The following is a 72,089-nucleotide window of genomic DNA, read 5'->3' as shown; positions in this document are numbered from 1 at the left end:
CCTCCTGTGTTTCTTCTTAGTCTAATGAAATGGCAGATTATCAAAAAAATCTTCCCTCACTCTTTCCAAACATGTAAAAAGGAAGCATTTTCTTTTCTTATCTTTTCCCTCTCTCTCTCTCTCTCTCTCTCTCTCTCTCTCTCTCTCTCTCATTTACAACCAAACACACTATTAATGTTGACAATAATCGAGCCCTCCACCCCATCTTAACACAGTTGCTAATGACGCTCCCAAGTCCCAAAATCTTATGAGATAATCTTTTTCTTCTCCTAAATGTTTAAAGTAATATTAGTGGTGTTGGTGCAAACACAATAATAATGGAAATAATACACAAAGAGAAACTGAATAGTACTTCTGAATATTATTAATATAAAGAAAGGAAATACACAACACTATTTGGACTGAGGCGCGGCACTCGCTCTCTTTAAGGAGATTCAAGCCCTTGGTTGGCTAACTCTTGTAACCGGTGCAGACCTTCTCTGACTTGTCTCCCCCAGGATACAACAGCCCAACAAGTGTTGTATGGTTAGAACAACCTCTGCACAAAGTGTTCAAGCCCAAAGCTCCACCAGAAAGAACACCCTTCCTTGCCAATAATCTCTCTATTTTTTTAGTGTGTATTGTGAATTGCAGTAACTTGGATTGGGTCTGAATGAGTCTATTTATAGGCTCAATGGGCCTTACGAAATTACTACCCAATTTATTCTAATTAATTAGGTCCAATTATTCTGATGTAATGGGTGTTACAAGATTAATTGTTGGATATTAATCTGATGGGCTGGGGTTACACAATTAATTGTGAGATGAGGAGTTTCTGAAGAATGAATAGGCCCAAACGGATAGTCCATTAAGTGGGTTAATGGCTCTTCATTGTCCATAATAAAAATGGAGTATTAATTCGGGCCATTTACTCACCAACGGATATGGTAATTATTCTGAATGGACTGTCAAGTAGGAGGATCCAAGGGGCTGATTCATTTCCATTTTTGATACCTCCACTCTTCACCTCCCCCTTGCGCATGTATCTAGCCCAATATCTGAGACAATTCATATTAGCCCATTAATCACCACAATTAAAAAGAATAAAAAAGTCTCTCTCCTTTTCAATGTGGGATTAAACATTTTTCACAACTCTTCATCTTCCATATTCACTCCACATCTTTACATTTATTTTATAACATTTACTCATTTTAATTATTTAATATTAAAATGTTCCAACAATCCCCCACTCATTTTAATATTAAATTTTAGTTAAAGAGAGATTACTAGGCAAAGATGGGTCACTATGCATCATGAAGGTGTGCTCTGCATTGAACCTTCACTTAGTAAAACAGCGATCTCAACTCCAGAGTCGTAGTGGTCTCCGACTTGAACTAGGACTGCTTTAGGGAAATTAAACATCACTGCTTACACATAACAACCCAGGTGTTGACATGAGCTTTTATAGCTAGCACTTTACGGCTATGTGCTGATCCCAGTTTCATGGGTGTATTTGAGATTAAGTCCAAATCTCATAGGGAGCGGCCCCACCCCCACACTCACATAGGTGAAATTTGTCAAGGGTGCTCCTGCAATTCTGACACCCCACTCATACGAGCTACAAATTTCATTAAGAGTTTTTTACTCAACCTCTCCACATTACAGGATAAATGCACTTACATCATAGGGATGAACAATTAAAAAATTATTTACAGAATAAATAATTTTAAAAAAAAATAAATAGTGCATTTCTTACGACCATCATATGATTCGTTTTTCCCATTGAACCCAATTCTCAGGATCTCTGGTCCTTGGGTTGGGTATCCTCATACATAGCTCATGATTCTATGGACTTTAGTCCCATCCCCCTCGATGTATTCCAAACTCTATCTTTTGCCAAGGCCTTGGTAAATGGATCTGCAAGATTATCATTAGATTTAATATAATCCACAGTTATGATGCCACTACTCAAATAAGATCGCACGGTACTGTGCTTTCTTCTTATAGGTCTGGATTTACCGTTGTAGTAACGGTTTTTAACTCTACCAATTGTGGCAGTGCTATCACAATGAATTAATATAGGTGAAATTGGCTTTTCCCAAAGGGGAATTTCATATAACAAATCTCTGAGCCAATTTGCCTCTTCACTAGCTGAAGCTAATGCTATTAATTCAGCTTCCATTGTTGAATTAGCAATTATTGTTTGCTTTTTAGATTTCCAACAAATAGCACCACTACCTAAGGTAAAAATATAACCAGTGGTAGAGAGAGAATCACCTGACAAAGTATTCCAATCGGCATCACTAAAAGCTTCAATCACAGCAGGGTACTTTTTATAAAATAAGCCATAGTTTTTGGTACCAATTAAATATTTCATAACTCGCTCAATAGCTAGCCAATGATCTTTACTAGGCTTGCTAGTAAATCTGCTTAGCACTCCTACTGCATATGCAATGTCAGGTCTAGTACAATCTGTAGCATAACGCAAACTACCAATGATACTAGCATAATCCTTTTGATTAAAAATCTCATCATCATTATTCACAGGAAATAAATGAACACTAGAATCAAAAGGAGTAGCTACACTTTTGTGATCATGAAAATTATATTTTCTCAATATTTTCTCAACGTAATGTGATTGATCAAGATATATTCCATCACATGTTTTTGTAATTTTTATGCCCAAAATAAAATTAGCCTCACCAAGATCTTTCATATCAAAATGGCTTTTAAGCATATTTTTTGTTTCATTTATAACATGCATATTTGAGCCAAAAATTAACATATCATCCACATAGAGGCTAATAATAACATGTAAATTATTCCATGATTTAGAATAAATACATTTATCACATTCATTTGATTTATAACCATTCTCAATCATGCAGGAATCAAACTTTTCATGCCACTGCTTAGGTGCTTGTTTCAAGCCATATAAGGATTTAGTTAGCTTACATACCTTGCTTTCTTGGCCAGGCTCTACAAAGCCTTCGGGTTGGTCCATATAAATCTCTTCCTCTAGGTCCCCATTAAGAAAAGCAGTTTTTACATCCATTTGATGAATTTTCAAATCAAAAATTGCAGCAATGGCAATTAACAATCTAATAGATGTAATTCTTGTTACCGGAGAAAATGTATCAAAGAAATCAAGATCAGCTTTTTGTTTAAAGCCTTTTGCAACAAGTCTAACTTTAAACTTATCTATTGACCCATCCGGTTTCAACTTTTTTCTAAGGACCCATTTACAACCTATGGTCTTACAACCCGGTGGAAGATCTACTAATTTCCAAGTTCTATTAGAAATTAGAGATTTCATCTCATCATTTACAGCCTCTTTCCAAAATATGGCATCAGGTGATGTTAAAGCCTCTTTTAAATTTTGGGGATTTTCCTCAATGTTAAAAACATAATAATCAGGACCAAAATCCTTTTCAACTCTAGCTCTTTTACTCCTTCTAGGTTCCATTTCAAAATTTTCTTGATTTTGAAAATGTGAAGTAGAAGAACTAGGTTGTGACAAAATATTTTCTTCACCCCCACTATTTTTCAATTTAAAAGGAAATTTTTCTTCATGAAAAAATTGCATCACCAGATTCAAAAATTATTTTGTTTTCAAGATCAAAAAATCTATAGGCTGCACTATTAATCGCATAACCAAGAAAAGCACAGGTAGTAGCTCTTATACCTAATTTAGGCATTTTAGGGTCAGTAAGCCTTACATAAGCAAGACAACCCCATACTCTCAAATATCCCAAATTTGGCTTATGTCCTTTCCACATCTCAAAAGGTGTGGTGTGTGATTTTTTATGTGGCACCCTATTCAAAACATGACATGCAGTTAAAATAGCTTCACCCCAAAAATGTAAAGGTGCACCAGATTCAATTAACATGGCATTTGTTAACTCAATTAAAGTTTTATTTTTTCTTTCAGCCACACCATTAGAAGCAGGTGAATATGGTGCAGTAGTTTCATGGATAATTCCCAAAGACTGAGCAAATGAGTTGAATGCACTTGATTCATACTCACGGCCTCTATCACTTCTTATTCTTTTTATTTTTCTACCGAATTGATTTTCAACTTCTTTTAAAAAATCTTGAAATTTTTCAAAAGCATCACTTTTATTTTTCAACAAATAAATAGTTGTATATTTTGAGAAATCATCAATAAAAGTGATAATATATCTATTTCCTCCACGAGTTAAAATTCCCTCAAATTCACATAAATCGGAATGAATTAACTCAAGCAATTCGGTATTTCTTACAACATTTTTATGAGGCCTTTTTGTAATCTTAGCTTGACTACAAGTTTCACATTTTTCAAAATCTTTTGACAGTCTTGGAATTAATCCTAAACTACTCATGATTCCCACATATCTACTATTTATATGACACAAACGAGCATGCCAAAAATTAATAGAAGAAAGCATATAAACTGAACTGGTAGATGCTTTATTATTCTCAACATTCAATTTAAACATTCCATCACAAGCATAACCCTTGCCCACAAATAATCCCTTTTTTGTGATTACATAATTATCAGATTCCATAGTTTGCTTGAAGCCAGCCTTGTTAAGCAAAAAACTTGACATCAAATTCTTCCTCATGGACAGAGTGTAAAGTACATCTTTCAATGTTAGCACACGTCCAGAAGTGAATTTCAATTCAACCTCACCACTCCCAAGAACCTTGGTCTTACTAGAGTCACCAAGCATAACAGTTTTTTCTTCTTCAAAAGGAGTGTACAATTTGAACCAATTCTTGTCATAGCAGACGTGCCTATTAGCACCGGAATCTGCCCACCACCCTTCAACATATTGCACCATATTGATGTCTGTAATCATAGCCACTAAAGGCTCTTCGGTTACGTTAGCCTGCGGGACAGATTCACGTTTCCGAAATTTGCAAAATCGAGCAATATGCCCACTCTTGCCACAGACAAAACAGGATCTATTAAATTGATCTTGTGAAGGGGGTCCTTGGTTCTTATTGTAATTTTTATTTGGGTTTCCCCTTCCTTGAGGTCTATTATTATTTTTAAAGGCTCTTTTTTTAGGCTTCAATTGAACATTTCTAGGAAAATGATTTTTGGGCATATTATTATTGGATGAAATAAGGTTTACCTTTGTGGTGGAATTACCATTGCTCTCTTGTGTCATGAGTGCATCTTGTCCTCTAGCCTCCTCCTCCACACGGATGCGTGTGATCAAAGTCTCCAAGGATGTCTCCTTCTGTTTGTGCCGCAAAGTTTTTTGGAACTCCCTCCAAGATTGTGGTAGTTTATCAATTATGCCAGCTACCACCAAATTATCTCCAATCTTTATGCCTTCGGATCTCAATTCTGCCACAATCATTTGGAAGTCTTGTGCTTGATCCACCACCGATTTTCCATCCACCATTTGGTAACGGAAAAATCTACTAGCAGCATACTTCTTTGCACCTGCCTCCTCGGTATCATACTTGCTTTGTAAAGCCTTCCAAATTTTCTTAGCAGAATTGTAAGTTGTATCATAATAATCATAGAAATGATCGGCAAGACAATTTAATAGATAAGAGCGACAATTATATTCATCTTTTGTATACTTATCTATTTTTTCTTGATGGAGAATATATTCTTCCTCACTCATCTCATCGGTAGGAACTTTTGACGGATTCTTGTCAGTGAGGATGTAGGAGACTTTGAGAAGACTTAAGTAGAAGAGGACCTTTCCTTTCCACCTCTTAAAATGGGCTCCCTTAAAGCGAAAGGGCTTGTTGAGATCTCCAACAGGCTCATTTGGTTTCTCTTGTAAAGACTCCATGTGTTTGAGTCTCCTTAAAATTGTTGGTGCAAACACAATAATAATGGAAATAATACACAAAGAGAAACTGAATAGTACTTCTGAATATTATTAATATAAAGAAAGGAAATACACAACACTATTTGGACTGAGGCGCGGCACTCGCTCTCTTTAAGGAGATTCAAGCCCTTGGTTGGCTAACTCTTGTAACCGGTGCAGACCTTCTCTGACTTGTCTCCCCCAGGATACAACAGCCCAACAAGTGTCGTATGGCTAGAACAACCTCTGCACAAAGTGTTTAAGCCCAAAGCTCCACCAGAAAGAACACCCTTCCTTGCCAATAATCTCTCTATTTTTTTAGTGTGTATTGTGAATTGCAGTAACTTGGATTGGGTCTGAATGAGTCTATTTATAGGCTCAATGGGCCTTACGAAATTACTACCCAATTTATTCTAATTAATTAGGTCCAATTATTCTGATGTAATGGGTGTTACAAGATTAATTGTTGGATATTAATCTGATGGGTTGGAGTTACACAATTAATGGTGAGATGAGGAGTTTCTGAAGAATGAATAGGCCCAAACGGATAGTCCATTAAATGGGTTAATGGCTCTTCATTGTCCATAATAAAAATGGAGTATTAATTCGGGCCATTTACTCACCAACGGATATGGTAATTATTCTGAATGGACTGTCAAGTAGGAGGATCCAAGGGGCTGATTCATTTCCATTTTTGATACCTCCACTCTTCACCTCCCCCTTGCGCACGTATCTAGCCCAATATCTGAGACAATTCATGTTAGCCCATTAATCACCAATTAAAAAGAATAAAAAAGTCTCTCTCCTTTTCAATGTGGGATTAAACATTTTTCACAACTCTTCATCTTCCATATTCACTCCACATCTTTACATTTATTTTATAACATTTACTCATTTTAATTATTTAATATTAAAATGTTCCAACAAGTGGTTACCTGGTGGTAGTACTGTGATGAGAATGCAAATTGTCATATTTTTCTCCCTTAATATTTAGTCTTTTATATTTATTTGGTGCCTAAATGTACTCATTATTCTTATATTTTGATTTAGAATGCAAATAGAGGCGTTAAGTGCAAAACGTAGCTAATTGGGCGATTCTTTCCAGTTTTGACATTGCTTCGTAATCTGGGGATAACTCTCTCATCCAAGCTCCGATTGAGATGATTCAAGATGCTATGGAACGCCAAGACAAAGTTCTACAACTTTCATGTTTTGATTTTTGAGAGATACAGGATGCATCAAGCTCGAAATTGGGCTTGAAGTTGCTGCACCTGCACTGCTGAAGTTCTGGAATGTTCCTTTGCCTGCAATTCTAATACGCAGATCTGATGGGGTTTATTTTCAAAAGCTTCCAGATCTGGTGCACGAAATTTCCAGCTGAAAAACACCACTTTCCTAGTTATATTAGGACTTTGTTTTATTTTTAATATTTTTCCTTAATTAGTTAGATTTGGATATTATTATTGAGAATATTTTTAGGAGATTTTGTAGGCTTGGGAAAGGGGGAATTAACGTGTAAAAGGGGGAGGAGAAATCAGAATTGGACATGCCTCTCTCTCCCCTCTTCACTGATTTTTTTCTTTGAGTTTTCATCATGGCCCTACTTGGCTAAACTTTAATACTTGGTTGAAGGAAACTGAAGCCTGGGAATCAATAAAACTGTGAGATCTAATTTGATTTTATTGTTCAATTTATGCTTTGAATATCGGATGTCCTTCTGTGCCTATTTTCATGATTGTCTCATTTAATTACTAGGAGGCCTACTAGTTTATTGTTCGTTGTAATCTACTGCTAGGTTAGATATCAAATCTGTAATTGTTTGATCTCTCTAACTTGTGAAGCAACCAAGATTTAATGATTTGCTGCGTCAGAAATTATTTGATCTTAGGAAGAATGCTCGACTAAATTAAATGCAACCGCTTGTGTTTGTGTTGTTTAGTTTCATCGATCTCTCTAATTCTTAAGGCTGCTACTAGATTAAACCTTTAGCGCTTGTCTTGGGTTGTTTAGTAGTTAGGGTTTATTAAATCGCTTGTTTTCTAATTAACTGTGACTAAGGAGAGATAGGAAAATTGTTATGATGGTGAATATTCAAAGTATGAATTGATATATACTTGCATCAATGATCAGTTGTAAAATTCTGATGGTGGATGTTGACTTAGACCAAGGTTTGTCCTTTTGATTAATTTCAATACTTTAATTTGAATTATTCCTTAGTTGTTTTTTTTTTTTTTCCTTAAAATTGTTTTCATTGTACTCCACCCCTCCCCCCTCCTTGTTCACGTAGCATAAAACTAGGCTAGATACTCTCCGTGTGAACGATCCTTACTCGCACTACTACATATATTTTTAGGAGTATAGGTTTTATTTTTGGTTACTTGCAACAGCACACCATACTGCTACTACGATCAGGTGATGCAACAAAGTTCCAAACTTCCAATAAACCGTAATCCATAGGGCTGTAAATGAACCATGTTATTCATAAATAGCTTAGGCTTGATTAGATAAAAAACTGATTCATGTTTATTTGGTTATAAACAAGTCAAACTTGAGCCTTCAATTTAGGCTTATTTATTAAATGAGTCAAGTCCAAGCAAAAAAAGAAATGTTCATGAACAAGCTCATAAACAATAGGGTTTGATAAAAACAAAACAAAAAAAAACAAAAAAACAAAACGAGCTTAGGCTCGTTTACGGGCTTTGTAATAACTTTCATATGATCTTAAATAATGAACTCAGTCTTTACAAAGGTTATATGGAAGCCCCTTGAGTGTAGGAGCTTGGCTAATCGCATCATGGGTGTTACATGGCCTTGTGCTGCGAATGGAACACATACTGCATGGGGCTTTGTAGCTCGAACTGAACCCATATCACTTGCAAGTTAATCTATATATTTTTTATATGGAATTAAAAATTAAAAAAAAAAAAAAATTTAGAGATCTTATGGAATCAAATTTAAAGGGCTTGTGATGATACCTTTAGGCTCTATGCAATTTTATAGGAAATACGCGTAGCATTAGGATATTAGTCTATAGATATTTTTAGTAAACTCATCAGCGGGGGAAAACCATTCGCGGTCACTTGAGAGATAATAATATCTCCTTAAAGTCTCCTTTAAGGTCTTGTGCAATTATTGCAAGTCATGTCCCAAATAATATTATCAAAAAAACTATCAATTCAAAATAATAATCACACACAAGAACATAAATATTTATATAAAAAATATTTTCTCTTTGAAGGGAAAAACAATGGGACAAACTCCGAATAATTTCACTATTATCAAATCAATTACAATAATTCTTATGTATACTTCACGGTTAAAGAAAAAAAACCACTCTTATTTTTTTTTTTCTCACACACAAATTATCTTTCTAAAAAAGGCGGCAATCCTTTTTCTTTTCTTTTTTCACTATGCGGCACCCACCTTTTTCTCACTGTGCGGCACCTCTTTTTCTTCTTGTTTGTGTTCTGCTCTTTGGCCCAGTCTGAAAGCTGGTTCAGTCAGTCAAAATAAGACACTAATTCAGTCACTGTGTACAGTGGGTAAGATACAGAACGTGAAAGAGTTTTTCGACAAAAAAAGAATTCCACAGCTTGCGAATGTGGCAAATTGTTATTATTATGTGAAAATTTGATCTAATTAAATTTTGAGGATAATTACAACTTATCCACTTGTGGTTTGCCTCAAATTTAACTTAGTCACCTTTAGTTTCATTTTTGACACTTTATCCACCCATGGTTCATTCTGAAAATTCTCCGTAACCCACCTTTAATTATTCCATTACTCTAACACGTTTCATCAAAAAATCAAACAATAAATCAGATCAAACACTCCTCTCCCACACACTCTTTCATGCTTGCTCACTCATTCTAAACCCTTGATTCTACATTGCTACCCACCTGATTTTTTAGACCGAGAAATCCATTGGGTTTTGTTTGTGCAAGGGCACCAAGGAAGGAGACCCACAAATTCTAGAAGAAGGGTTGAACAGTGAAGATACTAGAGCCTACAGTAATTTGTAGTGATCTTTCTATCACTTTTTTGTGTTACCATGTGAAGTATTTGCCAACATGAAACAAGTTCTGCTTCTGCAAAGCCTATTCATGAAGATCATATTGGAGTTTTTAAAAGTAGTTTTTGTATTAATCGTAGGTAAAATGATATGTAATTTTCACATAATATGGAGCAATTGTGACATTGCTTGAGTTATGAACCCCACCCTGAATTTGCTTGTACAATACCCTCCACAAATGAAAATGTACGGCACCGAGATCCCAGGCCCATACAGGCCCTGGGCCCAGTCCCAATTGTACGGCACCGAGATCCCAGGCCCATACAGGCCCTAGGCCTAGTCCCGTACCGGCCTTGGGCGCAGGCCCAGTAGAAAGGTCCAGTTATCCTGCGCCCTTCTTGAAGCTTCCTTAATGTGCAGACAAGTGTAGGGCATTGAGTTCCAAGAGGTGATCGGTCAAACGTTCCCAGTCAAGTATATGAACCGTTCCCGGGAAAATGTGGTATGCACAGGAAACTGAGTTGCCGAACATAATAGGTCAAGATGAAACCAAGTTCCAAGATCATAAATGCAGCACCGCCCTCTCACCTAAACATCCACTTTGATCAAATAATATTGGACCTTCAGTAGCACTAACGGTGGCTGTAATCATAATCTCCCCACTAACCTTGGCTATAAATAGAAGAAAGTTGGGAGAAGAAAGGGTTCAGAAAAATTGAGAGAAAACAGTCAAGTGAGTGAATATCAACTGGGCGTTGCTTTGAGTCTCTCTGCCGAGAACGACCCATTGTAGGAAACCCTTAAACCCACTACAAATAAATTGTGAGCCCAAGTGATCTAAGGCCAGAAGTCTTATACTTGGTTCTTACAGAAAAACTTATAAATATATGCACTAACCTTGTCCATGTGGGACTATGGCGACATGTTGCCTGATAGATTTCATAGGCATTTAATAGTTCGTTTGAATTTGGAACTATGATAATAAAAGCAATTTAAAATTATTTTGTAACCTTTTTATTTTCATTCTAAATTTAGGGACACCTGCTGCAAGGATGAATCGGTGGGTCTCCTTCTAGTATCCGTGGGTCTCCTTCCTTGGTGTTCTTGCACAAACAAAACCCAGTCGATTTCTCGATCTAAACATCAGATGGGTAGCAATGTAGAATCAAGGGTTTAGAATGGGTGAGCAAGCGTGAGAGAGTGTGTGGGAGAGGAGTGTTTGATCTGATTTCTTATTTGATTTTTTTATGAAACGTATTAGAGTAACAGAATAATTAGAGGTGGGTTACGGAGTATAGACGGAATGAACCACAGGTGAGTAAAGTGTCAAAAATGAAACCACAGGTGGCTAAATTAAATTTGTGGCAAACTACAAGTGGGTAAGCTGTAATTACCCCTAAATTTTGTTGACACAATAATGAACTCAAAGAACTAATAAAATTATGTCAATTCAACCATGTAAAAATTGTGTCTATAGCATTACTTCTTTCTCTCCTCTCTTATGCTTCATTTGGAAACGAAGTAGGATGAGAAGAAAAAAGAGAGGAAATAGGTTGATATGACAATTTCCTTTATTTGGTTGGCATTGTAGGAAAGAAATGAAGATAAAGTGGAAGGAGTGAGCATCCATCCTGACCTAGTTTTCTCATCCGCCCAAATTGGGTGGAAATGAGAAAAAAAAAAAAGACAAGTAAAAAGCTTGCAATTTTTGGGGCCCCACTACTAATGACTTCTAAAAGTTCAATTTTGTCCATAACCAAAACAAACACGTTGGTTTTTATTTTGGGTATTTAGGTAAAAACCTATATCTAAATTAAATACATTCTTTTCTTTTATTTTATCTTCCCTCACTCTTTCCAAACATGTAAAAAGGAAGCATTTTCTTTTCTTATCTTTTCCCTCTCTCTCTATTCTCTTCTTTTCTCTTCCCCTCATTTACAACCAAACACACTATTAATGTTGACAATAATCAAGCCCTCCACTCCATCTTAACACAATTGCTAATGATGCTCTCAAGTCCCAAAATCTTATGAGATAATCTTTTTCTTCTCCTAAATGTTTAAAGTAATATTAGTGGTTACCTGGTGGTAGTACTGCTACTACGATTGGGTGATGCAACAAAGTTCCAAACTTCCAATAAACCGTGATCCATAGGGCTATAAATGAACCATGTTATTCATAAATAGCTCAAGCTTGATTAGATAAAAAAAACTCATTCATGTTTATTTGGTTATAAACAAGTCAAACTTGAACCTTCAGTTTAAACTTATTTATTAAGTGAGTCGAGTCCAAGTAAAAAAAGAAATGTTCATGAACAAGCTCATAAACAATAGGTTTTAATAGAAAAAAAAAAACAAAAAACAAAAAAAAAAAACAAAACAAAAACAAAACAAAAACAAAAACAAAAGAACAAAACAAAAAACTAAACAAAAAAAAAAAACTAAACAAAACGAGCTTTGGCTCGTTTATGGGCTTCATAATAACTTTAATATGATCTTAAATAATAAACTCATATCTTACTAAACATTTGATAAAAATTGGAGGTTGGGACCAAATTTCCAACCCAAATGGGCTTGATAACATGATTAATATGGACTTGATAATATACTTGTATTAGATCTTAAGTTAGGCTTGACTAATGAATCAATCAAAGTCAAGCCAAGTTCAAACTTTAGGACTTTTGACAAGTTCAAGCTCAAACATAGTTTGTATGCTTGGTTCAAGCTCAAACCAAACTTGAACATTTTATGTTTGTTGTCCACCTGAGCTTGAATATTCAATACTAAGCAAATCTTAGATCATTTACAACCTTAACCGTGGATAAATGATCTACCATATTTGTAATGGATTTAATTTATACAAAGATTCCAGTAATTAAACTTGTGTTCAATTCTCAAAGCTTGTTTTTTTAAGGCAATATTAGCAATTCGCTGGTAATGGTACACTGGTACTAGCATCTTGTAACAACTTGCATAGATGGAGGGGAGGAGAGAAGAGGAGAGTGAATGGAAAGTGTATGGTTTAATGACTTTGCTTGGATCTTTTTTTAAAGAGAAGAAGCGGAAGTGTTTGAAGGGATTTGGAATTTTGGAAGGGTATCTTACCCCTCCTAACCCTTCATTTTTAGTTCCCTCAAATTGGAGAGATTTGGAGGAGAAGTGAAGTGGAGGAGATTAAAAAACAATTAAAATGTCAATTTTTCCTTTAAGATGTCAATTTATATTTACTTCTTTAAAATTAATAAAATGATTGAGTTCAAGTTACACTTGATGCAATGTTACACCATCTAATAACTTTTTATAGAATTTATATTTTAAAAATCCCACAAATTAAATTATATGTTCTTAACAACCATGCCAATTTTCATGTTAACTAGATGTTTTTTACCATTTGATATATAAACACATCTTTTATGCATTATTTTAAACTAGAAAAACTTGAATCTAAAAAATTGATTGATGACATGACTATTAATCTTTGATTACCATGAAATTTTGCAAGTATGGAAAATATACGAAAATAATGTTAACGGAAAATTTGTCAAAATTTGCATCCAATTAATAAAATATTGAGTAGTGTAACATTGTTTATAGTTACACCAAGTGAAACATGAACCCAATCTTAATAAAATAAGTCATAATTGTCAAATTATGAAATTCCCCTCTCCCTATTAGTTGACTCTTACAAAAATCATTAATTTTTTTTTATTTTTTTGTAATTTCAAAAAAAATTATTTGAGAAAAACTTTTATTACCTAAAATAGACTAAAATATAAATATCAAGTGCAAAAGCAATTGATTTGAGTTTTAAAAAAGTCCTTCGGGAAAAATCAACCGTTGGTCAACAGTTTGTATATGAAGAGAGAGGGGGCAAAAAGAGAAGTTACCATTAGGAGAGTTTTTTGTAATGAAATTTATTTGGGAATGGTTTGTTGAATATGTATATATAAGTTCCAAAAAAACCTTTTCTGCCCTATTTTGCTTGTTTTTTGTTGGCCACGGAAAATAATTTCAGTTGACTTGTGTTTTCAGCTATACCAGTTACCAAATACCAAAAAGTGTAGTGTGTTTTTACAAAACCAATCAGAATAAACTTTTGGTTTGAAAATTTAACCACTTGATATTAATTTTGAAATGTTCTTATTTACTACCATTCTACCATATGCAAATCATGTAATTTAATCCTTATCCTTTAATTCCTATAAAAATAAAAAATAAAAATCCTTATCCTTCAACGAAATTTGCCAACAGTAGATTTCATTATGCACAGTTTTTTTTTTTTTTTTTTTTTTTTGAGAAGAGCATTATTCACAAACCTAATATCTAAGGTCGAAGTTTATTTATTTATTTATGTATATATATATATATATATATTCTATACAAGATAGAAATTCTCTTCTGAAAACTTGAACTCCTCCCTCCACACTCTATAAGTACTTATACTTATGAAATGGCTATCGTACTAAAGATGTGCAATGGTAAAATAATAACAGAATATTTACTTTTTATAAGGAATCACACCCTCCAAATTCCTTATAATATCTTCTACCTTATATCCACCCATATCAATCATGGTGATTTGGCTATACATGGACGAGCTTAAATAATTTACAATATGTTCTTTAGTTCATGAGCAGCTGAGGAAAAATCACATCTAATTCTGAACACCTTGTTCAATTTCTTATAGATATTGAAGATGCTACTATCGGAGACACCTTGTTCATGGGTCTCTATTTTTTTTTTGGCTCTTTGCTTTTTGTACGCATTGGATTCCAGCTTCCTGCATCAAACAAAAAATCATTAATTTCAGAATTCTGCATCTCCATCGTTTAGCTCTTGACTTTTGTACTGAAACAAATTTATGACCACTCTCTATCGTGTAGGGTCTGCCCTAGGCCTAGGCCACTTAGGCCCCTAATTTTTTTTAATACCTCCAATAAATAATTTTTTTTTGGAGGTATTAAAAAAAATTAGTTTACATTTTTTTTTTCCACTGTTAAGAATGCCCAAAGAATTGAGTATTGCTAAAGATAAGACAAATTTAAATACATAAGTCTTACAAATAGATGTAACACTAATCACAAGTAATTCAAATAGGATAATATTAAAAATACTATAAATTTTACTATATAACCTTTATAATTTGATGTAATAATGAATATAATTGGACGACTTCAACAACCAGTTAAATGCATTTTTTAATGTTTTTTTTTTTTTTTTGTGATTGATGGTATATTTTTATAAATCTCATGTTGTAAAGTTAATAATATCCCTAGCATCTTTGTAAGTCTCATGTCACTGATCACATTTGCTATTACATTAATTTGTAATTTTTTTGTAGTAAAATTTATTATAACTTTTAGCATTCCCCCCCCCCCCCAAAAAAAATTCATATTAAAAAGTAAAATTAATGGATTTAAAAAATATATATTATATAAAACACTTGTTAAATATTATTTAAGTGATAAAGTAATGGCCCCATTTGAAGATTTTTCCTTAGGCTTCCAAATCGTTCGGGCCAGCCCTGCTTTTGTGCTATAATTTAGGACCACACCCTTTTACCAAGACTAAGTTTCAAAGCACAAAAAATTACACACTTTTTCACCAAAATGCTTTGCATTTATGTTTGTAATGGCAGGTTTTTGGCTCCTAAGCCCAAATGATGAATGGGTTAAGGCCCAAAGAGCCTCATACAATGAATTTGTAGAGAGTAGACTTAAAAGCTAGGTTTCAATGAATTAGGCAACGCGCATAATGAATCAGGGATATTAAGACAGCAAAGAAAGACAAGTTTAAAGCAAGGAAATCCTTCCTCAGCAAAGTCCGAGGAGAATGATTCTTGAATTTAGTTCTTTCGGACTTGGATACAATTTCAGCTCTTGTTGCTACAATGTGTTCTCTGTAAATTTTTCTGATCCTTTCTCCCAGGAGGATCTCTTATGCTATATAGCTCCCTTTAGATGATCTTGACCCTCCATTTGTTGATCGTCCAAGCTACTATTTAAGTGCTTATCCCATCAGACACCTTCCCAAGCCCCTTGTGAGTTGGGGCAGCCAAGGCAACACTGTTCAAGGGTCTTCTCCACTTAAATGTAACCAAGAGGTTTGGCGAGGTGCATTAAATGTGGTGGCAACCACCATCCCTTCAGTCATGTCAAGGCTTACGCTCTTCCTGAAACTCTTTTTCTATAGTATGACCTCCCCTGATAACGTGCCACTAACGTGGCCTTATTGTTTAAGCATGTGACCTCCTCGACATGATGGTGGCCTCCTCAGCCATGGGTATGACACGTGGTGCAAATACTTTATTCAAATTCTTGTACCCCACAATTGTCCCTTAAAACTACTGTTTTTCTTCTCTTATTCATTGAGAAAAATGGGGTTTTGGCCTTGGATAATTAATTCCACAAGTTTCTTTGACTTTCACACATGAAAGTGTCATTTCGCGTGCCCTGCAACTGTTCTGACTTTTCGAAGTCTGCAACGTCTCATTAAATGCTCCAGGCAATGCTTTGTTCCCCACATCCTATGGTGAGACGGAGATCCTACGGTTGGCATTTCTCCTCAAATTTTAAGCGGGATAACTCCCGCCCAATTCCGCCCCCTATATAAGACGCCTAAGGGATTCATTTCTCTCACTTTACCAATCTTCGAACTCCCAAGACTTCCTAAATCATCACTCTCAAGACCTCCTAAATCTTCAAGCTTTCGAGAAGCTTCTAAAGTGACCCTTGCTCTTAGCTACGTAAGCTTCTTTATTCTTAAACTATTTTCTCCTCAGCCAATCTTCTCGGCCTTCTACTTTTTAATTATTTTTCACAAATCTCCCCTTCGCTTCTTTTAGTCTACTCTAATGTGTAGGTTTGCTCACCTAGTGGATTCCCCTACCGCCATGGAAGGGTTTAAGGCCTTGCAACACATTCCCCGGGGCGTTTCCTTGCGATACTGCTCTCCGGGTGAGTGGGTCACCCACAGGAATGAAGGAAAGGTCGTCATTCCTATGATCATCTTTATAGAAGGGAGAATGACACTTCCCATGGGTAGTGTGACTAGAGACTATCTAATCGCCCATAGGCTATGCCCCCACCAATGCACGCCCAACCTCTTTAGGGTTCTAGATAGTGTAGATGCTCTCAACGAGCAGATGGGGTTAAATCTTACCTGGCACGACATCATTTGGATGTACGAGTGCCACCTGCTGGCAAACTCGGGCTATTACCTTAAGTCCAAGTCTTTAATGGTTAGGCTTGTCTCGTGTCTTCCCAAGTCCAACAAGGGCATGAAGGATGACTACTTGATTGCCTCTGGTGAATGGCACGATAGTCTTCACTACGCAACCTAGGAAGGAGAACCAGGTGGGGTACCCTAGGTTTAGGTCTTTTAACATGGGCATTAATTTCTTAGTTTTGCTGCCCTCCCTTCTTCCTTTAGTATTTGTTTCTTTCTAAAGAAGTGTTTCATCATTCTGACTATGGTTTGCTTCTCGGCTATTTTTGCAGATAAAAGGCACATAGCACCCAACCTTAACTTCGTCAATGTTTGCAATCTTAACAAGGTGCTGAGGTCCAAGGTGTTCGTGAGTGAGGACAAACAGTTAAGAGTCGTCCACCTCATTCTTGGCTTCCAACCCTTGTCCAATAAGTTTCAGGATGTGGGCCACGCGATCAGAGCCGATGACCCTTGATTGGCTCAGATTGATGTCTTGGTGCCTGGGTTCCTTACTCGAGAGGACATTGTGCAAGTAGACCTGCCTACTCATCACTTTCTCCACGAAGCGACAATTCTAAGGGAAGAGACAACTTCCTTGTGGCTGTCCCTCGAGACCGAGGTAGACCAGTTTCGCCTGGAGGACGAGGGAGAGGAGCAAGAAAAGCTGGTGGTTCAGGTCTTGGACTCAGGAGAAGAGCCTGACAGATCTTCCGTTATTCATCCCTCCAAGCTCATTGTTGCCCGCATAGGCAGCAGCTCGGAAGAAGAGGACGAGATGCCTTTAGAAAATAGGAAGAAAGGCCTACTCAAGCTCCTCGTAGGCAGGGCCAAGGGGTCGATGCCCAAAGATGCCTCCAGGTCCCAGGTTCCCCCTACTCTTCCTCTTCCTCCTTCCTCAGTAAACCCTTTTGCGCCCGCCAACCTCAAGAAATGGAAGAAGAACAATGAGGTAGCTGAGGAGGGGGAGGTGATCCCTTTGAACGAGGGGGTTCCTCCCAAGTTGCCCAAGACGACTAAGGGAAAAAGGAGGGCCTCTTCTGTAGAGAGCAAAGAGGCCAAGCCTCTAGCCGAGGTGTGCCCCCCGGCTTAGGCATGGACCCCCCAGCTGGAGATGGATGGTGCAACCATACCTTGGAACTCTTCCATCAAGGAGTTCCAAAGGGGGAATGCCCACTATGTGGCCGACGTCCTGGAGCAGCCCCTCCTACTACCAAAGGACATGATTGCCCTAAAAAACGTAAGGCAGAAGGATCTTTTCCTATCCCTAAAGAGGAACTGGCTTTGGTAAGCTTGTGGTTACATCTTCTCGACTTCATGCTAGGTTGTTCCTTGTTTTTTTTTTTTTTAATTGATATGGTATTCCCTTGTTGTTTTTTGCACAAGCCATCCAGGAGGTCTTTATGGCCTAGGAATGGGTAAAGGAGACCTAGAATGAGGCTAAACTTGTAGATAACCTCCATGTAGAGGCCAACAGGCCACTACCGAGGGTAGGAATAAGGAGTTAGCCTTGAAGCTGGCTACTGCAAATAGGGACCGAAGGAGCGCTGAGGCTAGCCTGAAGACCACTAAGGAGTAGACAGAAGAGCAGCGCCAAAGACTCCACTACACAGAGATAGAGCTAGCCCTAGCCAAGCAGCAAGTGGTGGAGTTGAAGGAGGAGCTGAGGAAGGCTAAAGAGGCTACCCAGGAGGCTCAGGCAACCGCAAATGCCGCAGGGCCGAAGTTCTACAATCTCGGAGTGTAGCCCGGCTGACTGATGAGTTAGCAGGGGTCTGCAGGGAATATTGCCTCGTGGTATAGATCGAGGCCCTGAACATAGCCGGGGCTCTTGCCAACTCGGAGTTGAGGAAGGTCAAGAATGTCTATTATCCAGAAGACCTCTGAGAGCCTCCTGAGGCAATTCTAGGTCCTGGGACGGATGCCACTTCCGCCCCACCTATCCCTGAGCAGCTCCCTACCACCCAAGTTCATCTTCCCCCTCCCGAGGCAACTAAAGAGCCTAGCAAGGCTGATGTCCCAGGTCACAGGGTGGAAGTGGCCAAGGGCAAGGAGGCTGGTCAGGGCAAGGCTCGGCCAAAGGACAAGGGCAAAGTTAAAGAAGCCAAGACTTTGCAAGAGACCCAGGACCCAGTGGATGCTCCCAAGGCCAAGGATGCTGCTTCCAAGGCTGCTGATCCCCCTGCTTCTCATCCAGCCAACACGAAAGACCCTCCTCCCACCTAGGCTTAGTTTTAGGATTTTATTTCTCTTTTTCTTTTGTATTTCTTCTTTTGTACTTTTTCTTTTGTGGTGGAAATTTTCCATTGTTTATAATGTACCTTTCTTTTGTTCAATGAAAAGACATTTATTTTTTATGTGTGAACTTTTTCTATTCCTGCAATACTTATCTCTGATCGGCTGTAGCTTGTGTTCTGTCCCTTGCCAAGACCTTAGATTGATGATGCTTCTAAGGGTGAACACCCAGACTTTAACAAAAGCGAGTTGTAATAATATGTTGTTAGCTTAAATAAATTAAACCTGTGTAAATGGTGAGAAAAAAAATGACTATGTGTTGGTACTGAAAATTGTGTAATCCATAGGGATGTCTAAGTCTTTAGAGATAAACAAAACACTTAGTAGAAAAGGGGATAAACAAGTGTTTATTTATCCAAGGCGTGTGATCCGAGGAACCAGACATAGCCCAAGTTCTGCTCAACACTTAAACAAGTAACCAAGAACATTAATTTACCCAAGGTATGTGGTTCGAGGAGTCAGGCATAACCAAGGTTCTATTTAATATTCAAACAAGTAATAGAGAGTGTTAATTTACCCAAGGCAGGGGGTTTGAGGAACCAAACATAGCCAAGGTTCTGTTTAATACTTAAGCAAATAATGGAGAGTGTTAATTTACCCAAGGCACGTGGTCTGAGGAACCATGTATAACCAAGGTTCTATTTAACACTTAAGCAAATAACCAAGAATATTAATTTACCCAAGGTATGTGATTTGAAGAGCCAGGCATAACCGAGGTTCTGTGTAATATTCAAACAAGTAATAGAGAGTGTTAATTTACCCAAGGCATGTGGTCTGAAGAACCAAGCATAACAAAAGTTCTATTTAACACTTAAGCAAATAACCAAGAATATTAATTTACCCAAGGTATATGGTCCGAGGAGCTAGGCATAATCAAGGTTCTGTTTAACACTTAAGCAAATAACCAAGAATATTAATTTACCCAAAGTATGTGGTCCGAGGAGCCAGGTATAACTAAGGTTCAGTTTAATATTCAAACAAGTAATAGAGAGTGTTAATTTACCCAAGGCATGTGGTCTGAAGAGCCAAGTGTAACCAAGGTTCTGATTAACACTTAAGCAAATAACCAAGAATATTAATTTACCCAAGGTATGTGGTCCGAGGAGCCAAGCATAACTAAGGTTCTGTTTAATATTCAAACAAGTAATAGAGAGTCTTAATTTACCCAAGGCATGTGGTCTAAGGAGCCAAGCGTAACCAAGATTCTGTTTAACACATAAGCAAATAACCAAGAATATTAATTTAACCTAAGGTATGTGGTCAGAGGAGCCAGACATAACCAAAGTTCTATTTAATATTCACTCCAGTAATCAGGAATATGAATTTACCCAAAGTATGTAGTTTGAGAAACCAGAAACGACCAAGGTTCTGTTTAATATCCACATAAGTAATTAACGCAACACATAATGTCATAAATGAAAACATAGCAGAGTTGCCTTTCATTAATAATAGTACCTTTACAAGTTATTTACATTCCAAGGTCATGGTACAACTTTTTTGTCTAGATCTTCTAGGAAGCATGCTCCTATGCCTGCTACCGAGGTGATACGATATGGCCCTTCCTAATTAGGCCTTAACTTCCCCCATACTGGGTTTTTTGCTATACCCACAACCTTTCTCAATACCAAGTCCCCAGGGGCCAATAGTCTTAACTTTACATTTAAATCATACCCCTGTTTAAGCCTCTACTTATAGTATGCTAATTGAACCATGGCATTTTCTCTCTGCTCCTTAATTAGGTCTAGGCTCTTTTCTAATAGATGGTCGTTGTTGGCTAGAGTGAACAAGCCAGTCCTCAGCGTTGGGAATCCAGTCTCCAGAGGAATGACAGCCTCAACCTCGTAGGTTATTGAAAAAGGTGTCTCCCCCGTCGACCTACGAGAGGTAGTCCAATATGTCCAAAGAACATGTGGAAGCTCGTCCACCCATTTGCCATTTGCATCATTCAACCTCTTCTTGAGTCCATTCACTATAACCTTATTGACAACCTCAGCCTGCACATTCCCCTGGAGGTGAGCTGAAGTGGAATACCTATTCATGATACCCAATTCACAATAGTACCTTCTGAAAGCCTTGCTATCAAACTAAAGTCCATTATTCGAGATGAAGGTATGAGGGATCCCAAACCGAGTGACATTGTTCTTCCACATAAACCTTTTGGCATCCATAACCCTAATGTTTGCTAATGGCTCAGCATCAACCCATTTGGTAAAGTAATTAGTGCCTACCAAAGCCATCTCCTGTTTCTTGCTGCTTTGGGGAAAGGCCCCACAATGTCCAAACCCCACTAAGCAAAAGGCCATGGGCTAGACAGAGGATTAAGAATGCCTCATGGCTGATGAATGTTAGGAGAAAATCTCTAACATTAGTCACACTTCTTCACGTACTCTTGTACTTCTCTCTACATATTGGGCCACCAATATCCCTAAGTAAGGGCCCTATGAGACAAGGATTTGCCTCCTGTATGACTCCTACAAATCCCTTTGTGCAACTCTTCTAGGAGTAGCTCCACTGCTTCAAGATGGATGCACAGCAAATATGGCCCCGAAAAGAGCACTTGTACAGCTTTTGGTCCTCAAATAGCCAAAATTGAGGAGTCTTTCTTCGCACTTTGTTAGCCTTCCCCCTTTTCTCGAGCAAGATGTCATCCTTAAGGAATAGGACAATTGGATCCATCCGACTAGGTCCCACCCTAAGTTGAGGAACCTGGACCTTCTCCATCTTCTTCTTGGTAGGGTTGCATAGGTCCTTGACTAGGATGACCCGAGATAGACTCTACGCCGAGGAGGTTGCAAGAGTAGCAAGGGAATCAGTATGCGTATTTCTGTTTCTAGGGATTTGGTGTAAGGAAAAAGAGTTAAATCCTGATTGCAAGTACCTAGCCTGGTTCAAGTACTCTTGCATTCTCACATCCATGGCTTCCGGTTCTCCCTTTACTTGGCCTACAACTAACCTTGAATCTAAAAACATCTCCACTGCTCTCCCTCCCATTTTCTAAACCATAGCCATTCCCACCAACAAAGCCTCGTACTTGACCTCATTGTTCATGGTCGAAAAGCCCAACCTTAAGGATTTCTCAATGACAATCCTTTTAAGAGATATTACAACTAGCCCACTCTTGATCCCCTTTGGTTTGCTGCGCTATCAATGTACACCTTCCAAGATAGAGGCTCCTACAAAAAGACCATCCCAACTGATTTTTCATCTATGCTCAGTCTTTCACCATTTTCTTCAAACGAAGGCTCGGTAAACTTAGCCACTAAATCAACAAGGACCTAGCCCTTTATAGAGGTGCGAGGCATGTATTTAATATCGAAAGCTCCTAGGATCGTTGCCCATTTTGCAACCCTCCCTATGTAATCACCTTTTCGAAGCAATGATCGGAAAGAGAGTTAGGTTAGAACCACAACAATATAAGCCTGGAAGTAATGTGGGAGCTTCCGCTTAGTATGCACTACTGCCAAGATGGCTCTCTCCAGTGGTAAGTATCGAACCTTTGTCTCATGTAATGATTTACTCACATTATAAATTAGTCTCTGCACCCTATTATCATCCCGCATCAATACCAGACTCACAGCATGTGAGGCTACAACAATGTAAGCAAACAAAATCTCATCCTCCTCGGGTTTGGACATAATAGGTGGTCGAGAAAGATATTCCTTCAGTTGTTGGAAGGCCAAGGAACACTCCTTCTTCCATTCGAATCCCTTCCACCTATGCAACAACTAGAAGAAGGGCCTACACCTGTCTGCTAATCGAGAAATGAATTGATTCAAAGCGGCAGTCATTCTTATCAACTTCTGAACCTCTTTAGGATTCCGAAGAGGCCGCAGGTCATTGATTGCTCTAATCTGATTTGGGTCGACTTCAATTCCGCCGTGGGCAACCATATAACCCAAAAACTTGCCCGAGCCTACCCTAAAAGAACACTTAGCAGCGTTGAGATGCAGTTTGTGTCTCCTCAGTATCTCGAAAATATCTCCGAGATTATTTATGTGCTCGGACTCCACCTTACTCTTTACTACCATATCGTCTATCTAGACCTCAATATTTTTGCCCAGTTGTGGTTTGAACATCTTGATCATCATTCTCTAATAAGTAGACCCTGCATTCTTCAGCCCAAAGGGCATCACTTTGTAATGATAATTCCCTGTGGGCGTAACGAAAGAAGTCTTCGCCTAATCACCTAAAGCCAATGGTATCTTGTGATATCCCTGGAAAGCATTCAAAAAACTCATCTGGGGATGGCCCGCGGTTGCATCCACCAGTTGATTTATCTGAGGCAAGGGGAAAGGATCCTTTAGGCAAGCCTTATTTAAATCTGTGAAGTCTACACACACCTGCCATTTCCCACTTTTCTTGTTTATTGGGTTAACTTTTATAATTAGTATTATTAAGGAGTTTTTTAGAAAATAAGGTTGAAACCCTAGTTTATATAGTCTAATTTTAAGTCAGCATATACTGACAAATGTTTTGAGAGAGAAGACTACCCAAAATACTGAAGTAGAGAAGATTTGACTGTACATTTGAGATAAGAGCCTAAAAATCTCTTCTTGTCAAATCTAAACTTTATTTGGAATTAGAGTATTTTATTTATGTGGGTATTTTGACCAGCAGTGAAAATATTTATTTATTCAAGAGTTTTAATGATGCAAACAAAGAAAAGTTTAGATTTATATTTCGGTCAATTGGACACTACTACCTACAAATTTTTCTGTGTTCAACATTTTTAAAATATATATATACACGCTTCGTTGTGATAAGCGTAGCTGGAAGTTGTAAATTTTAGGCATGATGGGTCTAAGGGTTAACTTTCTGCACAGTTTGGTTGTTTAAGAAGCCCGAATTGATGGAATTGGGGTTAAAAAAAAATGAAATGAAGAAGAAGAAAGTTGTAAAGTGTAGCACACGTCCTTGTCTAGTGTGACATAGTACTACTTCTAGGTGCTATAGCCTTATCTTCTAAGGCATAAATGGTGGCAGAATATATATATATATATATATATATATATATAAAGAAAAATATTATGACTAGGTGGAATTTTGGTGTTAGATAAGCAGACAATTATGAGATATTTTTAATAGTCTTTTTCTAGTTGGGTACCGTTATAAGTCTTTCTTGAATTATTGGATTATAGAGTAAATTGTGCTTATAAATTGTTAGGTGAGATCTAAGGATTTTAGAGAAAGTGTTAGGGAGAAGTTCTTTGTAGTGAGCTAGCTAAGGTAAGTAACCTTATCCTAATTGGTTTTATCTTTGCATATTTTAACTACTGAAAATTATTTACAATTGTTATAATTTATTTCTATTGTATTACTAATTTCAAGTAAAGAATTATCACAAATATATCTGATTACTGAACATAAGTTTTTTTTTTTTAGCTATATTGATTTAAAGTAAGAATATAGAAATATCACAAATATATTTGAATATTGAATATATGATTATATATATATATATATATATATATATATGTATTTGAATAAAATATATTTTTGTTAGAAACTATAATTTCATATATATGATTATGGACAATTTGACTATGAATTGATTCTGATACCCAAACCAATGGGGGTTATTCATTGTTATTCTAATACCCAGTCAATGAGGGTTATTCATTGGTATTCTGATACTCAAACTAATGGGGGTTATTCATTGATACTTTGATACCCAGTCACGAGGATATAGCGTGACCTTAGTCATAAGATTGTTAAGAATATGAATTACGTTTGAATATTTAACTATTTTGAGTCATTAAAACTGCTTATGTATTTTTGGAACCTATTGTAAGTTATAACTTTTGATATATGGAAAACTAACTACTTTCTAAACCATCTATGGTATAATTGTAAGATTAAAGTATGTGATCTATTTGCAAAGTATTATTTTAAGATTATGAAACTTCTTTAGCTATTTTTGAAAACCCATAGCATGTTATAACTTTTGAAGATTCATATTACATCTTATTACTTTACAGATCTATTGTTGGATAAAACTTATTCGGATTTTGGTTACTTATTGAGTTGTCAACTCATCCCCCCCCCCCCCCCCCCCCCCCCTCTCTTTCTCCTTTCAGATTTTGATCAAGAAAAGTAGCATATGTTTGGGCTTCCGCTAGGATGTGTGCATGAGTGAAGTTTAGGAAATCAATGGAATAAGATTTGAACTTTTATGTTTAAGATTACCATTTGTGTAGTCCTTTAGATTTAAAGGATTTAGTTTATTTTTATTTGATGTTGGAAGATTATTATTTGGAGATCTTTTGAGAATTGCTTTATTGAGGATATTTTTTAAATTTATTGATGAAATTTTCTTGAGGATAATTCTTCACCACCACCGTGTTGGCCAACCACTCAAGGTAAAACACCTCCTTTATGGCCTCAACCTGCTTAAGTTTGAGCACTTCTTCCTTAACAGCGTCAGAATGTTCTTTGGATGAGCGCCGAGGTGGTTGCTTCTTGAGGACGACAGATGGATTGACGTTTAAATGGTGACAAATGAAGTCTAGATTCACCCCGGGGGCCTCGTAAGCGCTCCATGAAAATACATCAATATTTTTTCTGAGAAAACCTATCAGTTCTTCCTTCTCCCGAGGAGGCAACTAAGCTCCAACCTGGAAGAATTTTTCCTTGTCATTGCCAATAACAACTTTTTCCAGTTGCTTGCACTTAGCCCCTTCTGCCATGGCCTCTGTAAACAGCACTGGAAACTTTGATTGCTATAAGTCCTGCTCAGCGGAAACCGAGGATTCACCTCCAACTTGATGTCTAATTGCAGCCACCAAGCACTGCGCAGCCACCAAGCACTGCCTAGCCATAGACTGGCTTCCTACTAGCTCCTCAATCCGATCCCCCAATGAGTACTTCACTTTCAAGTGAAGGGTGGAAGACACGGCTCCTATGGCGTGAAGCCAAGGTCTTGCCACAATAGCAGTAAAGGGGAGTAGGCATCTACTACGATGAAATTCACTTCCACGACTTCTGACCTTGCCTGAATAGGCAGCCTAATCTGGCCCCTCAGAAACACAATCTTCCCATCAAATCCTATCAAAGGGGAGCCATAACAGGTTAGGTCCTCGGGTCTCAGCTTCAGTCCCTTAAATAGATTAGGATACATGATCTCTGCGCTGCTACCCTGGTTTACCAACACCCTCTTCACATTATACCCTCATATCCTGAGAGTAACTACTAGGGCATCATTGTGTGGCTGCAAGGTCCCAACTTTATCCTCATCGGAAAAGCTCAGAGCTGGTCGAATCCCCACTCTACTCCTCTTCGAATCAGGGGGCGAGTCTTCAATAAATGGTAGAGCTATAAACAACACCCTGAATGGCCGAGAACTAGTCCTTCTTGGAGCAACAAGAATAACGTTAATTGTACCTAAAGGTGGTCTTGTAGAAACATCTCTATGAGCTTCCGACCCTGCTTCACCACCCTGCCCACTAGGCTGACACAAAAATTGCTTCAACTTTCCAATTTTGACCAACTACTCCAAGTGAAGGCTCTGGTTGCGCTTTGTGGGGTCTCCTCCCATCTTGTTTAGCCATTGAAAGTATGGCTCATTCTTAATTTTCTCCAAAATTTGGTGTACTGGTTCTCGGAACATGGTGCTAACTACCTAAGTAGTAGTAGATCAAGAGTGCCCCGTAAAATCTCTCTGAGGTTGTTTGTTGTTGTACTTATCCGACCTGAAATCTCTTCTATCCTAAGGGACCACTTTGGCTTTCCCTTTTCCCTGTTGCTGGTCCTCCTCGACCCGCTTATACTTATCAATACAGTCCATGAGCTAACGCACACTCCTAAATGGTTTCCTGGTCAAAGACTTTCTCAGATCATGCTCAACAGGTAAGCCAACCTTGAAAGTCCTTATAGCCACATTATCAAAGTCCCCCTCTATCTCATTGAATATCTCCCAATACCTGTTGGAATTCGTCTTCAAGGTCTTCCCCTCCCATATGGTCATAGACAGCAGGGAATCCAAGGGCCGAGGAACTCCACTAGAAGTTACGAAACGAGCCCCAAAGGCCCTAGTAAGCTCCTTGAAGGAGCTAATAGAACGTTCTTTCAACCGTGGAACCATCTCATCGCCATGGGCCCCAAACTGGATGGGAACACTTTACACATCAAAGCTTCATTCCTAGAGTGGACGGTCATTCTCTTATTGAAGTGGCTGATGTGCTCCATAGGGTTTGTTCTACTATTATACATGATGAATGCTGGCTAAATGAACCACCAAGGAAGCTTTCCCCATTCGAATCTATGCGTAAACGGTGATTTAGAGATTCGGTTAAGAGCCTTGCTCATACCATCATTGCCCGTACCTTTGTGAGATGGACTCTTACTCCTACACTTGTAATGACAATCTTCATCATACGAAAAAGACTCACTGAGGGGAGTCCTAAACCTGGGCCTATAGTTACCATCTCCATCATCATCAGAGGAGGGGTCAGAGTCTAAAGGAGTCCTTGTAGCTTCCTGCTAAGACAATCAATCTCCAACTACATGCTTCTGGTATTTTCCTCATGAGAGATGTAACTCCCGCCTTGGGTTTGGCTCCTACTAGTATATGTGGTGTGTACACTAACTTCGCGGTCCTTCCTTCGCTCAAGGTTGACATTAGGAACCAATGGACTCCTCCCACTCTTGCCCTAATCCTACCATGGTGGGACGCTGGCCTTATTGAAGCTCAAGCCTCCCCATAAACAATGCCAATTGTAAGGGCAGGTTTTTGGCTCCTAAGCCCAAATGATGAATGGGTTAAGACCCAAAGAGTCCCACACAATGAATTTGTAGAGAGTAGGCTTAAAAACTAAGCCTCAATGAATTAGGCAACGAGCATAATGGATCAGGGATATTAAGACAGCAAAGAAAGACAAGTTTAAAGTAAGGAAATCCTTCCTCGGCAAAGTCCAAGGAGAATGATTCTTGAATTTAGTTCTTTTGGACTTGGATACAATTTCAGCTCTTGTAGAGGGTCTCTTACTAGATATAGCTCCCTTTAGATGATCTTGGTCCTCCATTTGTTGATCATATAGGCCACTACTTAAGTGCATATCCCATCAAACACCTTCCTAAGCCCTTTGTGAGCTGGGGCAGCCAAGGTAGCACTATTTAGAAGTCTTCTCCACATAAATGCAACCAGGAGGTTTGGTGGGATGCATTAAATGTGGTGGCAAGTACTATCCCTTTAGTCATGTCAGGGCTAACCCCCTTCCCGAAGCTCTTTCTCTACAGTATGACCTCCCTTGATAACGTGCCGCTAACGTGGCTTTATTGTCTGAGCGTGTGACCTCCTCAGCATGATGGTGGCCTCATCGGCCATGGGTATGACACATGGTGCAAATACTTTATTCAAATTCTTGTACCCCCACAATGTTTATGGTGGGATCCAAATGAGTTGAAAATGTGGGCACATGAAAAAAAAAAAAAAATGTGAACTTTTTTTGTGTAGGTTGTGAAACTCGCATGAAAAAAGTTATTGAGAAAGTTAACAGATGTCCTTGATTATGAAATATTTTTAGAAACTTTTTATGGGAAAAGTGAAAAATAATTGACTTTTTTGACACATTTTTATATTTCCCATGAAAATGGTATCTAAATTTTCCTAAAATTTTCAATTAAAAATTTTCCTAAAGTCACCTGTTAATAGGACTCAAAGTTTTTAGGATCATTTATCACTTGTTATTAGCTTTTAAACTCATTGACTTAAGCTTTTGGGTTAAATACGTGGTGTCCATATATGCTATACTAATTACTCAATTGCAAAGTATCTTGAGGTGTTCTTTCCTCAACAAGTGGTATCAGAGCCAAGATGGTATGCAGCAAGGTTACAAGGTTTTAAGGGTCCTTTTTGCCACTAGAATAGGAATAGGGTGCGTGTACTTGGAGCATGCGCACAAGCTTCCCTGAACATGGACATGCAGGGTTCCTATGGATGAGAAGTATATTGCATAATTGTTGCATGCAACCAATGTCTCACAACATGTGAGATCAATGGATGTGTGCTCCCCACGAATTGTGAGGCATTGATTGCATGCAAATAATGTATAAAATAATTTTCCCCTAAGTAGGGGTGTGCATGCGTAGAGTTTGAGATATTTTTCAACTTTTTCGGGTTGATAAATATCCAACCCAACCCAACCTAATTTGTTTCCATATCATCAATTTTAATTTTTTTTAAAAAAAAGGATTTTTATTCAACTATTTAAGCCCATTATTCAATAAAATATTACAATGTATACAAATGAGCGTAATATTTATATTTTATCAAAACTAAGACTAGAAATCTCAAAATAATTCAAATTAAAAATTTAATCAAAATCAAAATCCAAGATAAATCAAACTAAAAATTTGAAATGAACTTTTTTTTTTTTTTTTACTATTAATAGCGTGGATTGTGGGTTGAGTTAGGTTACATGGATTCGAAATTTTACCTACCCAAACCCAACCTAACCCAAGCTTAAAAGAACTTTACAACCCTACCCAACCCAATCCATCAACCCATGAAAAATAAGCATAAGATATTGATTTAGGTTCAGTTGAGTTGGGTTATTGGGTTGAATGCACCATCTCTAGACTTCTGAAGTGATTCAGCAAGTTGTTAGTACCCATTATATGCTTTGTTAGAGGTCAATTTATTACCATTACCTCATCATAATTATACATATGCTGAAGAGGTTGCACAAACATTATTTCAACACTTTTTTTTTTTTTTTTGAGAAAGAACATCATTTCAACACTGATTGAAAAAAAAAAAAAAAAAAAAAAAAAAACCTTAATATTTCATGTTAGTGTTTACATTTTATGTGTGTGTATAAACATGTTGTGTTAACACATTACAATTATTAAAAGAAAATATAGATTAGAAAAAGGATAGGAATTGTATAAGAGGTTTCATTATCTTGCAATGATGAAGTTGTCTGAAAAAAAAAAAAAAAAGGACCAGCAATATGTGGACAGGACACGAGCTCAGGTGTCCCTTTTGAACTCCAGAAACGAAAGTCAAGAGAAGTCACCTTCTACATTCTAGATTCTACTAAGGAAAATTGCATTTTTGGATTATTATCAGGTTTCCAGGGGGCTGGGGCAAATCATGAGACTCTCAATCTATTTAAATATTAATTAGATAATAATAATTTTTATATAATTGCTTGTTTAGATGCGAAACTACTAATGAATTATCTGACATCTCTTTTTAAATTGATAATATAGTTAATTTACTTAACATTTTTTAAAATGTTATATTTATTAACTAGTATTTATATACATATGATTTTTTTTTACTATTTTTTTTTAATTTGTTAACAACTAGTATATAATATATCAATAAAGCAACACCTATACTACTATCAATAAAATAAAATAAAAAGCGAAGTTCTATCTAATAAAAAGCGTGACCACTGACCACCTATATTATAATTTTTTTTCCTTTCATAAAACCCAAGCTACACCACCCCCAAACTAATTATAATTAAAATAAATCTGGACCGTGTAAAAACTTAAAGCTAAACTAAGGGTGAGTTTGGTTCAACTTTTTGTAAAAGTGTATAATGAAAAAGTGGAGTTTTCAAAAAGTGCATAATGAAAAAGTGCATTTTAAAAAAGCTGAGTGTTTGGTAAAAGCTGGTAAAAAGTGCTTTTTGAAAAAGTTAAGTGTTTGGCTAGCACTTATAAAAGTGGCAGTTTGAGGGATAAATTACCAAAAAGGACAATATATATACAAGGGAGTTTATTTCATACTTAAATCAATATTTTGAAATTATTTTTTTTACCAATATTAACTAATAATAACCTACCATTTAAAATTTATTGTGAGAGTATTGTGATTAAAATTGATACTGATTTTAATTTACACGTACTATTACAATTATTTTTTTCTCTTTCTAAAAAAATTAATTTTTTCTCACAAGTATTAACTAATAATAACCTACTACTTAACATTTATTGTGAAAATATTGTGACAATATTTCCTTCTTTTTCATTTTTTTTCTCCTCCACCCACTGACCGCATTTTTTTTTTTTTTTTCCAGTCCACACACGTACTCTTTTTTACACCCACTAACCTACTACTTTTTTATTCACTCTTTTTCCTTTTTTCCTTCTTTACTTTCTTTTCCATATCACTTCTTCCTTGTTCCAGAACGTCCCACGAAGCTCTCCTTCTTTTTCTTTTTTTTTTTTTTCTTTTTTTTTTTTTTTTTTTTTCTCTTAGCTCTTCGTCTGCAAGATTCTTTCCCTCTATCCCATCAAAACACACACACACACACCATTTGATTCTCATCAAATGAAGATAGAGGGGAAATTCAAAAGGGAGGAATGAGTCAGATCGGTGCTTGATCTCTGCCTTCACCGCTGCCTGTCTTCCTCTCCACTGTTGCTTGATCTCTTCCCCACTGCCAACGACATGCAGTGGAAATGGGTCAGCTCGTTTTTTTTTTTTTTTTTGTTCTGATTTCATTATTGGGTTTCTTTGTAAAATTGTGTAAAATTGGTTTGATTTTGTTGATTTTGTGTTTGGATTATCAAATGTTGAAATGAGTTGTGGTGGTAGACCGGTGATTGTTGGGTGGTGCTGTGTTTGTATTTGGTTGATATTTTCTTGACCAGTGTTGGTCTGTAACAGAGGAGCAAAAATATGAGGGAGAAGAGAGAAGGGCAAAGTTTATTGAAGGGCAATTACGTAATTGCAAACTCAACCCCCAACGGATACCTTAAACGCGCACCAGCTTTTAATAAAATGGACAGATATTCCTCCATAAACTCAAACGCGCATTCCTTCACAAATATAAAACGCAACTTTTACCAAAAAGTTGCGTTTTATATTTACCAAACACTGTTTTTGAGCTGGCGTTTTTGAAAAAGTGCTTTTTGGACTTCAAATGCTGAACCAAACTGGCACTAAACAAAAGTAGCTAATTTATATACCCTTGGTAGTGGTAGGAGACAGAAAGAAATCAGTGTTTTATAATTTTTTTTCCTTTCATAAAACCCAAGCTACACCACCCCCAAACTAATTATAATTAAAATAAATCTGGACCGTGTAAAAACTTAAAGCTAAACTAAACAAAAGTAGCTAATTTATATACCCTTGGTAGTGGTAGGAGACAGAAAGAAATCAGTGTGATAAAACACTGATTTCTATCTTTGTCTCCTACCACTACTAAGGGTATATAAAATAAACACAAAGTAAAGCTAGTTTTCACCTATAAAAACTAGAAAAGTAAGTGAGAGAGGGTTTTTTTTTTTTTTTTTAACCCGACTCTAAAAGGAACAGAGAAGAAGGTCCAACACAACTATAAAGAAGAAGCTTTAAAAAATTACTTTTAATGCTTTAAATCTCAAAATAAGGCTTGAGATTTTTTTTGTTTTTATCTGTTTATTTCAGTTTGTTTTGTTGTAGAGAGAAAGAGAGGGTAAGTGATTTTCTAGCTTCTATGTGTGGAAGACTATATAAGTTCTACGCTCTAGAACTCCCACATAATGGAGAAAACCAACCATTGGTTATACATTTTTTTTTTTTTTTGGAAACTACCATTGGTTTTTTTATAGAGAAATACTACGTTTACAATATTTTTACAATACTTTCACAATAAATTATAAGTGACAAGTTGTTATAAGTTGATATTGGTAAAAAAAAAAAAAAAAAGTGATTTTAGTGGTAAGTTTAAATTAAAACTAATAACAACTTACCACCTATAATTTTTTGTAAAAGTGTTGTGAAAATGTTATGAACGTAGCACTTTTCTTTTTTTATGAGTGATATGCTTCATCAATCACAAAAAAATAAAAATATTTATTAGGAGGTCCAATCATATTCATTGCCAATAATTTATTAGGTGATTGATAAAAGTTGTAGTAATTTTAGCATTTTTATTTTTAAAAAATATTTTTTTTTATGTATTAACTAATAGATGTTTAATTAATACTCTTACAAGCAATGATAGATCCTTATTGCTTATTGATTAGTAGCTAGGCCTTTTTACATATGGGGGCCTTAATGCAATTGCCACAAGCAGATCGAAAGCCCATCACTTCTGACTCCACCTCGTTCCCAAGGTATACCAAGTTGGCTAGTTTATATTTGTTTTCAATGTCATCATTATGTCCAATCTTATCAAAAGTTGTTAACCCCTCTGTAACAACATTGTTTTGTCTCATTTTGCCATTTTTAATCCCAAAAAGCTTCTTGTTTTTTTAAAGAAAATTTAAGATTTTATCGCTTTCACTCTCTTGTTTTCTTCACCACCTCCCACTTTTCTTCCTTTCCAATTTTCTGCCTACCAGATGATGTCATAGCAAATGAACAAAAGGTGTTCAGATAGCCATCCTTTCAATAAATCTAAGACTATAACTTTTCCCACAACTTAAGGAAGTGGTTAAGTGTGAGTGATAAAAAGTCACTTTTACATAAACTCACTACTTTTTTTCTACCACTCGCAGCCAACCACTTCAATAAGTCGTGGAAGAAAGTAGGGTTGTAAATGAACCAAGTTATTCATAAACAGCTTAGGCTTAACTTAATATAAAATATATAAAAAACTGTCCATGTTTATTTATTTATACACAAACTAAGTTTGAGCCTTAATTATAAGCTAGTTTAATAAATGTGTTGAGCTCAAAAAGAAAAAAAAAATGTTCATGAACAGGCTCGTGAACATTTGGGCTCGATACAAAATAAGTTGAGCCTAGGCTCATTTATGAGCATGGTAATAAGCTTCATATGAGTATGATAATTCTTGCGTTGGATCTGAAACTCAAAACCTTGATATTGAACTCAAGCTCAGCTTGACTAATAAATCTAAGCCAAGCTCAAACTTTAGACTTTTTGACAAGCTAGAATTCAAACATGTATGTGTTTTAGGCTCATTAATGCTCGTTCATATTTGTTAATACAAAAGCTAAATCATGTATTTGTAAACAAGCCAAATTTGAGTTTTAGTTTTAGGCTTGTTTAATAAACAACCTAAGCCTAAAAAAATAAATTGTTCCTGAACAAACGCAATACAAAATAGGCTGAACCTAGATTCATTTATTTTACCCTTAAGTGATTTGATTCACCCAATTTACCAAAATTTAGGAATGCTTTATTGGGAACTAAGGGGAAAAATAGGTGTTTTATGGTATTTCTTAATCTTGGAAAATTAACACTTTTGTTGGTTTTGAAACCCGAACTGTTCAAAGAACCGACAAGTGGAGAGGTAAGGTTTTTGTAGTTGGATCGAGATAATCTAGTCTTAGTTGTATATAAATATATTAACCAGGACATATTATGGAATCTCTAGAACTGAGATTCTAGCCTTGCCAGCAGAGAATTCTAACTACTTTTCTAGTCCTGCCAGTAGCAAGCGAAATTCTAACTATATTTTACAAAACAAAGAGGTGATTGGTGGAATTGGAACATAAAGTGAAATAGTAAGATTGGAGTAAATATTTTCCGAAAGGTATTGTTTTAAAGAAATTAATACATAACTCAATTAAAGCCAATAGAAGCGTTAATTTTCATTGATTCAACTTGTTACTTTGTTCTCACTTAACTCCCTAAACAGGGTTGGGCATCGAGACACATGTTCAAAACTGAACACGTGTTCGCATCTTAACGTGTCCAATGGAACTAGCCACTAGACAGAGGCCTCTCCCCCCTAAACAATAGAAACTTTGTAATCATTAATGAATGCATTCTCACATTTTCTTAGCAGGCAAACAAAAAAACAAAAAAAAAATTGATATTAATAACCAAACAACACCTTAGCTTTTCTTTAGTACTGTTTGCGTGGTTTTTGATCATATGTTGCATTTAATTCTCAATCACAATAGTGAGCAATTGGAAAGTTAATGTTTCGTTTACTTTCTTCTTCTTTTTTGGGTAATGTCTCATTTACTTTATTATTATTTTTTTTTTAATTTCAACTTATGACGTCTACTAGTTATTATTAGACCGAGACACCAATCGGTTTTTGGTGTATGCGGAGATTGAATCTCAAATCTCTTATTCAACCATTAGAGACTTTACCAGTTGAGCTAACTAGAACCCACTTGTTTTATTTACTTAAACAATCATTTTCAAGATTAAATCTATAGCATTTTTGAAAATGGGTTTTTTTTTTTTTTTAAGAATACATTTCCATGGATTTTTGTAGTAAAAATTCTTGTCATGGCCAAATTTCATGGCTTTTTAAAGTATTTTTGAAGAAATCCAAATTTTAGGGCTCTTGAGACTTCATTTAGAAAATACATCTATCAAATGATTTAGTTTTAGAAAAAAAATTTAGAGTTATATTTAGAAATCAACTTGAACAACCTTTTTGATAGCAAATTTTAATGCAAAGCTTTAGGAAGCTTTTTGAGAAGTATTTTGTAAAACAATTTAATAAAAGCCTTTTGAAAACACTTTGTTTAGAGAGTTCCTTTGGACCAAGCCTTTTATTTTTTGGTGGGATTGTGTTTTTGATGATAACTAAAAAGCTAGCATATCAACACTTCCACCCATGAGAAATCATTCAAGGATTACAAAATTTCAAATAAATAAATAAATATATATATATATATGTGTGTGTGTGTGTGGTGGAAAGTAGATAAAAATCACACATTCATCTACTCTGTAACATTAGTTCAATATCCATATGGCTATATACATATGAATATAAAGATCAAAGGAATTAAATAAATAAATAATAGGTGCATATATCTCAATATCAAGATCTAGATATTTAAACACATAGAGTATGAATATATAAATTAAAAGTATACAAAGATCAATATAGATAAATTTATTCACAAAAAGCATAGATCCACAACATGGTTAAAACTCTATACCGATGGATCTATCAATATATGGTTGTGTACATCAAGGTGTACGTGAGAATATAGGCATATATGGAAGCAATAATATAAGAGCATAGTTAATACATTAATCTAAGCTTAGAAGCATAGAGATAATATACTACTCACATAGCATAAATAAAGTATCTTCACCAAAAAAAAAAAAAAAAAACATAAAGTAAAGAAAATCATTTTTTTTTATCCAATTCTTCATTCCTGGGAAGAGGAAAAAGCAGATAGAGCAAAGGCCTCCTCTTTCCGTCCGCTCTTCATTTACTTAAATGGAAAGAGCCGGGGTTCAAGTCTCCAGGAGGGAATTTCACACACATATACACTTAGATTAGGCTAAAGTAAAATTCTATCTTGTATCAAAAAAATAGAAATCTAGACTAATAAAGCAATAAATGGGGGTAAGAGGCTTACTTTAGGGGTGATTAGAAGGCTAAAGAGGCCTTAATTTTGTGCTGGAAATTTTAGGAAAAGAGGATTTGGAATCTTAGGACTAGATTTAAAAAAGATGATATTCTAGGCCTTTTCGGTCCCCATTTTCTACTCTTTCGGATCTTATCTTTGAGCAGCTGTTTGGAGGTCTTCTAGAACTTGGATTTTTGTGTTCTTGCAATCCTTAAAAAGTTCTTGCAGTCCACTTTCTAAAGGTTCCAGCTTTATTCAATTTAGAGCAGCGGTCACGAAGATGGTCCAGTTGGAAGAAGGGTGTTTCAGCGTAGAAATTTGCAAAGCTGATTTTTGCCTATATTGTCCATGTGATATCTCTCAATCCAAAAATGATATTGTCGAGCCATTTTTTCTTTGACATACATAATTGATCCTAATTCAATGATATTCTGGATTTTTGCATAAATTATGGCTGAAACAAAACAGTTGTTTGTGTGAAGAAGCCCCAAAAAACAACTTTTGGTCCCAAAAAAAAAAGTGTCATTGGAAGGATTTTGATACCTATTTTGTAAATATGTTTGTTTTATTGTCCCAATACTTTAATTTAGCAAGTGGTGATAAAATCATGATTTTGCATAAATTTCTTTTTTTTTTTATATATATTCTTTTAATTCAAGTCGGTTTTTGCCATCCATGCTAAATTGAAGTTCATAATGAGACATTTTCAATGACTCCTCACTTGAACCAATTTGTGGTCATTTGATTATAATTTAATTGAGATTAAACTATAATCAAACATTACAAAAATGGCTTTTTTTTATTATCAAAGATTCAATGTTTTCGTAATATCTTTCATGTTTCAACAACAAATTTGGGCCTGTGAACTATCATTTCAAAGATAATTTCATGATCTTTAACATGATCACAAATTTATTACAATTGGATGGTTGAAATTTTGGTCAAATATTGACTAAACCTAGATTAGGGTTGGTCAAACTTAGTTAAAATAAGTCAAATAATTTGAAAAGATGATTAGGTTAAAGTAAATTGGAATTTGGTGGTTAGATGAATTTGGAGATAATTTTAATGTCAAACAACTTAGTCAAACTCAATCAAACTTAGTTAATTAAATGAGGAAATTTTGGGATTTTGGGCTCTTGAACCATTGAAATAATTTATCCAACAACTAATTAGGACAAATCAATTTATTTCATGTAATATTCCATATTTCCAAGTTAGAAATGTTTTTTTTTTTTTGTTTTTTTTTTTGTGGATTTCAAAGCTCAAATTGATATTTTGGCATGGAAATCGAGGTCAAACAAAATACAGTGTCAACCTCCTAGTTTCTATTTCTTCAACCTTCTCCTCTAGTTCTCTCTCAGTATCAATTCCCCTGTCTCACTACTTGTGTCTTTAGTGATTCACTTTTCACCACAACGCAGACATGGGAAGGCTGTTACAGCTCTAGTCAAATATTTTCCCAACCAACACGCGTGAATCGAATGCAACAATGACATGCAATACTAAGAGATTGGCATCACATCAGTCCTTGCAGCAGGGCAATTTAGGGATCTCTAATGTGACCTCTGCCATGATAGATGAGCTAGATTTTGGTGTGGTGCTGGTGGCATGGTGGTTTGGGTCTCAAATTCACTAGATCTTGGGTTCTTTTCTATTGAGTTGAGATCTGTAGGCATATGGATGGGTTTTTCTGGTGGCTTAGGTACTGGGTAGTGGGGTTTTATTGAGTGGCAACTATAGTGCTTTTTGTGGTGGCAGCAAGGTGGTTGAGGGTGGTGACGGTAGTTGGGATTTTGTTTGTGGTGTTTTTTGTTTGGCTTGAAAATCTAAGTTTGCGTATGGGTGGGTTTATGGTTGAGAAAGAGAGAGGATAGGAGTTGTGGGTTGGTGATGGTGTTGTGACTTTAGAGTAGAGATTAGAGTGAAAGAGATGATTTGACAAAAATATTAGTAGAATATTAGATGAAGAAATGGTATTAGAATAAAACAGATAGTAAAATGAATAATCTAATGTTGGTGTTTCTAAAAAGTGGTTATGCAAAATAGAAAAAGTAAGTTCTTATATTAAAATAAACAGAAATTTTTGCACATATAGATTCGAATATTTTACTATCTCTAGAGCTACACGAATTGTTTCCAATAGTACTTGATACATAAAAAGGGGGAAAATGGGTATTTGACCCTAATTTACAAACTATGCAGCAAAATGCCGCTGTTTTGAAACAATTTAGCAAAATGCCCATATTTTTTAAAATCGAGTTACAGGTGGAACATTAGCTATGCATATTTTTCCACTTAAATGTTTTTGAAAATTTACTTGAAACTTCCACTTAAAAATATACATATAACTCGATTATGTTAAAATCATGTTTAAAAAATAATGACATTTTGCTAAATAGTTTCAGAACATAAGGATTTTGCTGCATAGTTTGTAACTTAGGGGCAAAAGCCCATTTACCCTATAAAAAGATCACTAGTTGTTTTAGTTTTACCTATGACATTCATTGTATGTTTACTTAATTACCAACTTCACTAATATATTTGAAGTTAGGATTTACTTTTTAAACAATATTGAATTTATTTACTTAATTTTATAAAAAAATTGTGGTTAACAATACCATAAAATATTTATGAAAACATCTAAAATCAAGGAAATAAAACCTTAAATTATAATCTTAAAAAATTACATAAAAAAAATTAATAGGCTGAACCCATGTTCTATTCTACCACACCAATGGCGAAATATGATCTGATGGAATTATTATAGATGTAAACATAAGATTATAGTTTTCTCACAAGACAGTTTGACTCTTCACTCACCAACGAGGAGAACCTCCTTAATTAATCTTTCAAAGTTCTTATATGATGATCCTTCAAAATCAGTTGCTTCCATTGCTTTCTTCTTCCATTCCCTAGCTTTTTGCCTCATGGCATGTCCCTTTTCCCCTTCCATCATTTCCTTAACAAGTGCTTCAATCTCATGACGTTTAACATCCTCATTAACCTCCACACCAATCTCCCAAGTGGTACAAGCATACCGACAATTTGTCTGTTGCTCGGCAAAGAAAGGCCAACAAATAATAGGCACGCCAGCAGATACACTTTCTAATGTAGAATTCCAACCACAATGTGTTAGGAAAACCCCTATGGATGGGTGTGCTAGCACTTTATCTTGGGGGCACCAACTTGTTAAGAATCCCCTATCCTTAGTCTCCTCAAAAAATTCTTCAGGCAAGATTGCTGAATCTCCCATTACCAAATCAGGCCTAACTATCCACAAAAATGTGTGCTTGCTATTTGCAAGGCCCCATGCAAACTCTTTCAAGTGTTGGTTTGACATCATAGTTATGCTTCCATAATTTACATACACAACTGAGTTGGGTTCCCTTTTATCAAGCCATTGGAGACATTTGGAGTCTTCTTTCCATAAGCTTAAACCTTGAGACATGAAATGGCTCTCAGGTACATGCCGACCTAGTAAGTGAAGTGGGCCTATATTGTAAACATGAGGGAATTTGGCCAAAAGTACTTCTAGGACTTCATGTTCAAACTCCTCAAATGTATTGAAGATGATCGCGGAAGAATTTAAGCAATTTTGTACTTCTGATCCTAGAAAATCAAACATTGTTTCAGTAATGTCAGTGGTTCTAATAAAGGTAGGGAGGTCCTTCAGCCGGATGTTTTTCATTCCCGGGATCCAATTTATTGGTTTGTCAAGTGTTCCATCATCTTTGAAGCTTTCATCTGTAACAAAAGAAATATAAAACAATAAGTCTAGAATCACAACTTTTCTCATAAATTGTTGATACAATAAGTTGTTAACGATTAAAAATAAAATGGTGTCAATAGTGAGTCTATATAAAAATCAATAATCACTTCTCTACTCAGCAATATTGAAAATGTTGTTTAAGTAATATTGAAAAATCTAGTTTATAGCATTACTCTAGATAGGGACAAATCCACGCTTGGACCAAGGGAGGCCAACCCCTAGCCCAACGCCAAACCATCCTCCCCATTTCAATATTTTAATTTTTGTTAATAATGCATATTTAAAATTTGTCATCATCCTCCCCAAAATAACTAGTTAAGTTGCAATTGGCACTTCTCATAATCACTTATAAACCCAAAATCCACCTAGTAAATATCTAATGTGGGACTCTGTACATGCCTACACAACACACACATAATCACTTATAAACCTAAAATCCACCTAGTAAATATCTAATGTGGGACTCTGTACATGCCCACACAACACACACATGGTGTTATACCATGTTTGTTCTGATATATAATTTGTAATGACCTGAAAAGAGAACTAGTCACTTATTTGTTTACACTCGGCCAAAAGGACTATTCATGTTACGATTAGGAATCTTCGTAATCACTTATGAACCTAAGATCCACCTAGTATACACCTAATGTAGAACTCAACGCATGCCTATACAACTCACGCTTAAACAATCAAATCCAATCAAATATGCACAATTTAGGTATCACACGTTTCATCTTATAAAATAAATTAGTCCAAATAAGTTTTTAAAAAATGTTATAGTCTAATGTGTGGCCATCCTCTAAATAAATAATTAACGTAAAACATTTTTAAAAATCGTTTTTCATCTTTTAGTATTTGTAAAGAAGATTCTCTTTCTTAATCGATTGAAAATAATAAGGTTTGTATATATTTTTTTATGATTTCTTTTTGAATTATATCAAACGGTTTGTAAGAATTAAAATATCATTTACTTACTAACTTGTTTATAGAGTGATTGTACTTATAATTACTCATTTTGTTTTTATCACAACTTCCACACAAAAAAAAAAAAGCATTTTCAATAATAAATATTGTCAAAACTAAGTTTCATAATCTAAATTACTATTTGATTTTGTACTTCAAAAGGAAAATTATTCTGAATTTAGTATATATAAACAATTATAGATTATTTTGGGATTTTTTTTTAAAAAAAAAAACTAATTTTAATAGGACAAATGATTGATTTAAAATGTCTTCTGAAACAATTATTTTGTCTATTTTCTAATTTGCATTTTTCTAATATTGAATGAGTGCTAGTTTTATTTTATTTTTTTATAGGATAGTAGGATACTTAGTCATGAATTTCATTATATTTTTTTCATTCTTGAATTTTTTTTCACGTTTTGGCTCTCCAAAACCTAAAATCCTGGCTCTATCTTTGACTCTTGATTATATGCTTTTAGAAAATATTGTTAGAGTGATTCTTAATATTTCAACTTTTACAAACCGAAATCATCTTGATATGAAAAGATTGCATGTCCCATATGTAATTTTTCAGTATATTAAACATTTTTCTTGGGTCTTGTCAACGAGAATTTAACTTTGTAAACATTTTTTTGGGACATAAGATCATTACTACTCATTATTGTAGTAGAAAAGAATAAAATTATTATCACAAAACAAAGTTAGAAATTACAAGTCCCATTCTCATAATATAAATGATGGCTAGGAAAGTTAGGAATTGTGATCCCTTAAGAAATTATTCTGATTTATAAGCTACAGGTCTACACAACAAAGTATCCCTCTCCCATTCCTTAAACTTTGATAAAACAAAATATGATCTTTGGTTTCATTATGATGAGGATAGATTTATCTTAATTAGTTTTTCTTTTCTTTTCTTTTTTTTTTTGGAGAATCATCTTAATTTAGTTAATAATGCTTATGAAAGGATTCAATTTATACAGAGTTTCCTAACCGTATATATATATAAAATTCCTTACTCTCATTAATTAGACCAAAACTAGATTTCTCATATAAAATTTTCCTGCAATTGCTATATTTTACGGCTACGTCTCGCTTTTCTTTGATTTCTCTAGCAGAACATAGCATAACCTTTTTTTCCCCTTATAATCCACATTCGCCAGGAAATATTAAACCACATGCGATATGACAACAATGACAATCAACAATTAAAGGTATTTATACATATTCAAGTAAATAAAGAAAAAAAAAAGTAATATTACACATTATTTATCCCATGAACAAAAGAAAATCTATTATGTATCCTGCAGGAGTTAAATCTCATATGTATTTAATACATGTATATATCTACCTTCTTACATGGTGTGAGTATTGTATTTATCCAATACATCATACATGTATGTATCTACTCTCTTAAATGAGGTGGGACCCATCTCATATGAGAGGGTAGATACAAATTTTTTATTCATGTAATACCACCTCCTATTCAGAGACTGCTTTTGTAAAATAGACATGTTATTATTTCTAATTTTGTGGACTTGACTTTGATGTAACAAGTAGTGAAGTTATTTTGCAAAAAAAAAAAAAATTATGAGAAGTATTTACTATCCATACTGTAGGACAAATTACTCCGACTCTTTGACAAGGGAAAATATCTCTCTTATGGAAAAGTACACCACTCCTATATTTGATGGATCTCACACATTTATGAGACCCCATTTTATTTTTTTATTGAAACGAAAAAAAAAAAAAAAAGACCTTATGTTATTATGAAATGAGCATACCATAAGGCAATTTTATAAGATAATTTTCCCTCTTATAAGAGAAGTTGCGTTCATGAAATATAGCAATCCACTGAAAAAAAAAAATGAATTTGTTTGATTTTGTTGTTGGAAGTGGAGTTTTAGTTGTAGGGTTTTGTTATAGAACTTTTGGGATTATAAAGAACTGTAACTAGAAAGAAATATAACATTTAGAGTATTTGACAAACTACAAAGCTACACTGCTTTAGAGCTACTGTTATTCTGTGAGATGATCAGCAATGACACCACACCAAATTGATTTTCGAGATTGAGAGAAAAGGGAGGAGTTGTTTTTGGCAAAGAGAAATATCGAGACGGGGTGATGGTTCAAAAATTTAACTTAAAATTAAGAGCATTTAGTTCACAATTAAGATTGTACTATATAACATTTTCACAAGATTGTACTTTTTGAATTTAATAGTATACAAAGTACTAAATGCAGTTTTTTTTTTTCCCCAAAATTTAGAATTAAATCGGAAAAGGTTATAATTTTATATAATGACCGTGGATAATTTGGATAATTCACCTTTTATTAAAAAAAATAAAAACCTAAACAAAATCTCATAAAATATAATAAAATTTTATTATTAATTAATTATGGAAAATATTGGTTGATGAGATCTCAGTCTCATTTGGCTATTTCGAACTCACCAATATTTTCCAGGTTTAAAATTCTTAATTAAAGTCTTATGAACAACTTCAGACTGGATGGCTACTTACATTGCACTTGACAAAGAGAGTAAATGAGAGACTTATGAACTGGGGGACTTAGTATATATGCTCATTAAGCAATTTAAGCTTAGAGTGGTAAGTGATAGATATACTCAGTAACCCCATACTGCCATCTGAGTTACAGTTCAATTAATAAAGTTGTGTATAGTCATCTGATCAGTACCATTGGTGTGGTTAGAAAAATATGAATTTAATCTTTAACAGTTATTCTAACAAAAACAAAAAAAATTGTTCAAAGTACCTTTGAATGGAAGAATGCCTCTTTTGATGAGTTCAGCGAAGTTGAGACATCCCATGAAGCCACAAGCTGAGGCAGGCCAAAACTGAACCTCTGGGATGCCTAATTCTTCTCCAGCTTTAATAGCAAAACTCATGACGCCATCAGAAACTATGCAAGTAACCAAAGGCACTTCAGAGGACGAGTTGAGCTTAAGCACTAGCTCTTTGAAAGGGACCAAACAGTTCTTTCTTGTGGAATCACATAGTGCTGGGATATCTTGGGTTGCATCACGATCGGACGGTGGCAACCCGTCTGGTATTGTTTCAAACAGGAAATCAGGTAGGCCCTTTACGTAGTCAAGTCCTTTGGATCTGATTAAGCGTCTGTGGTTGAACTCAGTATTAACAAAGGTTATATGGAAGCCCCTTGAGTGAAGGAGCTTGGCTAATCGCATCATGGGTGATACATGGCCTTGTGCTGGGAATGGGACACATACTGCATGGGGCTTTGTAGCTCGAACTGAACCCATATCACTTGCAAGTTTAAGCTATATTTTTTTTTAAGGAATCAAATTTAAAGGGCTTGTGATGATACCTCTAGGCTCTATGCCATTTTATGGGAAAAATTTGTAGCATTAGGCTATTAACCTATAGATTTTTTTCAGTAAACTCATCTGCTGGGAAAATTATTCACTGTCACATGAGAGATAGTATTACTATCAATCATTCGAAATACTGAATAATCAACGTCAGCATGTCTCCTTTAATGTCTTATGCAATTATTGCAATGTCGCAAGTTGGCCTAGTATGAAAGCTGGTTCTGTACGGTTACTATCTGCGTTAGGTACTAATTGGTAACTCATGCAACATACACAAGAAAATTATTGGAAAATAATAAAACATGAATATATTAAAAGATAATTTAAGTTTATGTATACTTGTAAGAGATATATATCTAAATAGTTCTTGCTGTAGCAATAGAAGCCTTATCTTTAAGATAAATAAAAGATGTAATGCTAGTAAAATCCATTATATGGCCAAACTTGTAATCCAAAACAAAGAAATGGCTAAAATTGAGACCAAAAGTTAATATAAAAAAGAAGAAGAAAAAGTTAAGACAAATCCCAGTTCTTTCAAAAGTGATTTAAAATCTACTATTAGTATATAGAATATTATTGAAGTTGTGATCTCATAGCTCATAGTATCCGTAGCAATAAGCTCTTGATTATTTATTACTAACATGGTCATGATCATGATCCTGACCACTAAATCTAAGGCCTTTTTGGATTTGCTCTTCTAGGAAAATCTGTTAACACTGGCATATTTTCTAAAATAAGAGTCACAATTTCCATGAGTTTTATGTTGAATTTTAATTGTTAGTACTTGATAATTGATATCCAAACCTCAAGAATAAATAAGAAAGAAGCAATTGAAACATACAAATTTGTGAATCCATCCAAATCAAAAAAACAAAAGATATATAAATTGAATTACCATATACATAATAATTGATGACTTGCCATCACATACTCCCACAGTCAAAGCTCAATGCTCTTCTCAAATTCTCTCTTCTATTTTCTACTTCAGATGATGCTTTTTTATCCGAAGCATTGATGTAACATATTTATAGGTTTGAATTTAGATGCAATATAGACTATAGAGTTTTATTAGATCCAAACCCCTCTAACCAGAGTGTAGTATTTGTTTTGAGTCAAACTTCTCTAAGCAAGAAAACAAACTAAATGGTATTTTATCAAGAACTTTTAATGTGCTTATCTCATTTTTTCTTTTTTTAAGATAGAAAACGTGCTTATCCTTTATATCATGTAGCAAAACAATAGACTTTGAGTGAAGAGCAAAGGATGTGTCTGTTTAAAATAAATGATAATGATGAGTTTGAGTTTGAGTTTAAGTTGAACTAATTAGAGAGATAGAATTTCATTCCTTGTTAAGTTTGAACTAAACAAAAATAATTTTATTAAAAAAAAGATAATGATTTATTTTTTATTTTTAAAATATTATGCTGACTTGAAAAATTGTGAGAGTTTTAGAAGTTTTGGTTATATATATAGATTAAGTGAAAAATTGATATAATAAAATTGTGTTGACACAGTAAGCATTAGCATTGGGAGGTAATTAAACACCCCCCAGTTGCTATTTTAGCAACTGAGAACCTAAAATAGTGCTCCAACCCGGTATGTAAATCTTAAAAATTTTAGAACCCATGAACAGTAGGTACTTATATTTAAAACCCATTGTTCACAAGTTTGTAAACACAAATAATATTACTTTATTCCCCTTTTTCTCTCTCTCCTCTACGCTTCCCCCCAATCTCTCAATCTCCGAAACACTCTTCTCTCTCAACTCTCTGCACTTCCCCCTCAATCTTTGAAACTCTTTTCTCTATCAACCCTCCCTCATGATCCTCACAATTTTAGGAGGTGGATTTTAGGGATGGCATAGATCGAAGTCTGGGTCAGTCAGTGGCTAGATTAGTGATGGTTGCTCGGTCGGTGATGGGTTGCTTGGTTGTTCAGTGGCTAGATCAGTGATGGTCGATGGCTGGATTGAAGTTTGGTAGTGGGTTTCGGTGGCTGAGATTGGAGTTTGGTGGTGGGTTTCATTCACAACAATCTTCCTTCCATGGACCACGGTGGTTGAGATTTGAGAGGAACGGTGGTTGGTTGGGTTTTGTTTTTTTAATTAGATTTGGGTGGGGTTGGTTTGCTCCAATGGGTTTGTGCAGGTAGTGGATGGGTTCATTGTTTTGAATTTGTGATGGGTAGTTGATGGTTTTGTGGCGGAATCCAATAGGTTTGTGGTTGTGATTTAGGGGCCGTCACAGATCAACCATTGGTTTGTGATTTGGGGGCAGTAGGTTTGTGATTTAGGTTGGTGGGTTGGGATTTGGGTGGGGATGGGGGTGGTTGGTTGGATAAACTTTTGGTAATTGGACGGTGGTAGTGGTAGCTGAGCTTCGATGCTAGGTTGCTGCTAAGTGGCTGAGTTCATATGTGGTGGTTGCTAGAGAGATAAAGACAGAGGAAGAGAGGAAAGAGAGAGATTGGAGAGGAGAGAGAAAGAGTAGTTTTTAAATATTATTTAATGTTGTAGTTTATATTATTTTAATAAGTTGTATCTAAAAATAGAAACTGAGATGTTTGGTGAGTTGTAAAATGAGATAATAAAATAGATAAAGTAGATTTTTAGGGTATAAAATAGAACTTTTTTGGCATTCCGGATTCTAGTCAAGCTAAGCTCGAGTTTAATATCAAGGTTTTGAGGTTGAGATCCAATACAAGAATTATCATGCTCATATCAAGCTTATTATCAAGCCTATATGGTTTGGACCAGTGATCCCAACTTTCAATTAATTTAAGTTTTAGTAAGATATGAATTTATTTGTCAAGCTCATATCAAGTTTATTACCAAATTCATAAATGAGCTTAGGCCCAACTTCTTTTGTATAGAGCCTAAATGTCCATGAGCCTATTCATGAACAAATATTTTTCTTTTTGGGCTCAGCTCATTATTTAAACAAGCCTTAAAACTAAGACTCAAGCTTGGCTTGCGTATGAATAAATAAACATGAACAAATATTTTATTAAGTTAAGCTCGAGTTATTTATGAACAGTTTGATTCATTTACAACCTCACTCTTTCCACAACTTATTGAAGCAGTTAACTGTCTCTGAGTTGTAAAAAGAAAAAAAAGAAAAAAAGTGATGAGTTAATATAAAGCCGGATTGTTTATTACTCAAAAGATACAATTAAAAAAAAAAAAAACCAGAGAACCTCATATCTAATTAGGAAGACTATTTTGAAGTAACTTTTGAGCTCTTCAGGTAGCAAAGAAACCAAATTCAGCTCAAATTTACGCCATTGGAAGGTATGGTTTTCAAGCTGGAACATGACCCAAGCCAAGTCCTTACAAAAAAAAATAAAATAAAATAAAAATCCTGGTAAAGCATGGACTAATAAGTCGACAATCTTATCATGATATATTTTGAGCCAAAATAAGAGGAAAGAAATAGAAAGATAATTGCGTCTCATACTTTGCCCCAGCCCCACCATGGAAGCCTAATAATAATCTGAAAATGGAAATTTCATTACTATAGTACATGACTAGATGTAGAAGGTGACCTTTTGATTTTCGTTTCTGGTACTGATAGGAAGGCGACACATCGTGATTCGTGTCCACTTGTTGCTGGTCCAAGTTTACGGTAACGATACTAATTAAATTGAACTGCAAGCTCCAACAAACAAATTTTAGAACAAGTAGTTGGATACTTGGATCTTATCTCCTAGTCCACCACGGCTCCTAAAAGCAATGTGCCTTATTAGGTACGACAACAAAATTTTTTTTTTTTTTTCTTTTTTTGGTTTGAGAAGATAACAAAAATTATGTGATCTTTTTTTTTTTTTTTTTTTGGTAAACAAAATTATGTGATCCTATACCTACCAAAATGGGAGGAAAAACCACCTTGTACCTTCTTACATATAAAAGCTTGCCGCTACATTAATTTAGTACTATGTATTTAGTGTTAAATTACTGTTCATCTACGGTAAAAATTTGTGAGACACTTTTTTTTAGTTTCGAAAGTAGCTATAGTAACAGATGGCACTGTAGTTACAGTTTTTTTTGGTCATTTGTTTGTACTTTTTTTTTATTGTTATACTTACTTAACAAATTTCATAATATTTTCATAATTATTGAGGTATCAATTTCTTATAAGTCAAAATAAAATAATAAAATATGAAACTGTAACCAACCATAACTGAAAATAAATGTTTTGTGAAAATGTTGTGAAACTTGCTAGGTGAATATGTAAAAGTTACAGTACTTTTGGTTTGTTCGAGTGGCACTGTAACTACAGTAGCTACTGCGTTTTTTTTTTTTCTTCAATCTTCTGTTTGTACTTTTTTTTCTTTTAAATATTTATAAGAACCCGCATATATATTGTTATACTGACATAACAAATTTCACAATATTTCTTTATAATAAAAGCAGCTATGTCGCTACAGTGCTTCGACACTGTGCATCCAAAGTGTTGACACTGTGCAGCACTATAGTTGCAACAATTTTTTTTTTCTTCCAATATTTGGTTTGTGTTTTTTTTTTCTTTTAAATATTGATATAAGCTGACATTTATATTATTATACTGACACAACAAATTTCACAATATTTTCACAATTATTGACGTGTCAATATCTTACAAGTTGAAATAAAATAATATTTTCATAATATTTTCACAGGTCAAAATAAAATAAAATATTTTCACAATATTTTTTTTTTCGTTTGTTCAACCCTTTTGTTTATTCAACTAGCATTGTAGCTACAGTGCCTAAAGTTTTTTTCTTTTTTTTTCAATAATCGGTTTGTGTTTTTTTTCCCTTTTAAATATTGATGTAAGCTAACATTTATATTATTATACTAACACAACAAATTTCACAATATTTTTACAATTATTGACGTGTCAATTTCTTACAAGTCGAAATAAAATAATAAAATATAAGACTGTAGCCAACCACAACTGAAAATAAATGTTTTAAAAAAATGTAACAACACTTATTATTATCACAATATTTTCACAATTGTTTTCCTTCACAATTGTTGAAATCTCAGTTTCTTATATATCAAATAAAAAAAAATGCTAAATCCACAACATTTTAACATTAATTCACAACAAATCATAGGTAAGCTATTATTGATGGATAGCACTGGACCTATAGTGCTTTTGGTTTATTCAACTGGCACTATAGCTACAGTGCCTAAAGTTTTTTTTTTTTTCCAATAATCGGTTTATGTTTTTTTTTTTTTCTTTGAAATATTTATGTAAGCTGGTATATATATTGTTATACTAACACAACAAATTTCATAATATTTTCACAATTATTGATGTGCAAATTCTTACAAGTCGAAATAAAATAATAAAATATGAGACTGTGATTAATCACAACTGAAAATAAATGTTTTGAGAAAATTTTACAACACTTATTATTATCACAATATTTTCACAATTGTTGAGATCTCAGTTTCTTATAGATCAAATAAAAAAATGTTAAGTCCACAACATTTTGACATTAATTTCTACCATGCCTAAAGTTTTTTTTTTTTTCCAATAATCGGTTTGTTTTTTTTTTTCTTTTAAATATTTATGTAAGCTGGCATATATATTGTTATACCAACACAACAAATTTCACAATATTTTTACAAATATTGAAGTATCAATTTCTTACAAATCGAAATAAAATAATAAAATATGAGACTATGACCAACCACAACTGAAAATAAATATTTTGAGAATAACAATAACAATGTTATCAGTTTAAAACCAAAAATAACTTGTCATTTAGAATTTGTTCTAAAAATGTTATAAATGTAGTATTTCTCTCAAATAAAATAAAAAAATATCTATTCGGATCCTAAAAATGAAGATATTATGAAAATATTGTGATATTTTGTTATATTCCTAGACTTCTTTTTTAATATAATCAAATTGGGTGAGCAAAAATTCATGATTTCACACACAAAATCTATATTAATTTTCTCACTACTAGGGGCACATGATTAACATAGTTAGACTTAAACTCAGTGTCTACCAAGCAGAGTAGTTTGAGAATTGTTGTTTGAAATTTTTTGAAATACGTGTAAGTAAAAATGTGTATAATGTTGTTTAAAATGTGAAAATTTAAATTTAAATTCACTCATCAAACAGACCTCACCAAACAGGGCCTTAAGCTTTTGGGTTACGTACGTGGTGCCCTTTCATGTTAGAGCAACCGCAGTGATTGCAAAAGTTTGTCAAACACAAAAAAAAAGTCAAAATTTGCACAATTTTTCTCCAAAACTACCATTTAAAAATGTGTAAATTTGCACGCTACTACAGTAACTGTGCTACGTAACAATAATTTATTGTTTTTCTCTCTCACCGTTCAAGTTCCTCTCTTTCCCAACAGAGACAGCAACCCAGCAAAGAAGAAGACAAACCTCCAACCATCAACTTAGCACCACCCAACCATCACTACCGCAACCATTTCAACAATTTATAATCCACCACAATCAAGCCAAACAAAAATCATCCGAAACCCAAACCAAAATCAAGCCAAACAAAAATCAACACAAACCCATATGAAAAACCCAACGGAAATCAGTTGGATCTGCCGCCGTTGCTTCCGCCGTTATTGCCGCCGGATTTCCTTCGCTTCCGCCTCTAGATCCTCTGCCGTGTGTGAGTGTTGGGTTTGAGATATGAAAGAGGAAGAGAATTCATGGGAGTATCATTGTACCAGATGCGTTGCTTTGAGACATGAGAGAGGAAGAAATCTGAGAGAGAACCAGAGGGCAGAGAAGAATTGAGAGAGGGAGAGAGAGAAACGGTTGAGATGATATGAGATATTAATAAAAGAGAGATATTAATAAAATTATATTAAAAAGCATTATTTAAATAAATTAAAGTGGATAAAAGATCATATGATGTGAGTGTTTTGAAAAAATGAGTGTATAAAATAGAAAAAGTAGATTCTTAATATAAAATAGATGGAAAATTTCAGCAAAACGGGTGCGAATGCTCTTATATTAACTACTCAATTGAAGTATCCCTAAGGCGTTCTTTTCTTAACAAGTGATATCAGAGTCAAGGTAGTGTGCAACAAAGTTACGTGCTACAAGGTTACAAGGTTTTCAAGGTCCTTTTTGCCGCTGGAGTAGGGATGATGTGCATGTACTTGGAAAATACACACAAGGTTTCCACGAACATGGACATGCAAAATTCCTATGGATGAGAAGTATATATTGCATAACAGTTACATGCAACAAATATCTCATAGCATGCGGGATCAACATTGGATGTATGCTTCCTACCAATTGTGAGACATCGATTGCATGTAACTAATGTATAAGATAATTTTCCCCTAATTAGGGTATGCATGGGGTTGAGTTTGAGATATTTTTCAACTTTTTTGGGTTGATAAATATCCAACCCAACCCAACCTAGGTTGTTTCCATTTTATCAAGTTTAATAATAATAATAATAATAATAATAAATGGATTTTTATTCAACTGTTTAAGTTTCAAAACTAATACGCAAAATTTCGAAATAATCCAAATTAACAAATTTAAACAAAATCAAAATTTAAGATAAGTCAAACTAAAAATTTGAAATGCACTTTTTTTTATACTACTAACAGTGTGGATTGTGTGTTGAGTCAGGTTATATGGATTGAAAATTTAACCAGCCCAAACCCGACCTAGCCCAAGCTTAAAAGAATTTTACAACTCAACCCAACCCAACCCATCATCTATGAAAAATTAGCATAAGATGTCAATTTCGGTTTGTTTGAGTTCATCACCCCAAGCCTAGAACTCCAGAGTGATTAAGCAAGAAGTTAGTACCCATTATATGCTTTGTTAGAGATCAATTTAGTAATTTACTATCATTACCTTATCATACTTATCATAATTACACATATGCAGAAGAGGTTGCACAAACATCATTGCATTATTGATTAAAAAGAAAAATAAAACATAATAAAATTTTTGTGTGTATAAACATGTGTTTACAATTATTAAAAAGAAAATGTAGATTAGAAAAAGGACAAGAATTATGTACGAGATTTCATTATCTTGCAATGAGAAAGTTACCTGGAAAGAAACAGTAATGCTCAGGACAGAGAAAAATGCGTAATTTTGTGCCACAACTCACCATGTGGCAAGTTGTAATTGATGTAAGTGTGATGGTGGGTCATGTGAGGACACACCTGCATCAATCACAACTCGCTGCATGGCGACACGTAGTTGTACACTTTCTATATCCTAAGTATTACTCAGGAAAAAAAATGTGAAAATTAATAGGCTTTATTAGTCGGACGAACTTGTAGGGTTTAGTAACTTTTTATATAAAACGTACAAGGTGGTTTTTCCTCCCATTTTGGGAGGTATAGGATCACATAATTTTTGTTATCTTCTCAAACCACAACAAACAAACAAACAAACAAAAAATTGTTTCGTACCTAATAAGGCACATTGTTTTTAGGAGCCGTGGTGTACTAGGAGATAAGATCCAAGTATCCAACTACTTGTTCTTAAATTTGTTTGTTGGAACTTGCAGGTCAATTTAATTAGTATCGTTACCGTAAACTTGGACCAGCAACAAGAGGACACGAGGTGTCGCTTTCCTATCAGTACCAGAAACGAAAATAAAAATTTCAGGAAAAAAAAAAAAAAGGAAAATCAAAGGGTCACCTTCTACATCTAGTCATCTACTATAGTAATGAAATTTCCATTTTCAGATTATTATTAGGCTTCCATGGTGGAGCTGGGGCAAAGTATGAGACGCAATTGTCTTTCTATTTCTTTTTCTTATTTTGGCTCAAAATATATCATAAGATTATCGACTTATTAGTCCATGCTTTACCAGGATTTTTTTTTTTTTTTTTTTTTTTAAAGGACTTGGCTTGGGTCGTGTTCCAGCTTGAAAACCAAACCTTCCAATGGCGTAAATTTGAGCTGAATTTGGTTTCTTTGCTACCTGAAGAGCTCAAGAGTTACTTCAAAATAGTCTTCCTAATTCGATATGGGGTTCTCTTGTTTTTCTTTATTGTATCTTTTGAGTAATAAACAATCCACTTTTATATCAACTCACCACTTTTTTTTTTACAACTCAAAAACAATCAATCACTTCAATAAGTTGTAAAAGGAGTGGGGTTGTAAATGAACCAAACTATTCATAAATAACTCGAGCTTAACTCAATAAAATATTTGTTCATGTTTATTTATTCATACGCAAGCAAAGCCAGGGTCTTAGTTTTAAGGCTTGTTTGAATAATGAGCTGAGCCCAAAAAGAAAAATATTTGTTCATAAATAGGCTCATGGACATTTATGCTCTATTCAAAAAAAGTTGGGTCTAGCCTCATTTATGAACTTGGTAATAAACTTGATATGAGCTTGACAAATAAACTCATATCTTACTAAGACTTCAATTAATGGAGAGTTAGGACCACGAGTCCAAACCAAATAGGCTTAATAATAAGCTTGATATGAGCATGATAATTCTTGGTTGGATCTCAAGCTCAAAACCTTGATATTAAACTCGAGCTTAGCTTGACTAATAAATCAAATCAAGATCATTAGTTAAACTAAGCTCAAGCTTTTAGACTTTTTGACAAGTTAGAGCTCAAACATGTTTGTGTTTTAAGCTTATTCATGCTTGTTCATATTTGCTTATTTATAAACAAGCCAAGTTTGATCCTTAGTTTTAGGCTTGTTTAATAAACAGTCAAGCCAAAAAAAAAATGTTCACGAACAAGCTCAATACAAAAATAAAAAATAAAAAAATAATAATAATGCTTAACTAAGACTCATTTATGGGCTTTGTAATAAGTTTGATACGAGCTTGACAAAGAAACTCATAGTTTACTAAGATTATATAATTAATTAGGAGTTAGAATCACTAGCCCAAACTAAATAGGCTTGATATAGGCTTGATAATGTATTTGTGTTAGATCTCAAACTCAAAAACTTGATATAAGCTCAAGCTAAACTTGACTAATAAATCAAGCAGCTCAAACATTATTTGTAGGCTTGGTTTGAAATCGAGCAAAGCTTGAACATTTTATTTTTGTTGAAAAGTCGGCTAGAATATTCACTATTCGATAAATCTCAACTCATTTACAACTGTAGAAAGAAGTTGAGGCAAAAATTGTCCCTAGACTTATTGGCCATTCTTTTGTGTGGCACTTTGAACTTGTTCGTACAGCTCATGAATAAAACGGTGTCATTCAATATTTAATGATCGTTTTAAAGAGAGAGAATGAGCTCTATTGGTGGAATGCCTTTCAATCAAATCATTTCACAAACTTTACATTTTTGGTGATTCTGTATAAGGACCATCTATAGAAACACCCCCTCCCCCCCACCCTTTTTTTTTCCAGAGTAAATCAAAAGGGTGATTTTTCAACTTCAATGAAAATGCCATAGATGAATGGGTAAACTTCAATCACAACCAAAATTCTACAAAACCTACACAGGCTCTTCTGGAAGTTTAGAAAAAATCGACGCAGTTTTTAACTGGCAGGGACCACTTTTTGAAGTAATAACTCCAGGTCTTTCAATCTGCATGGATGGTGCAAAACCTATATGTAAGATGTCGGGCAATATAAAATAATAAAATCAGAATTGCAAGCATTTTTATAGAGGAACTGGCAACCATACCTCAAATTACTCAAATCTGGATAGATGGCTATTGCATCTTTAAAATCCTACATTAAAATATTATATCAAAAAATAATTCAGTACTCTCATGAAGCAACTATTGGCAATCAATTAATTGCCAACATACGTAAAAAATTGTCAGTAATTTTCTGTGTTTAAGAAAGAAAGAGGGAAAGGTTTGACCTGTTCAGCTGTTGAAGATGTGTAGGTAATCACACATGACATCCCTGCTCTTGTTGCAGCCTACAAATTTAGTTTTCTCTAGGATTCATCATGGTTGAAAAGGCTTGATTCAATGTGTACGCCAAATAAGAGAAAAAATGTGGAACAATAACTCAAATTTGTGGTAAATCAATGGAACGGATAGAATACCTACCCTATTAACATAAGAATCCAAGATAATTTTTAACAACTCTCTCAAAACTCCTCGTTTTTAAGCATGTACAGTAACTGATTATTACAAATCACAATACCTGTAGTCCAATAACGCTATCTTCCACTACCAAACAATCTCTTGGTGACACGCCCAGCCTCTGCAAGGAATATCATTTTATAGTTCTGATCGTGATATATATTCAAGTAATAGAGCGCAATGGTTAATATTACATTGGAAGCTGTCAGATAAATTGAAGGATCAGGCTTCTTTTCCTTCACATCATCACCTACAAGCCAAATAGAAAAAACAGAATTAGATTTGAGTGTTGGAGTTGCAAAATATAATACATACATACATGCTTTTTTTTTATAATTAATATACATACAAACATTCAAACATTCAAACAATGACACATACATCATACATGCATAAACAGGGGTATTCTATAAATTTAAAAAATAATAATAAATAAAAACAACAAACAAATAAAATGGAATGGAATGGGCGCTGACAGCAACAACCTCGTTGTTACCAAATCTATTTGAATGGACTAAAATTTTGACACTTAACATATGGAGGGAAAATGACAGCATTTGCAGCTAGACTTGAAAAGAATGGATCTAAAAAAACTTTCAAGCACGGACGGAGAGTAACTTACAATATAACAACGAGAATAACAAAATTGTGTGAGTCCCATGCACATTACATAGATGATCTCATACACGCGTGGCAGATGCAAATAAGGATAAATTGTACAAATAGTAAACAAGCCTCTCATACATGACATGACCAAAAAACATGTAGAATATCTCATTTCAAAATGATCAATATATACCTGCCAGGAAACAATCAAGACTTTGAAAGCGCTCCTAAGACAAGGAAAATACAATATGTGATTTAAAATATGTTGTAGAAGCAGAATACTTAAAAATGTAGTAAAACAACTCCAAAGACACAACTTACAATTCCTATAAGGTTTTCAAGACAGAGTATAACTGAACTTTTAGTCGCTGCAGAGCAAACAGCTAGTTTTTTACCCTACAACAGCAGGAAAAAAAGGGTATCACTATCAATTAGCACATATTTGTATTCCTAAGCATAGACACTTCCGATATTGAAGATGAAGCAAAGGCAAAAGAATAAACTAGTGATAGAGGAATAAGTTATTAATCTCTATGAATCCAATGCAAACAAATGATCTTCAATCCCAATTATCAATCAAGAAAATCTATATGGAATAAAGTGAGCTCAATATACCATGAAAATATAATTGCATTTGAATGGTAAATTTTATCTTACAGCAGCCTTGGCCTCATCCATCAATCTCAAAACCCCAGGTCTAGGTTCCACCTGGTGAAAACAGTATTAGTCATTAATTCTTAATGCCCATTAACATAACTGATAATGAAAACAAAATCAACAAGAAAATTGAAGTAAAAGAGATGTAAAGTTGTTCTTACAGTTCCAGATTTGATGATTTCTTTGTACATTTCAGTCTTCCAATCCTGCAACACCATAAAAGGATCTATACATTACAAGTCTGGCCAAAATAAAAATTCATATAATGGATACAAAATAATTCTTCAGAATTGTAACCTTTTACCACGAGTTTGAATGCTTGTACATGTATATATATACACATTGAGAACCAATGGATAAAATCTCAAACTCTTCAATATGTATTTCATATACCACTCAAAATAAAGAATACCGTTCCATCAAAAAATATACAATTGCTTCGAAATCAATTGACATCTCTTATCAAAAACGTGGAATTGAGACAAACAACCAGATCCATTTCTAAGGTATTCCATAGTGACAAACCCAGCATTCAAGAATTTCTAAAGTTCCAATTTCTCCATTTAATTCTTAGAGAAATTGAAACAATAGAATAAAGCACACAAAAATCTCTCTACACATACCTTAAAAAAAATAGGGAAAATTACATCAACCTCCCTTGAGGTATAAGGAAATGACAATGAGCCCAAAGTTTTGCAAGAATGACAATCCCCTCCTCATATTCGTAGACTAACTTATCATTGGCTAAGCAAAAATATTCCTAATCTACCCCTGGCTTATCAATGAAGTCCTTATTTTATCCTTAACTGATTTGATTCACCCAATTTACCAAAATTTAGGAATGCTTAGTTGGGAACTCAGGGGAGGTCTATTATTGTATTTCCTAATCCATGAAAATTAACGCTCTTGTTGGTTTAAAAAACCAGAAAAGGGAGAGGACCGAGAGGTTGAAGGTTTTTGAGGTTGGACCAAGGTAATCTAGTCTTAATTGTGTGTGTGTGTATATATATATTATGGAACCTCTAGAAATGAGATTCAAGTCCTGCCAGTAGCGAGCGAAATAATGATAGGGGTTTTACTATTGTAACAGTAGCTTGAAGGGTTAGTTAGTAATGAGTTTTAACAGCTGTTTGGTTGGTTGGTTAGTCAAGAAATTGTAACTGATTGTATAACAGAATTAATAACTGTACCAATGTATAGCAGATAGCTCAACTATAAGAGGGTGATCTGGATTGTAACGAAGGACATTAAAGAATGATACGCAATTTCCTTCTTTTTGCTCTCTCTCTATTCTATTCTACTCTAGGAGGCCTAGTTCCCTCAAAGAACTACCATAGCTAAATCTGTTACTTGATTAAGAACTACTGAGTTCTTACCAAATTCTAACTACTTTTTACAAAACAAAGAGGTGATTGGTGGAAGTGGAACATAAAGTGAAACAGTAAAATTGGAGTAAATTTTTTTGTTTCAAAGACATTAATACAGAACTCAATTAAAGCCAACAGAAGCGTTAATTTTCACAGACTCAACTTGGTTACTTCGTTCTCAGCTCCCTAAACAATAGAAACTTTGTAATCATTAATACATTCTCACATTTTCTCGGCAGCCAAACAGACAAACACAAAAATGATATTAATACCTGAAGAGTGTCGATCAACTTGACTCTGTCCTCATCGGCCTCGGGAGGCTTCTCGAATATCGTTGAAATCGGCCAACCGTGCTCCCCAAAGTACCTTCACTCACAATCGCAAACCCTAACCAATCAACAATCTAAAAAAAAAAGTAAAAATAAAAAAGAAACAAGAAAAGAGAAGAGAGAACCATCGCATTTTAGGTTTGCCGCCTCCGATGCGATTCTGGAGCTGGTCGTAGAAATCGATGCCCCAATTGAGAGGCTGTTGTGATTCATCAGAAGAAGAAGGGCAACGGACATTGAAATGAGCGAAGGCATCGTTGTAGGCCTGGCGGTGCAAGTGCTCGGACTCGAGGATCACGCCGTCGCAGTCGAATACCAGAGCTTGTAGGGAAGCCGAAGCCGAAACTGAGAGCTGTTTCTTGGAGGAGCTGAGAGATTTTGATCTGAAGGATCGGAAGCGGGGAAGAGTGGTGACGTGGCAGAGAGGATTAGGAGGAAGAAAACTAGGGGCAGTAGAAGATGAAGAAGAAGAAGAAGAGGGAGAGAGAGTGGGGCGAGAGAGCGTTATCATGCTGCTGCACGCCATGGCTCTGTTTGTGTGTACTGTTGAGTTTGTGACTGTGTTCTCTGTGGCTTTGGAGCTTCGGGCACTATTTTCTAACGGATTCAACGACCGTTATGGACCTTTCAAATTATGGATGACTCAATAGCTCTATGGAGTCTAAACTTAATGCATTTTTAAAAAACACTTTTCATTGGAAAATGAAAAATTGACCACTTCTTTTCTTTTCTTTTTTCTTTACAACTTTTTCAATTTTTCTAGTTTTTAAAAATTGATAATTAATATATGCTTTTAGTTATTCTATTTTAGTTAATTACTTCCCAAAACACTCAAGTTTGATTATCTATTCTAAATTCTCAAATATATATTATATTTTCTATTTCACTTATATGTTGAGTAAATTGCACTAACCTTCTACTTCTGATAGGTTTTCTATTTTTATACTCACTTCCTTTCTAATTTAAAATAACACTTGCCTCTATTAAAACGCAAACTAGTTATACTAACCTCCCATTCGTGAATGAAAAAAAGCTTTAAAAATCTTGAATTTTCTATTTTGCCTCCATATAAACTTTTCACCACACACCCCATTTATTTTTTGGCATTTTTTTTTAATTCTTTTTTTCAATACATACTTTACTTTTTTGAAAGGCGGCTATCTTTTTCCAAACTAGAGGGGTGGTGAGTATAATAATAGAAACCCTCAATTCTCCTTTAAATATTCTTTATCCATTATTTTTTATTATTTCCTCCACTTTTCAAAACATCAACTTTTTAAATCGCTCATCCATTTTTTTTTTTTAAAGAATAAAATAAGTATTTGTAGAATGAACAATATTCTCTAAATGCAAGGAAACACTGTAGCCAAATGGTATTTTAGGGAATGTATAGGAAATCCTATACGTGGGTTTTTTTTTTTTTTTAATTATTCATTCCTCCAATCGGTCTCTTATCCTATTTTAGGAAACCTATTGGGAAATTGCTAAGAAAACAAATAAGTATATAACATAATTAATTGATATCTATCTCTATAATTATTATAAAATATATATTAAATAAGATTTTAAAAAGGAATCGACTTTCTGTAGAAAAACTTTCGGTAGGAACAGAAAGAAAACATATAATCATTGTATCTCAAAGCTTGGGATGATATTTGCATACCATAATATTTTGGATATCTAGGTAAGACATGAATATGGCCCTTTTATTAAACTAGGGCCTAGCATACTAACAAGAGAGGATAAATTATGGATGAAATTGTTGTCTATCAAGTACATGAAGGACGAGAGTTATGGCAAGTTCCCAAGACTAAAAATGGATCCTCAATGTGGAATACCATCCAAGCCTCAAGGGGATTAGTGGAGAAGGCGCTCGATGGAAGATTGGAAATGACATAGCACTAGATATTTGATATGCTCCATGGGTGCCACATTTGGAAAAATTCAAGCGAAAACCTATAAATGATTCCCCAAACAACCCAATTTGATTTCTTATCTTATCTTGCAATAACCAACAAGGTGGGGCAAAGACAAAATTAGAGCGATTTTTTTTTTACAGAGAATCAGCAAGAAAAGCCATTCAAACATAATTACCCTAATATAACCAAGAAGATTCATTAACTTGGGTCCCCAACTCATCAAGTAAGTTCTCCACAAAATCTACTTATCAAGCACTACAGGATTCTTAAGGACTAGAGAATAACCCACTGAACAGTTAGGAAGAAAAATATATCTGAAAATTGAAAATTCAGAAGAGACTTAAACTGTTCTTGTAGAGAATAGCCTGGTAGATGATCCCAACAAGGTCAATGATTAAGAGAAGATTAAATATTGAGTAAAAGTTGTGCATGTTGTGTGAGCTGAGGAAGAAACCCTAGAACACCTAATTGTTTAGGCTAGTTTGCCTTGGCACATCAAATTCTTTGATATGCAATTCAATTCATAACTAACTAGGTTAGGCTGGTGATCTAATTGGAAGAAAATTTGTCACTCCCAAAGGAAGAAGGAAGCAAATTAATATTATCTGCAACAATTTGCTGTGATATAACATGTATGACAGGACACCGCATGCCCCCTGAATAACATGACAGGTTTGTTACATTTTGCTTGATTTTCATGGCGGTGACTTTTATTTGTGGGGGGGGGTGGAGGTGGGACTACTGGATAAAGAAACACAACTTCGGAAAGATGCCTAAGAAGTCACTTCAAAACTTCTCACATCATACAAGCCAATAACCCCCACCCCCCTTGAAGGAGAGGAAAAATGAAAAAGGATAACCAACCATTTAATGTCAGAATAATGCTCTGTAAATAACATGAATTCAACTCCAGAATACGTTCATAGTTGTGGCCCTTGAGAATTGTATGGTTATCTGCAATCTACACCAACTGCTTCAGTGATAGACTTAAAACCATCCCTTTCTAAGCATTCGGCCAGTTCAGCCTAAGAAATGAAAGTCACAACATTAGATTAAAAAAAGGGGAAAAAAGATTTTTGCGAATCCTCAAAACACATCAATCATCAATCAATCAATATCAATATTTTTATATATAAAAGCAAAGACCTCATGCAGGAGTGCATAAGGTTCTGCCAAGTGGCACATCATTTGCAATAGTCTTTCTATTGACTTTCCTCCCACCTTCTATCAACTCTTCATCTCCCCCATCAAATCCAATTGGCTAACATTAAATTCATAAATTGTCACTAGCTTGGAATTAATAACCAATCACTCATGTTCAATGCTTCTTATCAATGCTTTGAACTTTCCAAGTTAATTCATTTCACTATTATTAAATTTATTACTATCTTCCCCACTTTATTCTCTTCTTAACCTTCAGTTGTCCCTTGGAATTTTCACAGCTAACCTTCAATTTTCTAAACCAGTCAAGGACACATGAATGATATGGTCTATACATCACTAGCATCAACTTTTGTTTATTCGTACAATTCCTCTTTATGGTAGTCCTTCTCACATGTCATATCTAAGAATCGACTCTTAGAAGCAATCAGGAAAGTAGTGGGTTTTCATTGCTTTCTTAATTTAGCCAGTATTTTAAGGTAAGATTCATCTAAAAAATTAATCCATTGTATAGGTAGCAATTTACAAAGAAGTGATTATAAATATTTTATTTAACTGCAATAAGATAAGAAAATTCACCTCGTCAATGTCATGAATCATGATGTTTAAACTTTCCCTTGACTTTCGAAGGCCTTGACTTGACCGAAGGTTGGGTGAAAAATTGTTAACTTAAAATAGAAGAGGAAAAAAAAAAAAAAAAAAGCATTCTACTACCCACAAATAATACCTCTTTTAATAAGATTGCTCCCTGCCAAAAAAAAATTTCCCCATGCTGCTACCCAGAAAATGGAAAGCAACATTCTTTTGAGCCTTGTTACACTAAAAACTCTTCCAAGAAAAGCACATATCATTGTAACCTTTTAGATACTCATTTACGTTATTTATCAAAAGAAAAACCTTTTAGATACTCATAAAATGAGAATGCATCAAACTTATCATTATCATTCAGCCCAACACCAACGATCCAAGCATATTGTTGAACTATAGGACGTCTAACATAGAATCAATTTGTACAAATTTGATATTCCATGAACCCAAAGGTCCTAAACAAGAGTGTGGTGAATCATCTTTGTTTACTGCAATTGAGTACAAGTTTTAACATAACTATTTCAATGAGTAATTCCCACAAAAAATTTCATGTTAGAACCTCATTCCATCAAACAAAGGTCAGTGACCTCAATCCCACAATATTACATCAAACATAATGGGACCAAATTCCAAATATCCAAAGAATGCTTGCCTATCCAATTCCACCAACCAAACAAAGGGTCAGTGACCTTTTTCAGTAGCACCCACTGAAACCCAAAATCTGAACAAAATCGAAGATCACAACTCAAACGCAATACTTTAGAGTAATAAAAGATGCTCCACCGTCTCCCCACTACGGTGGCTCATACAACACCACCCTACTAATGTACACTTGAAGAGATTATCGCAAGTGAGGATCTTCCCCATGCTGTCGTCCATACAAATAAAGAGACAATCCTTGGGGCCTTGACACACCAAATACTCTTCCAATGGAAAATCATAACACAAGTACCCCTTAACACATCATAAAAGGAGCAAACATCAAAATCTTTGTTCCCTTTCAATCTTCATATCAATATGTCACCACCCTCCCAACGAGGGATGATAGAATAAAGATTAAGTTACCACCTCTACCTCCCAATCATTAAAGTCTTGCACAAAGCTTACATCCCAACTCCTCTATTTCCAGTGACTCTATCTCACCAACAAGGAACCGACTAAAGCATCTCTAGCTTAGGAATAATCATAATATTGTTGAAGTTTCCACAACACAACGTAAAGTCTTAATTTTTGAGAACTTCGTATGAGTTGATGGTTGCTTTGGAGTGCATCTAGTTTTCTTATCTTTTAGATTTCATAGATCAACTGAATTTTGCATATATTCTTAAGGTGAACCTTTTGTATATGTAATGTAGTATCAAAATTATCATTCTACCGAAATTTATCAATTAATTTTTTTTTTTTTTTTAAAAACCACATAACACTTCTGATCTGACAAAATTAACCAAACTAAGTTATTGGGGTAAAATGAAAAAAGAACAAAATTATACGATTCAAACGATCTCCAACAGTGCCCCAAAACTAAGTTGAGTAGAGCTACCAGAAAAAGATCCACAAATTTATATCCAAATCCTACCCATATTGTTCAACAGGTTTCCATCTACAGATGGAAAAACTATATTTTAACTCCATTAAATACATAAACTTTAGACCAAAGAGTTCAGAACAAAATCCCAAAAGAGAGCCTAAATTTCTAATCTTTAGTCAAATGTATTATCATTTCAATAATAATTGTATTATCATTTCACTAAAATTACCTAGAAACAGTGAGTATAACATGCAAAACAAAATGTATATTTTGGGCCTCTCCTATTAAGGAAATAAGTTTTCCAGCTATTCTCACCAATACTGAATTTCTTACTGATCTGGTTTACTTTTCATAACATAATTTTCATTTCCTCCTTTTTTGGGCCCATAAAAGTAACCCTTTGGTGTTTCCCCAAACCCTATCGCTAGACACATTTAAACATGAACCCATGCAAGGAGATTACAATTATCTTCTCTCTCCCCCACCCCCACTCTATCTCCTGAAACAATCTTTTTTTCACCTTAAATGCACCATCGTGGTACATCCACATATTTTATTTAATTCTTTCAGTTTCTCCCTAAGCTCCAAAATATCAAAAAGGCATAACAAAAAATACCTTGATCTGAGGAATAAGAGCTGGTCCCCCATAACCAAATGCTGTATAAAGCTGAACAAGAGTTGCACCAGCTCGAATTTTTTGGTATGCATCCCCACCACTGAATCAAATGTATACTATAAGGTTCTAAAAGTAACATGATGACAACAGATGAGTATCATGATGAAAATGTTGAATGGGTGTTCTGCTTTTACCTGCTAACACCCCCACACCCTATTAAAGGGATCTTTCCCTGATACAGACAAATAAACAGTATGTCAAGCTCTCATGTATGACAGCAAAAACATGAAGAACCACAAAGAAGGGGTGGGGAGGGAGGAATCCAGACTCAAATATAGAAGGAACAGTATCCAAAAAAAGTGTCCAATGCTTTATGAAACAACAACAACAACAACAAAACCTTAGTCCCAATGCTTCATGGAAAAAACTAAAAATTCTATAAATATGAATCTGCTGCTCCTGTAGGAGATTAACATAAGAAATTCAGCAAGAAACCATGATGAACTAAGATACATGGACACAGGAACTTGTATATCGGTGTGTATCTCAATGTCATATTCATCTCATTCTATGTTCAAATAACACAGGCAAAAAACATCCTACTTTTCAACTTTCTTCTGATGGCCCCATGGAAAATTATGGGACAGCAAACTCATAGTATAAAATCACCAACATCAATATTTCACGCTTTCTGAAAAATCCTTTTTTTTCTTTGTAAGTGAATTTTGGCCCAAGGGAAGGGGGAAGATACTTTCTGAAAAATCCTAGTAATAGGCAAACATTATATGTAAAGTGTCTTGTAAAACCATGGATGAATCCCCTTCTTTAACACAGTCTGAAATGTCCAACAGCAAATTTCAAACACATAGATCCATATCCATGTCAAGGAATACAATATAGTTTTGGATATTTTTCAACAGTGCACTTGCAATTGATTCTTTAGGCTTATCTGTTGGAGTCCAGGAGGACCCGAGTAGCTATTATCAATCTTCAGTGTTTACGTGCTTGTGGTGAACATTAGAGAGAGACAAACAGAGACACAAACAAACAGGGTACGCTTTGTGTTTATCTATGTAATCCTATTATGGTAGGACAGATTAATGAAAAACAAGTAACATGAATTACTGAAGTAGCCAACATACCTTTGTTAGAACGTACATTTCCTTCAATATGTTGGTAGAGAGATTAAAGAGAGGCTTCCCACTTAAGCCACCAACTTCCCTAGCCACTGGGTTTTTACTTACAGAATCTGGTCTTGAAACAGTTGTATTTGATATTATCTGAACCAAAAGAAAAATGATAAAACATAAAAAATAATAATAAAATAAATTTTTTTTAAAAACCCAATAATAATATCAAGGCGAAAAACACATTTTGGACCCTACATTTTTAGCCGATTTCCGTTTTAGTCCCTAAGTTTTTTTTTTACCACTTTTAGTCCCTCCTGAAAAACGTTTCCATTTTAGTTCCTGCCGTTACATCAGAAACGGATATTGCAGACATGGCAAACGGCAAAGTCAAAAAATAATAAACTAATATCCACGTGGCCTAAATTAATAATAAAAAATATTTTTTAATGCCACATCAGCATCTAAATTAAAAACTCTCATAAAAAAAAAAAAATCAAAAACAAATTTAAAACTAAACCCAGCAAGAACATAAACCCAGTAAGAACTAAACCCAGCAAGAACATAAACCCAGCAAAAACTAAACCCAGCAAGAACATAAACCCAGAAAGAACTAAACCCAGCAAGAACATAAACTCGACCTTTTTCATAAACCCAGCAAGAACATAAACCCAGCAAAAACTAAACCCAGCAAGAACATAAACCCACAAGCTTTCTCTCTAAATACTCCAATGCCCAGATCTATTATTATCTCCTTCCATTTATACTAAACCTCACCATTTTCTGATTACTCACTGAAAATATATTTATAAAAAAATAAAAATAAAAATAAAAATAAAAAAAATAATTCAATCTTTTTTTTGGTTGTTGTTGAAGGCAAATTTTGAGCCGTCGGATCAAGACCCATCAACAAAAATGCAAGGTACAAGCAGATTCTTCACGATCGGGCTCGTCGCAGCATGGTACTCCTCCAACATTGGAGTCCTATGCAGACGATTCAGTCTCGGGTTCAGTTCTTTAAGATCGCGGCGCTGAGCCTCGTGTTCTGCGTGTCGGTTGTGTTCGGGAACATATCGCTCCGATTCTTGCCCGTCTCGTTCAACCAGGCTATTGGAGTATTTAGAGAGAAAGCTTGTGGGTTTTCTCTTCCATGGATCTGAGCAAAAATTGAGTTGAGCTTCATTTCATTGAAAACAAAGAATAAGAGAAAGGGATTGATTTGCTTTTGAATATTAAAAATAAAAAAAGTAAATAAAAAACAAAAACAACGTGGGTGTGAAACAAAACAAATGAAAAAGGTCGAGTTTTTGAGGATGACCGACGAGGAATGTGGCTCTCTGCAAATATGGGTTTGAATTTAATTTTTTGAGTTTTAAATTTGCCGTGTTTGTGTTTTGTTAATCTTGTTTTTGCTGGGTTTTAAATTTGTTGTTCTTGCTGGGTTTAGTTTGTTCTTGCTGGGTTTAGTTCTTTCTGGGTTTTGTTGTTCTTGTTGGGTTTAGTTTTAAATTTTTTTTTGATTTTTTTTTTATGAGAGTTTTTAATTTTTTTTATTTAGTTAGAATTAATAAATTAATTTTTTTATTTAAGGATTTTTTTTATGAGAGTTTTTAATTTTTTTAATTTAGATGCTGATGTGGCATTAAAAAATATTTTTTATTATTAATTTAGGCCACGTGGACATTAGTTTATTATTTTTTGACTTTGCCGTTTGCCACGTCTACAATATCCGTTTCTGATGTAACGGCAGGGACTAAAATGGAAGCGTTTTTCAGGAGAGGGACTAAAAGCGATAAAAAAAAAACTTAGGGACTAAAACGGAAATCAGCTGAAAATGTAGGGACCAAAATGTGTTTTTCGCCTAATATCAAAGAAACAATATATATTGGAAGCATTACAGGGTAGTTTTCACCCTGCAATACTAACATAAAAAATTGAAGGAATGGTGGATCCTAGAATCATCAGCTCATAAAGCGCATTGAAATCCCAGCCAAATAAAAATTACAAAAAAAGATACATTATTACAAATAAGAACACCTTAAAGGTAACAAGTCCATTATGGAATGAGGGGTTTCAGTACCTTTTTCTGACAAATGGAAAGGGGAGGAGGGGATGATGTTTCCAACAAATGGATGAAGTTTGTACAAAATCATGGCAGACTAGAAGTTTGATGCTGATCAAATTAAGGTGGATGGTTTGATCTAATTGCAATGTAGTTACAACTCACAATATCATCTATGGAACTCCTATGTTGCTTCACAAAGTTGGGACTTCTAAAGATACCATCAAAGTCTAGTCAAGCAGAAGTAACAGGCAAGAGAGAGACATTTAGGAAAACAAGCAAAACTTTGTAACAGGGAGGGGAGAGAAGATACCAATCCATCCAAGCAAAGAGCAAGGGCAACCTATAACAATAAAGAAGGAACTATGAGAATATCATATTAGGAAATAGAGGGGCTATTTTAAATCTTGCACGTATACATACTGCCGCAATATCTTCAAGGTCTTCTTTAGACAGGTCTGGAGCGATTTTCACAAGCAAAGGGGGTGGGCCCTCCTTTCCCCATTGCATTTCATCACGAGCAGCTTGAACCTTGACGAAATTACAAGATCTAACTTCTGGTCACATGTTGTGTTAATCATATAAAGAAAGAGAAAGTCATGCCATGACAGCTATACCTTCTTCACAAGGTCCTCCAATTGCTTTCTTCCCTGAAGCATACGCAATCCTGGGGTATTTGGTGAAGAAACATTAATCACCTACAGAGCAAAATACACATGCATTGTCAGATTAAAGAATAAGAAAAGATGTTGCCAACCTGCAAACTAACTTAATGATGAATTTATCAAAAATACCCTGCATCAAGGCAACCTCCCCCCCCCCCCAACCCTAGGCACCTATGTATTCTTTTTAAGTGTATGGTGTTGTGTATTATTCTCTTGAAATATGTCAAACTATAACAGGCAAAACCACATTTTTTAATGAATTTATTATACACATTTTACCCCTATCAATCAAGATGTAATTGTCAGATAGAGTGAAAGCATATAGCCACTTGAACACAGCAAGATGCAGTAAGTACCCTTTTTTTCTATCAAATGCAGTAAGTACCTATGTTGAAACAAAAATATAAAGAACTCCATTATATATTCTGTACAAGTAAAATATTAAAAATCTATCATAGAACAAAGAAATAGATCAACCGCAATAAATTAGAAAATCATTTTTACCAAGTAATCAGCATACTGGGACAATGTATGAACCCCTTGTACATAATCTGCAGCAGCATCTTCACTTGTCTTATTCTTTCCAAGATTGACCCCAAGAATGCCAGGTCCAGCTTTGCCTCTATGTTTTGCTTCATCAGTGGAGGAAGATGAATTTCTTGAAGTTTCAACCAACTTCCTCTTAGCATGCTGGGCATCCAACCGCTTTGCAACAGCAACAATTCCTTCACCATTGAAGCCACACCGATTGATGATAGCACTAGTCACAAATCAAGCAGTGTGGGGGCAAATAAATTAGAGAAGAACTAAAAGTTTAAGCTACAGAAATACAAATTTTTCACAATTCCACCTTCACCAACTATCCAAAAAAGCATGATCAATTTGACTCAATAAGAACCACCCCCCCACCACACACACACACACACAAAAACAAAGTATCAATTCAAAACAATGAAGTCTACAAAACAAGATATGCAATCAGAATTTGAGAAAATAAGATAAGATGCACATTCTTACCCTTCCGGCAATCTAAAGATACGAGGCTTTGGATTACCCTCTTGCGGAACAGGGGTTACAGAGCCAACCTCTACAAAGCCAAAGCCTAAACCCAGCAACCCATCAACAGCCTCGGCGTTCTTATCAAAGCCAGCAGCAAGACCTATGGGGTTGGAGAACTTCCTTCCCCAAACTTCTAGCCCTATATTTGATGGATCAGGCCTCTTCTCCCTTGGAATCCAACCATGAGCTGCTGCTGAGACAGCTAGTCTGTGAGCAACCTCCGGGTCTAGAAGGGCAAAAAAAGGATTTAGAAGTTTTGTTGCTGAGAATAGCCAACCACTGCAAATAAAAAAATAAAATAAAAAATTAATAAATCAACCACTGCTAAAATTTAATCACCAAAAATGAACAGATTAAGTTACTATTGTTTAAAATTCAAGTTAACTACAAAATTCAGCCATTAAATGAACTGTTTTCTTTTATATAGGTCATAATTATATTATGTTAGAATAGGAGAAAACTCATACACAGGAAGTATCAACAAGCTTTCCCAAAATATAAAGAAAGATCAAAATGTAGATGTACGTAAGAGTAAGAAAAGATCATATTCAAACCTAGACACAGGCAAATAAGGTTTCTTTTTGAAGAACATTAAAAAGGCAGAAAATATGTTCAGTTAATTTTCATTCAAATGATAACCAAGAGTTGGCCTGCTTAAAGGTATAAATGCTACTAAAGCCAAGAGCCTTATAGCTCAGTGGCATTGTCTGGTCTCCATTATAAGGAGAAATAGCGTTAAACCCCCCTCCCCCACTTATTGAAACAATTATCCAAAAAATAAAAAATAAAAATGTGAAACAGAGCAAAGTTTAAATGTGAACTAAGCAAAAGTATCATCCAAAGATCTGAATGAAGTACCAAAAAGTTGCGTCATCCACAGTACTCACATAAGCTCCTCCAGCTATAACTAAGCCAATTGTGGCTCCTGTCAATAACCTTCCCTACAATTCAAATAATCAGAGGCTACACTTCAGAATCAGACCAAAAAGTCATCCATTTATAAAACTAAAATAACAGTGATCCAATGGAAAATTATATATATTATATAAAAAAATAAAAACAAAAAAACAAAACAAAACAAGAGATTTACAATAATCATGCAATTCAAATTATCTCATTTGTTTAAAAATAGGCACATGCTTCAGATGAAAATTTTGATTTTATTTTACTTTTGACATACTATATGTGGATGTTATAAAAAATAAATAAATAAATTTAAAACAAATTTCTTGCTCAACCTATAAAACTTCAAATTTTTATGCAAACTGTTTAACAATGTGGAGTAGGTTGCTCGAAATCAATAAGAAATGGGAGGGAGGGGAGTAACTAAGAAACTACATTTTAAAGAAATACTTGTGTGATACATAACAATGCAGTTCCAGTCATATAAATTTCAATCCTTTTCAAGGTGATTATGAAAGAAAAAATTACACATTTCCAACCCTTTTGTATAAGCAAGAGAATTTATCAGTGACTTAAAAGAAACTAGTTCGATCAAAATTTGTCAAAGCTTCAAACAAGATAATAAACTCTCTTTCAGAAAAATAAACTAGACAAGGAGACCAAGGGATTATTAGGATAAAGAAGTATATGGAGGAAGGAGCTAGGCTGCTAGAGCAATTATAGTGAAGACTTAAGTGATAGCAGCTACAGTCAGAACTAAAAAGGTACATGATAGTATTGGATAAATCTGAAACATATGCTACTAAAGCAAGACATTTCCGCGTACAGAGAAACTGAATATATATACACACACACACAATAGCAACCCTCAAAATTCAAAAGACCATTCCACATTTTTTTTTCCTGAAAACATTGTCACCCAGAAAGAAAATGTTGGGAAATTGAATCTCCTCCAAATGACTATAGAGAATAGAGTCAACCTAAGACAATGCAATTTCTTCCTAAGGAAAATGAAACAATGAATGAGCAATCAAGGAAGTTTCCACCAACTCATGAATCTATAACTTAAGAGCCAACCTCATAGGCACAAATATTGGGTTTATGGATTCAGCGGCATTCTTAATTCTTAAAGAACAGGACATTGATAGATTAGACATTATGACAGAACAATATATATAATTTAAAACAAAAATTTGGCCTTTTTTTTCCTTTTTGTTTAATGATGCCAAAGCAATACAAATAAAAGAAACTAAAATTTTCAACTTTCTTTCCCAGAAAACAAACAAAGGCTGCATTTAGCTGGGAACACAAAACAATGATCTTGCAGCAGTGAACTAAGTTTTCATTACCTCCTCAGCAACAAAACAGATACAGAAGAGAGAGAGAGAGAGAGAGCATACTTTCTTAGCAGAGTGAGGGATGTTTGGAGCAGTTTGTGCAGAAGAAGAGCAATGTCTGGCTGTTAAAAGAGGAGTTGAGAATACCCTTTTGTTCAAAATTTCTCTATATATTTTCCTTGAAACCCTTAATGCCATTTTTATCTGTCTTTGACTTTTAAGACAAAACCTACGCAATGTCTCTCGATTGTAGGCGAGAAAACAGCGTTGTCGGAGGAAGGGAAAGCCGCTGGTGACGGCTTTGAGATATTAAATGGGCTGGGCTATCTGATGAGTTGAATAAAAATGGCCCATCCACTTCAGTTGATGCTCAGGCCCACTCCAATATTACCCAAAAAATAAACAATTGAAGCCCATTTAATTATGAGTTTTTTTTTTTTTTTTTTTTTTGAGAACCATTAATTATGAGTTGAAAGGATTGATTTAGTTCCATTAATTATGAGGCTTAAGGCTC

The 72,089-nt window shown here is 34.7% G+C and overlaps 3 protein-coding genes across 6 annotated transcripts; all 3 read right to left on the bottom strand.

The window, feature by feature from the left end:
* Window positions 1-39,188: 39,188 nt before the first annotated feature.
* On the bottom strand, window positions 39,189-44,740 carry LOC115993589 (linamarin synthase 2-like). The gene is made up of 2 exons (XM_031117527.1): window positions 44,050-44,740; window positions 39,189-40,286 (listed from the first exon to the last, which is right to left on the bottom strand). The coding sequence occupies exons 1-2, from the start codon at window positions 44,555-44,557 to the stop codon at window positions 39,355-39,357; spliced, it is 1,440 nt and encodes a 479-aa protein (XP_030973387.1). The 5' UTR covers window positions 44,558-44,740; the 3' UTR covers window positions 39,189-39,354.
* A 10,045-nt stretch (window positions 44,741-54,785) lies between these two features.
* LOC115994239 (haloacid dehalogenase-like hydrolase domain-containing protein At4g39970) lies at window positions 54,786-59,293 on the bottom strand. 2 transcript variants are annotated; one of them, XR_004093157.1, is made up of 11 exons: window positions 58,736-59,293; window positions 58,554-58,647; window positions 57,076-57,120; window positions 56,915-56,965; window positions 56,579-56,653; window positions 56,451-56,484; window positions 55,846-55,901; window positions 55,713-55,772; window positions 55,423-55,525; window positions 55,240-55,286; window positions 54,786-55,140 (listed from the first exon to the last, which is right to left on the bottom strand). XR_004093157.1 is itself a non-coding variant. In XM_031118304.1 (11 exons), the coding sequence occupies exons 1-11, from the start codon at window positions 59,134-59,136 to the stop codon at window positions 55,092-55,094; spliced, it is 972 nt and encodes a 323-aa protein (XP_030974164.1). In that variant the 5' UTR covers window positions 59,137-59,287; the 3' UTR covers window positions 54,786-55,091. The 2 variants fall into 2 exon arrangements, 1 of the variants encoding a protein (XP_030974164.1); XM_031118304.1 differs by having other exon boundaries at window positions 55,423-55,482; window positions 58,736-59,287.
* A 1,816-nt stretch (window positions 59,294-61,109) lies between these two features.
* Window positions 61,110-71,871, bottom strand: LOC115994238 (dihydroorotate dehydrogenase (quinone), mitochondrial-like). Of its 3 annotated transcripts, none has more exons than XM_031118300.1 (11): window positions 71,639-71,871; window positions 70,194-70,276; window positions 69,294-69,614; window positions 68,781-69,036; window positions 68,229-68,309; window positions 68,035-68,142; window positions 67,925-67,954; window positions 65,565-65,702; window positions 64,617-64,654; window positions 64,423-64,522; window positions 61,110-61,554 (listed from the first exon to the last, which is right to left on the bottom strand). In XM_031118300.1, exons 1-11 carry the CDS (start codon window positions 71,771-71,773, stop codon window positions 61,480-61,482), a joined length of 1,365 nt encoding a protein of 454 aa, XP_030974160.1. In that variant the 5' UTR covers window positions 71,774-71,871; the 3' UTR covers window positions 61,110-61,479. The 3 variants fall into 3 exon arrangements, with proteins under 3 accessions (XP_030974160.1, XP_030974162.1, XP_030974161.1); XM_031118302.1 differs by having other exon boundaries at window positions 69,294-69,561; window positions 71,639-71,726; XM_031118301.1 differs by lacking the exons at window positions 61,110-61,554; window positions 64,423-64,522; window positions 64,617-64,654; window positions 65,565-65,702 and adding an exon at window positions 66,008-66,705 and having other exon boundaries at window positions 71,639-71,860.
* Window positions 71,872-72,089: the final 218 nt, after the last annotated feature.

Source organism: Quercus lobata, chromosome 6, assembly GCF_001633185.2.
Source record: "Quercus lobata isolate SW786 chromosome 6, ValleyOak3.0 Primary Assembly, whole genome shotgun sequence".
In the NCBI taxonomy this organism is placed as follows: domain Eukaryota; kingdom Viridiplantae; phylum Streptophyta; class Magnoliopsida; order Fagales; family Fagaceae; genus Quercus; species Quercus lobata.
Note: the sequence above shows the minus strand (reverse complement) of the source record. Positions and strands in the feature narration are given on the sequence as shown.

What these genes read in the sequence shown, in the direction of transcription:
- LOC115993589 (XM_031117527.1), bottom strand. Translation starts at nt 44,557, where the DNA reads ATGGGTTCAGTTCGAGCTACAAAGCCCCATGCAGTATGTGTCCCATTC. An exon ending in AGGCATTCTTCCATTCAAAG is followed by an intron (nt 40,287 to 44,049) that starts GTACTTTGAACA and finishes CTTTTGTTACAG; the next exon opens with ATGAAAGCTTCAAAGATGAT.
- LOC115994238 (XM_031118300.1), bottom strand. Translation starts at nt 71,773, where the DNA reads ATGGCATTAAGGGTTTCAAGGAAAATATATAGAGAAATTTTGAACAAA. An exon ending in CCCAGTATGCTGATTACTTG is followed by an intron (nt 68,310 to 68,780) that starts GTAAAAATGATT and finishes TTTGCTCTGTAG; the next exon opens with GTGATTAATGTTTCTTCACC. An exon ending in ACCTTGAAGATATTGCGGCA is followed by an intron (nt 67,955 to 68,034) that starts GTATGTATACGT and finishes TTATTGTTATAG; the next exon opens with GTTGCCCTTGCTCTTTGCTT.
- LOC115994239 (XM_031118304.1), bottom strand. Translation starts at nt 59,136, where the DNA reads ATGGCGTGCAGCAGCATGATAACGCTCTCTCGCCCCACTCTCTCTCCC. An exon ending in TTGAAAACCTTATAGGAATT is followed by an intron (nt 56,485 to 56,578) that starts GTAAGTTGTGTC and finishes TCCTTGTCTTAG; the next exon opens with GAGCGCTTTCAAAGTCTTGA. An exon ending in TCTTGATTGTTTCCTGGCAG is followed by an intron (nt 55,902 to 56,450) that starts GTATATATTGAT and finishes TTTGGCTTGTAG; the next exon opens with GTGATGATGTGAAGGAAAAG.